We start from the raw sequence: 72,089 nt of genomic DNA on the forward strand, positions 1-72,089 counted from the left end.
AAATCATATCAAGCATCTTTTCTGACCACAACACTATGAGATTAGAAATCAATTACAGGGGAAAAAAAGGAAAAAACACAAACACATGGAGGCTAAACAATACGTTACTAAATAACCAAGAGATTACTAAAGAAAACAAAGAGGAAATCAAAAAATACCTAGAGACAAATGACAATGAAAACACGACGATCCAAAACCTATGGGATGCAGCAAAAGCAGTTCTAAGAGGGAAGCTTATAGCTATACAAGCCTACCTCAAGAAACAAGAAAAATCTCAAGTAAACAATCTAACCTTACACCTAAAGGAACTAGAGAAAGAAGAACAAACAAAACCCAAAGTTAGCAGAAGGTAAGAAATCATAAAGATCAGATCAGAAATACATGAAATAGAAACAAAGAAAACAATAGCAAAGATCAATAAAACTAAAAACTGGTTCTTTGAGAAGATAAACAAAATTGATAAACCATTAGCCAGACTCATCAAGAAAAAGAGGCAGAGGACTCATATCAATAAAATTAGAAATGAAAAAGGAGAAGTTACAACAGGCACTGCAGAAATACAAAGCATCCTAAGAGACTACTACAAGCAACTCTATGCCAATAAAATGGACAACCTGGAAGAAATGGACAAATTCTTAGAAAGGTATAACCTTCCAAGACTGAAACAGGAAGAAACAGAAAATGTGAACAGACCAATCACAAGTAATGAAATTGAAACTGTGATTAAAAATCTTCCAACAAACAAAAGTCCAAGAACAGATGGCTTCACAGGTGAATTCTATCAAACACTTAGAGAAGAACTAACACCCATCCTTCTCAAACTCTTCCAAAATATAGCAGAGGGAGGAATACTCCAAAATTCTATGAGGTCAGCATCACCCTGATAACAAAACCAGACAAAGATACTACAAAAAAAAGAAAATTACAGACCAATATCACTGATGAATACAGATGCAAAAATCCTCAACAAAATACTAGCAAACAGAATCCAACAACACATTAAAAGGATCATACAACATGATCAAGTGGGATTTATCCCAGGGATGCAAGGATTCTTCAATATATGCAAATCAATCAATGTGATACACCATATTAACAAATTGAAGAATAAAAACCATACGATCATCTCAATAGACACAGGAAAAGCTTTTGACAAAATTCAACACCCATTTATGATAAAAACTCTCCAGAAAGTGGGCATAGAGGGAACCTACCTCAACATAACAAAGGCCATATACGACAAACCCACAGCCAACATCATTCTCAATGGTGAAAAACTGAAATCATTTCCTCTAAGATCAGGAACAAGACAAGGATGTCCACTCTCACCGCTATTATTCAACATAGTTTTGGAAGTCCTGGCCACGGCAATCAGAGAAGAAAAAGAAATAAAAGGAATCCAAATCGGAAAAGAAGAAGTAAAACTGTCACTGTTTGCAGATGACATGATACTATACATAGAGAATCCTAAAAATGCCACCAGAAAACTACTAGAGCCCATCAATGTATTTGGTAAAGTAGCAGGATACAAAATTAATGCACAGAAATCTCTTGCATTCCTACCCACTAATGATGAAAAATCTGAAAGAGAAATTAAGTAAACACTCCCATTTACCACTGCAGCAAAAAGAATAAAATACCTAGGAATAAACCTACCTAGGGAGACAAAAGACCTGTATGCAGAAAACTATAAGACACTGATGAAAGAAATTAAAGATGATACAAACAGATGGAGAGATATACCATGTTCTTGGATTGGAAGAATCAATATTGTGAAAATGAGTATACTACCCAAAGCAATCTACAGATTCAATGCAATCCCTATCAAATTACCAATGGCATCTTTAATAGAACTAGAAAAAAAATCTTAAAATTTGTATGGAGACACAAAAGACTCCGAATAGCCAAAGCAGTCTTGAGGGAAAAAAACGGAGCTGGAGGAATCAGACTCCCTGACTTCAGACTATACTACAAAGCTACAGTAATCAAGACAATATGGTACTGGCACAAAAACAGAAACATAGATCAATGGAACAAGATAGAAAGCCCAGAGATAAACCCACACACCTATGGTCAACTAATCTATGAGAAAGGAGTCAATGATATACAACAGAGAAAAGACAGTCTCTTCAATAAGTGGTGCTGGGAAAACTGGACAGCTACATACAAAAGAATGAAATTAGAACACTCCCTAACACCAAACACAAAAATAAACTCAAAATGGATTAGAGACCTAAATGTAAGACTGGACACTATAAAACTCTTAGAGGAAAACATAGGAAGAACACTCTGACATAAATCACAGCAAAATCTTTTTAGATCCACCTCCTAGTGTAATGGAAATAAAAAGAAAAATAAACAAATGGGACCTAATGAAAGCTTTTGCACAGCAAAGGAAACCATAAACAAGACCAAAAGACAACCCTCAGAATGGGAGAAAATATTTGCAAATGAATCAACGGACAAAGGATTAATCTCCAAAATATATAAACAGCTCATGCAGCTCAATATTAAAGAAACAAACAACCCAATCCAAAAATGGGCAGAAGGCCTAAATAGACATTTCTCCAAAGAAGACATACAGATGGCCAAGAAGCACATGAAAAGCTGCTCAACATCACTAATTATTAGAGAAATGCAGATCAAAACTACAATAAGGTATCACCTCACACCAGTTAGAATGGGCATCATCAGAAAATCTACAAACAACAAATGCTGGAGAGGGTGTGGAGAAAAGGGAACCCTCTTGCACTGTTGGTGGGAATTTAAAATGATACAGCCACTATGGAGAACAGTATGGAGGTTCCTTAAAAATCTAAAAATAGAATTATCGTATGACCCAGCAATCTCACTACTGGGCATATACCCAGAGAAAACCATAATTCAAAAAGACACATGCACCCAGTGTTCATTGCAGCACTATGTACAATAGCCAGGTCATGGCAGCAACCTAAATGTCCATTGACAGATGAATGGTAAAGAAGGTGTGGTACATATATACAATGGAATATTACTCAGCCATAAAAAGGAACGAAATTGGGTCATTTTTTGAGACGTGGATGGATCTAGAGACTGTCATACAGAGTGAAGTTAGTCAGAAAGAGAAAAACAAATATTGTATATTAACGCATGTATGTGGAACCTAGAAAAATGGTACAGATGAACTGGTTTTCAGGGCAGAAGTTGAGACACAGATGTAGAGAACAAACGTATGGACACCAAGGGGGGAAAGCCACAGGGGGTGGGGATGGTGGTGTGCTGAATTGGGAGGTTGGGATTGACATGTATACACCGATGTGTATAAAATTGATGACTTATAAGAACCTACTGTATAAAAAAGTAAATAAAATTAAATTAGAAAAAAATTTTATTTCTTAAGCGGATAAATTTAAGGGAATAATTTGCACACTAAACTTCACATTATTCAGATTGATTTGATCTAATTCTAGTTTTCTCTTCCAGACCTATGTCGTAAATATAACCTGAATCTTTTCTTCAAGCAGAGCCCTTTTGTGACATATGCTCTGCTGATGCCTAACCCTGGGGACCTGAGGCTGTATCCAGTCTTAAAACACCTGCTTTCATCTTACAAGAGTGTGGGCATTCATTTTCCTCCTTCATTCTTCAAGGGTTTACCTTCTATCCAGTTTCTCAGGGAATAAATCTCACTTTCTTCCTCACACATTGTTTACCATGGTTTGGTGTTTTATATTCCCAAGTATTCATAAATCCTTTTTCCCTACTTGTAGCAGAAAACAAAAAGAAAAGGTGGGGGGGAAAGGAAGGAAGGAAGGAAAAAAAAGAAAGATTTAAACCTTAAATTTGTACAATGTTATATGTCAGATATATTCAACTAAAAAATAAAAAAATAATAAAGGAATTAAAAGCATCATCAGAAAATTTCTTATATCCACTTCTAACCCTGAGATGGTCTACTTTATACATGTCTTCAAAAAACTCATCCTCCTTCCCAATAACACCATAATTTTCAGAGAATGTTTTATACCCTTGCAGTAGCAGAATTCTAGAAATTTTTATAAGCTGATCCAACTTTCTGGCACAAGACATTTACTTTATTACTTTGTTGAATATTGAAAATGGATATTCAGACAGAATATATATTTTTTCACACAGAGTTATATAATTACAGTAAAAGCCTCTCAAAACAGAGTCCTGAAAGAAAACCTTGTCTATTTGTCCTATAGCATCTTGGTGTCACCAGTAAGTCCTGGGCAGAACATGTAGTCTGCAAGGACAGAGCAGAGGAGTAGCCATTTCACGATCTGGGTCAAGCTGAACACATTACTTCTTACATTATAATCACTGAATCAAGGAGAAAATTTAATAAAAGGATAACTAAGAAATAGAGCCAAATTTGGAAGTCAGGAGAAAACAAATTATGAATCAAACTGGGGGACAAGGTGAAGGCATGCATAGATGAAAGAGAAAAAATCAATAACAAAGGAAACTAAAAGGAAGCAGTGAAATGAGCATACAGGCATGTATTTCCTAGCTCTACCCATCAAGAGGGCCTAGAAGTAATGATACCCAGTATCAATGAGCACAACCAACTCCCAGACCTCGGTTTCTAATACCATTCTCCAGTGAAAGAAAGCAGGGCTCCTTAGAGAAATGGATGATTCTAGGACTGGGACAGAATATACCAAATGAGAATGGAGTATCCTGTAAAGCCAGAAGTAAAGAAGTGCTTAAGAAACAAAAGGACGGGAGCATAGTGAAGGGACAGAGAAGCCAACTGAAAGAGCTCCCAATTGCTAAAGTTGGAACAGTTTAAAGAACAAAATAATGTAGTACTGGCTTATAACCCAAAACATAAAATAAATATCCATGGGTTCATGTTAACATTAAAAAATGATTGAGTAAATAAATAAATGGAGAAGAGACAAATCTTCCACACAGAAGAATTCCAAGTAATTTATGTAGGTACTCCTCCCCTCAAAAAAGTAAAGTTTAACACCCGACTTGTGTGACCTGTGCTTAGTGGCATACTTCCAAATAGCAGAGTAAGAAGGGGGAGAAAAAATAACTTTACTGGCAAACACTACCTCAGCCAGGTGATCAAGTTAATATCCACAGTGATAAATCATGTTGATAGTATTTACCTTTGATATTATGTGACAAGAATGGCACTTTAACTCTGAGGTCTTCCTCCCAAAAATCTATTACCCCAGTCTAACCATGAGAAAAATATCAGAAAACCCCAAATTGAGGCACATTTTACAAAATACCTGACCAACACTCCTCAAAACTGTCAAGTTCATCAAAAATAAGGAAAGCTTGAGAAACTATCAAAGGAGGGGGCCAAAAAGACACGATGACTAAATATAATGTGGTACCTTGAATGGTATTCTGGAACAGAACAAGTATGTTAAGGAAAAATTAGTGGAAGCCAAATAAACTGAACATTAGTTAATACTAACATACCAATCTGGTTCCTTAGTTGTGATAAATGTACCATAGTAACGTAAGATGTTAACAGTAGGGAAAACTGGGTGATAGGGTAGATGAGAACTCCCTATACTATCTGTGCAACTTGTCTGTAAATCAAAAGTTATTCTAAAATAAAAAGGTTTTTTTTTTTTCAAAAGCAATAAATAAAAGGAAGTAGTAAGAAGCAAGGTACAGGCACAGGATTATGCACTTAAGCCCAGCATCTAAGTACTTGAAAACTGAGCATCCTTCAGACATTTCTTTTATGTCAGTCTTGGGGCATCTCAGTGAGTCTAGAAAAGATGCATGAAGTAGTTAAATTAGCCTGGACCCACAGCGACTTTTAAAAATACATATTGGTTGATCATATTGCAAAATCAACCACAGTGCAGAGATACCTGTTATATTTTTGACTTCCCATATCATTTCCTTTGTCAAGGAGTCCTACCTTCCACAGGAACTTGCAGATGACCTAAGCATACGACCAGTCACAATGCCCTATCACCCTGGGCACAGTGGCTGTGTAACAGGGAAGAACAAACCCGGCATACTGGATCTGTTCCTTTAGCTCTATCTAAACTTTGTGTTCTGTTGCCTGTGCTTAGTCATGCTGGCTCTGCACCTTTGTAAAAGAACGTTGCCTATAGCCTGAAATATACATAATAGCCCTTTCTCAAGGCTCTAATTCCCAGACTTGACCTTTAAAAGTATAATACTTTTCATTCAGATAGAGATAAAAAGAATAATATTTGTCTCCTTGGAGGTTTGCAGGAACATTGTGACCAGACCTAGTGGGACAACTACAAGAACAAAGGATGATCACATCCCCTCCAGGGTCTGGCTGGCACCAAGAAGTTTGCAACAACCAGCCACAGTCCCTCTCCTTTTAGTACAAAAGAAGCCTGAATTCTAACTTGGGTAAGATGGTTCTTTGGGACACTAGTCCACGACCTTCTCCGTCTGCTGTCTTTCCTAATAAAGTCGCTATTCCTTGCCCCAGCACCTCATCTCTTGATTTATTAGCCCGTCCTGTGGTGAGCAGTAAGAACTTAGACTCAGTAAAATTCAGTCCAAGGGTGAATGTGGAACCCAAAGAGCCAAGCATCGTCATTTTAGGCGGATTGGTGTAAATACTCAGTATCCTTCTGAAACGGTGAGCTGTATTAAGCTATGTAAACCTAGATCTATGAGGACCATCTTTTCCAATGGAGAGAGCTTGCTAGATAAAACACCCCAGAGGAAAAAAGAAATAGACATGGGAAGAGAGAAATTTCTAATGGCATCATCTGAGACCTGAATCCAATATGCACATCGTTAGCACCACTTTTTAGAATCTCAGTTATTTGAAATGGTAAATTCCTGGTTTTCCTTAAGTGACTTTGAGTTGTGTTTCTGTTACAATAAAAAATCCTGATTAACAAAAGCAGTCCAAGACTGAATATATGAATACTCAACTGATATATCATTTGTTTATTAATTTTAGTTATTTGTATATTGGAATACTCAACTTTAAAGAGTACATACTATTTGCCAAGGCTGTGCTAGGTCCTGGAAATAAGCATCAATCTCTTCCTCAAGAACATACAGTCTACAGGAGAGACAGACAGGCAGTGTGATAGACACTGGTATATGTATTACTGCATGCAATCAACCTTGAAAGATGGGCACTCAATGCAGAGTAGGGTGACATCCTGAGGAAAAGATGTCTGAAATGGGTTTAGAAGGAGTTAAAGGAGTAAACAAGCTGAGCTAAGGGTGGAGGGAAAGTGTCAGGATGGGAAGAGGCAGCTACTGCTTGATAGGGCATTCTATGTGGCACAGAGGTGTCAGAAGCATGACTTCCTTGAGGATCTGCACGTAGTTCAGCATGACTGATTTGTGGGGAGAAGGAAGGAAGTGGCAAGAGGTAAGGCAGCTCCTGGATTTGAACTGTAGCCTAAAGACAATCAAGGGCTACAGATAATTGTTATGTTCTGACAATTATCTCTATCAATGTGGATAAATGATACACATTTTTAATGTTTGACCTCTCTCTGTCTCTCTCTCACACACACACACACACACACACACACACACACACACACACACACACACATCTATATCTGCAGCTCAGTCAGGCATATACTCTTTTCCAAGCCCAGTCACAACTAGCTCTCAGCTCAAAATTCAAGCTGATTGCCCAGGACTCAGCAAAGCATCAAGGCAAACATGGTTCCAGTTTTGGCAGATAAATTATTAATGGGTAACTTGGAGGTGATATTCCTTTTTGCACATTTGATCAGCACAGATCAGTTCTTGGATCAGCACACACTTCAAATTCCCAGTAACAATTTTTATAAAAGTTTTCCTTGGACTGAATAAGATCTGTATCCATCACTGTCTTTTCTCCTTTGGAAAATGTTCACTAGCTTAGCAAAGGCTCACTTACTACATAAGAGCACTAAGAATATGTTACCACTGGTTCATGAAATTCAATGAGAATTTACTAACAAGGATTGTGGTGTCTGAGGATCAATTTAAAAAATATAGATCTGGTTCAATCCAACAAATACCCATTAAGTTCCCACCCTGAGAAAGCCACTATTCTGGAGGCTCTTGGGAGTACAAACTGAATGCCCCACGCAAAAACAAATTTTCTCAATCATGCTATGAAGGGTTCTTTACATATCAAAGTTGGCAGGAAATAGAGAACTAAAATTGTTTCAAACTGTTGTTGGCAGTAAGCTTCTGTCTGTGTTAATTACACTCTATGTTTGATGCTCATCATTCAGTCAACAGTCAACGCATTGTAGACTTTCTGTGATTGACTAAATACCAAATTACTGTGTGAAGCTTTTTGGATTTCTGAGTATATCAAATTTATAGCATTCCCAGACTTGATGATCTAATAGCTGGGGGTGTTTCCAGCCGTAACTCCTTTGAGAAATAACTAATCGTTGAAAATCTTGGGTACAAATACAGACACATTCATTAGGAAGGACTTAAAAGCTTAGAACCATTTAGAAATACAGTTTTTTTTTAAGGAAGCTCTTTTAACTTTAAATTTGAAAGGATAGATGACTTGGGAAGAAAAAAAATTGCACAATATGTTAGTATTGTCTACTTATACATTATTACATAATGCATAGACATCATCAAAAAAATTTAACAGAATTTGGGTGTGTGTGCATATACGTGCTTGTATGTCATGCATTTGGTATGAGCATGAGGGAGAGAGCTATTAAGAATAATTTAAGGTAAAGATCACAATGAACAGAAATCAAAGAAAAAAACACATGCTTTGTATAGGTTAGTTTTAAGTTTAGTATTCAGTTCTCAAAGTATATGTTATAATAGGTAGAGAGCAGTTAGCACCCTACAGACTGCTTACATTCAGAGGAGTGCTGGAGCCAGCTTCTACCAGCCTGCAAGAGCCAATTTTGTGCAGCTTTTCTTACCTCCACATTCAGCAACTTACTATGGATAACTTGAAATTGGCTATCGTGTGAACAGTTACACCACAGAAACTGGTAAATCCTATAAATCAGAGCTTATTTTTTTCCCAGGAGAGCTGATTGATAAACATTTACCAGGACGTAACTCTGTGTGTGTGTATCTGTGTGTGTGTGTATACAAATGTGCACACACACACACAGATACAAAATATATGTTAGGGAATAGAAGACTACACAGAGCTATAATGTAGGGATTGTTTTATTTTTTTTTACCCTCATATTGGACATTGAACAGCTTTTCTCCTTAGTGGTTATAGATATATAGGTAGATGGTAAATAGATGATAGATAATTAGGGGGAAATGACTCAATAATGAAATTATTACTATAACAAAAAATAATAAAATTGGAATAAACATGGTAGCTAATAAATGTAGAAAAATTGTAATGGCTTTACTAAAAAGAAAAATTTCTTAAGCATTTTATAAATTTGTCTGACCTATGAAGATAATATAGTTTACATCTAATCTAACTACCCATTTCACTTATAAGGAGACCGAGGCACAGAACATTTAAGTGACTTAACTATAATTATAAAACTGGGCAAGTGACCGAGCCAGAGCAAGACTCAGATTTTCTCACTCAGGTTTCTAACGGGTCCATTAGACCTATTGGGTTCCTTTTCATGGTATCTTAGGCTGAAATTGCCAAAACAAGCTTCAGTTTTTCCAGCAAATGTTTTTCATTATTAAAACAAAATACGAGTTGCTATCAGCCCTTTTAAGAGAGCAGAAATATATTACAGATGTTTCTTTAAAGCAGACCTCCCACAGATCTTTCCAAGGCTTGACTAAAGTCACCAGTATCTTCCAGATGGAAAGATTACAGCACAAAATTTGAGATGTTAGGATGATCTAAGTATTTTCTTCTATAAAATTTCTCCTGAATTGATCATGTTTGCAGTTTCCCCCCACCATTTAAGTCAAAATTAAACAGACATGGTTTTCCTCTTCTCAGAGTATTAAGCTCATTTTAAACCTTAAGGAGCAAGCTGCCCAGCACTATTGTAAGATATCGAATTGTTAAGCTACTAATGAAAATATCTGCCAGATTTACAACTAATATATGAATTGCTCTTTGTTCTCTAAAATACCCTGTTCAAAGGGAATGCTTACACATGGACAGTTTACATTTCATAAACTATTAGACTGCTAGAAACTTCGTTCCTAGGAACAGAAGGAAGCCAATTCCCATCTCCCTCCCACTTGAAGATTCCTCTTATCAGGCATTGCAAATGGCATTCACGCTATCTTTTCCATTGACAAAAACATCCATTCATCTGCTAAAAATAAATTGAGGCAATAGTGCGAAAAGAATAGGTTTTAGAGCCAGACACTCAGGTTCAAATCCTAATTCAGCTACTTCCTAACTGTGTAACTTTGGAACAGTTACTTAACCTCTCTGAGCCTCAATTTCCTTGTCTGTAAATGCCTAGGATGATAGTGCATAGAATTAATTTCATTTGTTAAGATTAAAGAGAGACCATTTCTAAAGAATTTGATAGAATATCTAGTGCATAGTAGATACTCAACAAAACTTAGTTCCTTCTTCTTGTCCTTCCCACCCTCTCCACTGGCTAGGTGTTGGAGATACAGAAATTAATAAATCATCATGCCTGCACTATAGGTATTTATAATACAGGAGGAGAAAAGATTTCTAAATGACTCATTTCCACACAGTATAACTTGGTGAATCAATTAGGATCTCTTCAGGAAACAGATGGTATCTCAAATTGGATAATTTGAAGAGGGTCTAATAAAGGGACTATTTCCAAAGTATGGGTATAGTGAGGAAAACCACAGGAGATAGTGCAGTGTCCCAGGGCTGAAAACTGGGACACAGCCCCCATCCTGGGCCTGACGGGCTAGAGGAGGAGCAGATACAACTTCCTGCAAGGGAAGAATGCAACAACAGGGTGTGGGTGCAGGCTCAAGCCAGCTCCAGAGAACTGACAGTGTACATTTCTTTCCAGCTCCACATTGTGTAAGGTACATTGTTTGCTTGAAATCGGCCGTTGTGGGACTATTTACACCACAGAAGTGGGCAAACACTACAAATCAGGGCTTCCTCAACCCCCAAGCTGGTTGTTAACCATTTACCAGAATATCAACCTTTGCTGTGGGAAGCAACCAGCCCAGAGTAAATCCACAGAAAGGAAACTAGGGGAATAAAGAGCCCACATTTATTCTCCTTTTTCCCTCTCTTCTCCTGATAATGGCCAAACCCGATCAGAAGCCAGAGATCAAGAAATGGTGTCCATTCAGCCTGACTGCTCAGGCAACTAGCAGGGTGGAGAGGATGGAAAGAGTAGATGTGAAGCTGAAAACAGAAACATACAGGACATATAATGGAAGAGAGGATAAAGATCTATGGAAGTATCAGGGAAGAATATTTCCTGGGGAAATATTCTTATTTATCAAGAATATTTCCTGGGGAAGTCAGGGAAGATGATAGAGAGGAGATGGGTCTTGAAGGATGAGTGCGAGTTTACCTAATGTAGAAGAAGACAAAAGAAGACAAAGGACATTACAGACAGGGAAAACTGTGATGGGAAAAAAATTCTAGATGCCTAACGCTGCTGAAGAGTTGATAAATATTAAAAAAAAAAAACAAAACTCTTTATTATGGTATAATTTTAGATTTACAAAAAAGTTGCAAAGAGAGTACAGAGAATTCCCACGCACCCTTGATCCAGCTTCCCCTGATGTTAACCTCTTACATAACCATTGACCTTCAGTGATGGGTTTGTGTGTACATATGCAGGCAGATAGAGACATGTGCACACATATACACAGAGCATAAGAGAGGCAAGAGTAGATGTATTCAAAGACTAGTAAGATGTAACAGAGTGTTTGGGGTGGAGGCCTGGGAATTATGGAGGATAAGGATGGAAAAATATTCTGAGGTCACATTGAAAAGTTTCCACTTTTTTCCATCTCAGGGCCACTACCCCCATTGAGGCCACCAGCATCTCTCACCTGGATGACCACCACTGTCCCTTCCAATCTACTCTACATTAGAAACAAGCTGATACTCCTAAAGGACAAATCTCATCCTGTCCCTCCTCTACCTAAGAACAATGAGCAGCTCCTTATTGCCCTCAAAATAGAGTCCAACTCCCATGCACAGCTTTAATGCTTTCCTTGTCCTCTCCAACCTCTCCTGTCCCTCCTGCAGCTTTCCTTCCCATTCTTTCGTCCCCTCAATCTCCAGAAGCAGAAAATGGTTTTTCAGTTCCAGTTCAGTTTCTCTCACCTTTCCTCCCCTTCACCTGGCCAACTTCATCTTCATTCTCAGATCTCAGCCCTGACATTACTCCCACCTCAGCCATCCCTGACCTCCCCCCAGATCTGTTTCCTCCCATGATGCTCCAGGCATAGTCTTGCCCTAGTTCTTATCATCCTGAACTGCAGTTGCCAGCCCCCCTTGTCTGTCTCCCTCTCTAAACTCTAGAATCCTTGAAAACTTTATATCTCCAATAACTAGCACAGAGTCCAGCATATAACGGGCACTCAAAAAATCTTGATTGGATAAATCTCTAATGGTGAAATATCAGGCACAGAGACAGGCATCCAGTGAGATGTTTTTGCTGAAATATTCTCATAGCTAACTATGAAGGAGACTTCCTGTTCTGTCTCTATTGATTCAGCTTGGACTGGCTAAATCCATAGAATAGGTTGGCCGTTGACCTTACTTGTTGTATAATGGGCACAAACAGTGTAAGTTACCAGTAGTGACACATAGAATAATGCTAAAATGAGATTTATTGAGAAAAACATACAAGCAGAGCAGCAACAGAGCGCCTATAGTTCCTCGAGCTCCCAGAGAGTGCAGTCAGCCCAATACAGTGGATGCACCATGGAAAATGCTCCAAAAAGGGATCTGCACCCCAGTGCTGCCGGAAAGCAGAAGCCAGAAGCTGGGAGGAGAGCAGAGAACACCCATGGACTACCTAACAAGGGAACTTCTAGGCTAGGGGTCAGGGCAAGTATATCTGGTGACCTTGTCTCATTCTGATGAGTGAGCTCCCTGCCAAGCCACCTAATGGAAGCAGGAGACAGCCACTAGGTAATCAACTGACAAAATGTGTATTTCATCTCCTGTGACACTCCAATATGCTGAAATTTCAGAAAGAAGCATAATTCAAGTGCACAAAATTGTCTCAGCCACTCACATTTTGGAGTTGCTTCAACCCATCCTCAAACATGGAACCCCCTTTCCCAGCACAAACCAGGGATCAAAACACTTAGAGTGTCCTCCTCATGCATATAGCCACACTCTCAAGTGGTGTGAATTGAAGGACACAGTTCCAGTTATATATTGCTGCATGACAAATTGTCCCAAAGCTTAGTGGCTAAAACAGCAATAATCATTTTATTATCTCTGGTCATCATCCGGGAGGGCCTTCGCTGGCTGATTCTGGCTCCAAGTCACTCATGCAGTTACAGTCATACGATGGCTGGTGCTGGAACAGCTGGTGGCTAGCCAGGCACCTCTATCCTCAGTAGTATCCAGGCTTCTCTGTGTGGTCTCTCCCCTTGAGCTACTTTGCACTTCCTCATAGCACAATGGCCTCAAGTCATTTTGATTACTTACACAGAAGCTTAGAGTTCCAAAGCAATTATTCCAGTGATCAATGCAGAAGCTGCATCACCTTTTATGACCTAGCATTGGAAGTCCCATAATGTCATAGTGACCAAAGTCATGAGCCCACCCAGATTCAAGAGAAGAGAACATAGACCCTACCGCTCAGTGTCACATTGTAAGAAGATCATGTGAGGGGAGAGATATTGTTGCAGTCATCTTTGGAACATACAGTCTGCTGAAGGCACCAAGAAGGTGCTGGTCCAAAGATAGCTCTCTCCCAAACCAGCTATGGTACTCAACTTCCACCATTAATTTTCTATCAGTTACTATTCTTACACAGGTAAGGCCCCATGGGAAAGGGGTACAGAATATGAGCTCAAAATGACAGCAAGAGGCCAGAAAGAGAGGAAAAGATTTTGATTCCTTGAGCAACACAGTAAGATTTTTATTTTAGAACTATCTAGTTGTGTTGCGGAAAGTGAATTGGAGAAAACAAAACTAAGGTAGGAAAATCAAGGGGGATGTTGTTTGTCATCTTTGCCTCTAATCTCTGTGTGTGTCTTAGTTCTCTTGTTTTTTTTTTTTTTTTTTTTTTTAGAGATTAGAAGTGGTCTCTGATCAGATTCAGGGCCAGTTGCTTCTCGGAATGTTTGGTGATATCCTTTTTAAAGTTTAATATTTATTTATTTATTTATTTATGGCTGTGTTGGGTCTTCGTTTCTGTGTGAGGGCTTTCTCTAGTTGTGGCAAGTGGGGGCCACTCTTCATCGCGGTGCGCAGGCCTCTCATTATCGCGGCCTCTCTTGTTGCGGAGCACAGGCTCCAGACGCGCAGGCTCAGTAATTGTGGCTCACAGGCCTAGTTGCTCCGTGGCATGTGGGATCTTCCCAGACCAGGGCTCGAACCCGTATCCCCTGCATTGGCAGGCAGATTCTCAACCACTGCGCCACCAGGGAAGCCCCTCTTGTTTTTAAAATGAGAAAAACAGTAGCACTTACTGCAAGGAGAAATTGTGAGATTAAATATAAGTTAATATTATATAAGTAGGGTGCTAGGTATAATGCTTGGTATATAGTAAGTGTTTTACACACACACACACATCTACTTGCTACTATCATAGTCTTACTCTCCATGTGAGAGATGATGGTGGCCTAAATTAAGGAAATGGATACATTTTAAATATTTATTTCTTGGAGGGTAAGAAAGAATGAGGCTGGCTGTGGGGGGATGGAATCAAGAATGACAACTATGTTTTGACTTTGAGCAAACAGTTGGGTGATAATGGATAAGAAACAGGGAGGGAGACAGCTCTCCTATCCCCAGTCGCAGGCCTAAACATTCCTCGGGCTCCTTTCAAAATGCTCTCCTTAGTTGTTAAAGTTTCAAGAAGCCTACAAGTTTCTCAACTGCTCTAAGCTTCATTTCTTCATCTGTGAAAAGGAGATAACAATAAAGTGTAAATGTGCACTTAGTGTGAATTTAACTCTATGATCTCAGCAAAAGAGACAGAATAAGAGTAAGCATGAGCACAAGAGGAAAAATAAATTATGTAACCATAATTTAAACTATTCCACTCAATGAGCATAGCTCTAAAATGAACGTGCTGAGGAAGGGAAGAATCTGCTATTGCCCCAGTCTGTTCGTTCCCACTTCTCTTCTACATTGTTTGATTATAAAAGTTAAATGTACAGTTTCATATGATATGGCCCCAAATAAAATCCAGTACAACCAGGACCCATCTTTAGTTCCTTGATCAAAACTCTTTTAAAGCAAGGAATCATAACAAAGTAAAACATACGTAACTTTAATCATTTATTTTAACTTAAAACAGACAAAGATAAATTTCTCATCCTATCTTTTGATATAGAGCCAAGGTTTAAGAAAAATTTTTAATTTATTTTTTCTTAATATGGGTCCACTGATTGGAGTTCCATACCATATTCCTTGAGTAAAGTTTAACACTTTCCTGTTTACAGTAACAATACAAGTTTAGAGTCAGAAATAACAAGGTCGTGACCTAGGAAATGAATGGGGTGGTATCATAGCTCAGATTTCTGTGAGTTTAAAAAACATTGTCTGATCCAGTTACAGCCTACGATCTGTCTCTCTGGGACGACATTGCACATTTATTAAAGTGTGCTTCATGCCTGCACACCCTTCGCGCTGGTGCCAGTCCTGACGGATCTCTCCCTTGGTTCAAACACTCTGGATTAAATTAATACGGCTCAATACTGTATTGCCATATACTTCTCCACCACTTTCTCCCCTCTGGGTTTTAATCATAATGCAGATATCCAAATAAACAACTAAACCACCTGAAGTGCTTCCCCAAAAAAGTTTCAGAATAATATGATTCCTTTTCAAATTATCAAACTAACAGAAAACTCAGGAAGCATCACTGAGGACACCAAACAGAGTGTCTTCTTGGCCCCAGCAAAGAGTCAGAGGAACTCCCCACACTAACCTTTCCCTTTCCACAAACTTCTCCAGTATGCCCCCTCTCAATCCCTCATCGTGCACCTCTCTTTTTCAGAGCTAACTCTCTGTTTTCCATTCTGGTGCTAAGTACAAGATGGAAGGTTGTAGATTATCCAAAATCTCATGCACAAGTTGTCCTGGGAGTGTTGTTGCTGTCCTGGTTTACTTGCTGCCTGCCTGCCTCTCTTTGTGCGCCCTCACCTTGGTGTCCAGGTCATTGCCAAGCCTGGAGCCTTCCCTAGTTGCCTTCTCTGCATTCCCATGGCCACCTCCTGAGCCCAAGTCCCATCATTTTAAGAAACAGCCCTCCTCAGTGGGCTCCCAGCTGCCCACTCTTTTCCCACACTGTCACACAAGTTGAGTTTCTCTCTCATCTTGTCAGTCCCTTTCTCCAAAATCTTCAGTGATTCTGTGGCTTGGGTTAAAGTCCCAGTTTTCCAACAAGACACACTAAGCCTTTCTCAATCTGCCCAGCCACACCTGCAGCCCCTTCACCTCCCCAGTGCTCTTTATCTGAGCCTAAATGATGCACCAGTTTCTCCTGGTCCTTGTTCCAGATCGTTCTTTCTGGAACACCCTTCTCTCCAATCCCATGATGAAATCCTGCTCATCCATCCAGATCCAGGTTAAATGGCACCTTTTCTGGATTCATTCATTCACTCGTGTACTCATTCACTAAGCCCCAGTCACATTCCAGGCCCTGGTGTTACAGTTGTCAGCGGAACTGGCACTCAGATCTCGCAACGCAGTGAGAGACGCAGACATCAGGCAGTAATCACAAAAACGAGTGTAAGATTGAAACTATGGCAAGTCTGAAAAAAAAAGAAGTGCTTCTGGCAGAGCAAACACAACTTGCTAAGGCCCTCTGGTAGAGGATTGCCCCGCAAATAGGAGAGAGCAAGAAAAAGCCAGGCTGGGAGAAGAGAGCACGACGGTGAGGGGCCATGAGTGAGCTTGTGGAGGCCCGACCACGTGAGGCCTTGAAATCCATAAAAACAAAAAAACTTTTTTTTAAATTTTGAGACCGATGGGAAGACACTGCAGAGTTTTCAGTGGAAGTATGACTGGATCAGTTTTGCTTTCTGAAAAGGTCTTTGTCTGCCATCTGGAGAATGGAGGCAGAGGGGCTGGGTGAAGAGACACTGAAGAGGGAATTAAGTGTAATTCCTTTACCATACACCAGTAAGTGCCTGGACAAGAGGCCCAGTCCTATGCTGTGCAGTATAGAAAACACTCTTGCATTCCTTACTTGTCATGGGTAATCTGCAAGGTGGATAAGCCATATACAGTAAAGGTGAAATCCTCCTTGCTCTCCGTCTGATCCTGAGCACCAGACCTCCACATCAGCATCCCTGTGCACATCCACCCCAGCTCCAGCATCATTTGGTCTAATATTAGAGAAAGATTGTCATCTTGCTCCCAGATACTCTAAAACAAAGAAATATTATCACATATTTCTCTATACTTTATCATTATATTTGTTTTGATATAGCCATGAATATTTTCTTCTAAGAACAAAAATGTTATGTTAATTCCTTCTTATATATGGTTCTTGAGATGACATCATAGTTAATACTCCTAAATATTTGTACTTTTGGCATTTTAATATTATATATATTTTTTTTTACTTGAGAATTAGAAGTAGAACCAACTAACATACTTTGGTTATGTTAGTTGCCAAAATACACACACAAGTATACACACACACACTCACACACATATATAGCAGGAAGAAATGTAAAGTATTTGTGGCACACTAATAATCTGAGGTATCAAGCAGCATGTAGTATTCATACCCCCTGAAACACCCGCATTCAGACCAGGAGACACTGAGTCACCATTTGCCATGGGGAAGTAGTTGTTCCCATCATCAAGCCACATGAACCAAAAGGAAGGAATGAAAAGTTGCTTTTTTATTCTAAATCTGAAAACACATATAGTTGACATATATGGGAAGCAGTAAAAAGAAATGCCCAAGTCTTTTCTTTGAGATAAAAGACCTCAGGTGTAAGAAAGGGGATACTGGTACACATTTGCAAAGCAGGGGAGCTGGTCTTCACCCGACCTCCCCACCCACAACACCAATGCCTACTCCCCTCTGCCATTCCAAAAGGGCTTGAGCCTGTGGCAAGAGGAGAGATGGAGGAGTCCAAATAAGATTAAAAGTGAAAAGAATGAGCAGTGGGGAATTTTTTACTCTTTTCCACCTCTGACCAAACTAGGGGCTTGAGGGGTACCAGGGCATTCTCCTATGATGTTTGGAATGTCTGGAAAAAAAAAAAATAAGACTGTTGATACATTTTCCAGGTACAGTTGGAGAGTACTGTCTTTGCAAACCTATCCAGCCCCATGAGACTTGAAGGAAACCAGAGTGTGTTGGCCTGTGCACAGAGACATGAGAGGGGGCCCCACCAGCCTCAGCAATGAGCAATTCTAGGAGCCCATCTGGGGAGGAACACCCAACAGGAGGGGGAAGAGAATGAAGCTGACTGTGGAGTGGGAAGAAGGACAGTTGCTGCTGTGTGATTCCTCCAGGTGTTGGTCAGAGTAGGAAAATAGACTAAAGGAATATTAGCAGAACAGAAAATGCATGGTGACTTCCCAGTCTTCAACATCACAAGAGTGACTTATCCTTCCCTCAGTGTCATTTAGAAGTTATATCAGGAGAAATGGAGAGGAAGAAATTTTGCACAGAGAAAACAATCTTGATACAGTTGAACACTGGACTAATTAAACCATGAACTGGACTATGTCCATATTGTAGAACTTGACCAAGAAATTCGTGTATTGGAGAGGTTCTATTTGAAAACAAGCTGAAGACTCAGAGGCAGAAATTAAAGTTAGTTTAGAAATAAAGTTACTCTTTGGAACAAAAATATATGACCATAGAGTCAATACCAATTACATATATATATCACACAGCACGGAATAATATAGTAATTTCCTAGACACAAATTTTGGCCTGACTGCTTTGGAAGTGAGTGAATGAGATACGAGCATGATAAAAAGGAATGCTTAAAAGGATTCTTTGATCGAGAATATAAGCACTGTCTAATGGTGGCGTTTGGTTTGCCAAGAAAAGCCAGAAGGCATGAGTCTGAGCCAGGTAATTCAAGAGCTTGAAGTGTCAGCCCGCTAAGGAACAACCCCTCCTATACAACTGCAACTCAAGTCAGGGGAATTAAAAGTGGATTTTCCATTCTAAATCTGAGAACAAATACAGATGATTTATGGGTATAAGACCTCTCCCTCTCAACTGAGTCCTGGCCCCTCCATAAGATCCACTTTACTTGTTGGCAAAAGTGCTACTTGAGAGAATTACAGTAATCTAATCTGGCTGCAGCCAAAGCAGGCAACTTTGCTTCCAAATCCATTGGGGCCAACCAGGATTTCTTTCCTTCTAGATTTTGAAGATGATAATATATATGTTAACTATATTTAAACTATTCTTTTCAAAGTTAACAAAAGAAAGCTGCAAACCTGTGCCCACTCCACCCCCGCATGAGAAAAACAGAGAAAGAAACCAAAATCAAAGACCCTTTTGCTAAAATCTGTGGAAGTCAGGCTTTGGTTAGTTATTTTTCCTGCCAAAAGCAAATAACTGTCCCCTCCCACCTCTTTACCTCCTCCTGTTCTGGCTTCTTTCCCCTGGCAATCATGCGGGATTCACACTTTGGCATAAATGGGGTGGAAAAGGGAGGGTTTTGCAGTGGGGAGGGAAGAGAGGAAGAAGGCTGCCTGGCTGGGGTCAGAATCAAAACATCAATATAGGGAGCGTCATCTGTGAGCCCAAGTGCTACGTCTCAGGAATGGCTCCTAAGGGCAGAGCAGAAACAGCAAACAATAAAGAAGCATATATCAGGCTGGCAGCAGGTGGAACAGGTGCAGAGAGATGGGCACCTCCAATGTCAAGGTGAAATCGGTCACTGGGATATTCTTTAAGAACGCTAACAGGCTGCCTGAAAGGGCCCGTGCAACTCTCAAAGTGAGAAATACTCCAGAATTGTTATTATTTATCTGGAGCCCCAGGTGTGCAATGAGCTCTGTAATAAGTGGCACGTGCCAAAACAAAGAGCACAGCCCTTGCCCCAAAGAGTTTGCCATCTAAAGGCACATTTGGGTACAGTTAAACTCCACGAATCGGCAAAGCGGAAAATAAACACAGCACACTCAGACACCAAGGAATAGATCTTTGCTGAATGTGTCAAAGTTTTTGGAAACAGGAGGGATTTTAGGAGAGTTGTGGCTTTCATTTCAGGTTGCATTGGATTGTAAAAAAGAGAGAAAAAAGAAGAATCTGCTGTTAGAAGGATTTAAAGAGATCTCAACAGGCTAGAACAATGAGATGGCTAAATACAAAGAGATGGCTTTAAATAAGATCTGCAATATAATGATCTCCATTTGGGTACAAAATAAAATGAAGCTTAGGAGCTGACTACACGTTAACACCATCCACACCACGTTGAAGCTGAACTCCCCAAACAAGCTGATCTTAAGAGGAACTGGTAAAGGACTCTCTAGGATGAGCAGGGTGATGGTTTGTCTCAGGGCAGTCTCTGAGCAGGGCTGACTCTTATGTGACACACAGATCAGGTCACTGGGACGTCATGTGGTGCAGTGGTCAAGAGACCAGGTTCTGGATACAAAACAACAGTTATAGGTCAGCTCTCTACCTGCCACTGACTTGGGAAAGTTAGTTTATTTCTCTGTTACAGTTCCCTCATTCGTTAAAAAAAAAGGAACGAAAGAAGGAAGGAAGGAAAGGGAGGTAGAAGGGAGGGAAGAAAGAAACAGAACAGAAAAGCAGATGCTAATAACTCCTAATTTTATGGGAAACTATAGGCTTAGCACAGCATGAGGCATCGAGTGAGCTATTATTACAGCCAAGCCTCCAATACCCTCCCAGCCTCTCCTTCCGCCCTCCACTGAAAGTCTGCTTCTCCCCCAGCCCAGCTCCTGAGCCCCGGTTCTGATAACCTGCCTCCGTGGCCTTCAGGGTGGGAAGCAAGCCTGATGTAGCAGAGGCATACACTCCATGAAAGGCCCCTCCCCAGGTCTTCTTTGTTCTTCATTTTCATCTTGGTGAAAACTCTCCCATATTTACATTTCTGCAGAAAAACAGAACCAGGACTTGTAGTTCACAATTTACATTACTGATTCCACGTGATATCATCGTGATTAATTAGCTTCCGACAGTTTTAAAAATGTTTCTTTCTCTGTGACTTGGAGGCACTGGGAGTGAATACACTGCAGTGTGATGGGAACTTCCTCATGCGGGAGGCCTTGCATCCAGGCCCCTGGCCCTTCCTCGGATGATCTCCTGCCTGGTCCTCGCCAGTCTTCCTTCCAGGGCCTGAGCAACAGACATCTGTTGGCAGCACCTCCCGGGTGTGGCCCCGCCCCGGTGCTCCATCCACCTGTCTGAACACTCCCCCTCTCTTGGGATCCCGCTTGAGAGGGACCTGCACTCTCTGCTCTCCCTTAGGCATGGGGCTTCCCTGCAAACTGAGCCTGCAGGGGGACCCATTCTGCCAGGATTTCGTGCCAGCCCAGACCTGCTGTTGGTCACCTGCTCCACCACTTCCCCAGCTGCCCATCCTCGGCTCGTCAAAGCCGCCCCCCACCCAGCCTCCCTCAGTGGATACTTGTCTGATTGAAGCAGAGAGAGTGCCCCAGCAAGACATCTTATCTCCTCCCAAATCCTGGATCACACACTATTCCAACACAATTTTACTGACGGTTCACTACCACAAGGGGAAGAATACTGTATCAACAGAAGACAAACTTCAACTCCATTTTCTTATGGAATGCCACATGTTGATTCCAATGTTATTAAAGTCACTGGCGTTGACTGGGGAGCATTGTAATAACATTCTCTGATGCTATTTGCTATGTGTCCCCGTGACTGTGCCCTTTCAGCCTGCTTAGCGTCCCAGCAGCACAACCTAGTCCTGCATTCTACATGCCATCTTCTTCCTTGTTATTGGATGACTTTTCACTTGGCCTTTTCCAGAGATCAGCCCCTCAGAATGTCATCTGGAAAAATGGAGGGTGGAAACACTGCTTTAAATTAAAAGTCAAAAAATGTAAAGAGAGAGGAAGAGACTTTTCATCACCCTAAATTAGACCCAATTTCCCCACTCTGTCGCCATCCTCTCAGGGGCTGGCACCTTCTTCAGAAGATGTCCCTATTTCTTCTAACTATGACAGAGGGGGGCAGGGAGAGAGAGAGAGAGAGAGCGCCATCCAATGCATTGGATAGATTTGGCTGGATTGATGTCATTGCTCATTAAGGAAACAGGCAATCTGCTTTTCATTCTCATTGTAGAAAATAAATCTGCACAGAACCCAGCCAAATAATGTGTAGCAAATGATCAATGTTATCTGAGGGAGATGATTGATCCTTTATTTCTTACACCCTCTCATGCATAATGCATCAAATCTACGATGTCCTCAGCTTGCCTCAGGACCTAGCCATGATGTACCGTATTACCATGCACGACACTCACTCTGAATTTCTAGTGACAATCTCCATATCCCTGAGCTAGTGGGAGCCAGGAATGCTTCAGAATTCAAGAGTCCCTGATAGGGGCATGATGGATTTTCAAATCCCTTCCAGGCCTTTTTACAAACACACGCATGACTCATGGAAAGTCTCAGAGACTTCAGGTCTCCATATCCCCTAATGCAAAACAGAACTGGAAATATTGGCTTCTTTCAGAATATCAGATAAAAGATCAGAAAAACAGGAATCTTCTGAAGCACCAAAAATGACAGAGATGGCTAACAAGGAAAATTAACCATGTTTACTTTGCACAATAACGATTCAATTTCAGAGGACCAAGGTATTTGTTTGTGATTTTGAGAAAGCTGGCTCCTTAAATGTTGTATTTTAAGTTGATATTATTTTGTGGTAATTTCTACACACTCAATAAATAATGATAGTGATGATGATGATAACAATAATGGCACTAGAATTTTTAGACACTTATTTGACAGGCTTTGAGTTAAGTTAAGTTAAGTATATGTGTTATCTCATGTAATATAGACTGAGGCTTAGAGAACTTAATTAACTTGCCCATAGTTCATGGCTAAAAACCAATAGATTCCAGAGTCAACACTACTAATCTGTATATATGAATGTTACTAGAGTGGAATTGGGGCCAAAATGTAAAAATCAAAATGGATTATCAAAGTGTAATTGGCAATCTTCAATAACTAGGCTGGTAGAACACTTAGTAAATCCAGCAAAATGAAAAGAGCTGATGAGTTTTAGCTCTTACTATGACCCAGTCATCATACTAGATTCTTTACATAAATTTCAATAATAATAATAATGTTAAAATAATAACCAATCTCTGGGGTATAATATCACCCCTCTACTGGTTATTAAGCGATTGTTTCTCAGTTCCAAACCAATTGTTTCTCTGTTCCACTCTCTGTGCTGGGGCTGAGACTCTGCAGACCTCATTTCTGCTTTGCCAGATGATCCATTAGGCTCTGCCAATAGGGAGCACCAGAGAGAGACTGCAAGGCTTCAGGAGGAAGCAGGGATCTGATGCTTCTGGTTTTATTTCCTGTTCTTGTCAGCATCATCTCAGCAACACTTCTTAGCCCTGGCAGCAGTAGCTCATTCCAGCTTGCAGCAGTAGTTTTCATTCCATTATCAATAGCGATTCAACTGCGTACTTTTTTGTTTTACGATCCAACTGTGTACCACTCATAGAACCAGCCTCATGATGCTGCCCTTCAGTGACCCCAGCCCAGCCAGCCAGCACAGCCTCCTCAGAGATCAGCATACAAGCTCTGCAGGGCCCCTTCTCCAATCCTCTGAGTTGTAAGAAGTCCAACTTATTCCTTTTGTTTCCCCAGCCAAGGGTCTTGGTAGCTGCTTCCTGCATCATCACCTCCATGATACCTAGGTATTCATTTTTAACCTTTTCATTTCTCCAATCTCAGATTAACAATTCTTAATATTAAATTCTCCCTGTTGATATAACTGGTACAGTTGCTGCCTCCTGACCAGAACCCAAGTGATACAACCCTCAATTCAGAGATAAGAATAAGTTGCTCACATTCAGTACTGAGTTGATTAGAGGAGTTGAGGTGAAATCAAACCACAGGTCTATCTGGTTCTCCAATTCCCCATTATGCCTCCCCAAACAAGGCAACGGTATCTATTTTTGCCTGTGTTGAATAAAAGGACACAGATGGAAAACATACAACAGCATGCAAATTAAAGCCAAAAAATATCTGGATGCTGTGTAAAATGATGGTATTGCATGCATTGAAATTTCTTATCAATATTTGTATTAATAATAATAATGACTATCATGTCTGTAAAGTGGATTCCATCACACTGAAATGCCTTGTTCAGTGAGTTAGCCTGCTTCTGTGTTTAATACAATGTAAGTCCCTCTCAGGGTACAAGAAAATGCCATGGAACCCTCTACTGGTATGTCCAGTGATCACAACACCTGCATAGTTCTAGCTCTGCAATGAAATTTTGGGCAGAGAACAAGAAATGAGTTGTAACCCAAGCCATCATCATTCTCAAAATAAAAAAGGCATCCAAAACTTTAAAAAGATCTTGGTAGATTTGTCACTTGTATCTAGCAGGACTCCATGATGTAACGACAGATACCCCAGAGACCAAGAGAGTGTAGGATTAAAGGGCATACTGTGTGTGCCAAAATGGACAGCGACCTCAGACCCACTAGACCAGCAAGGTGATTATTACAGCTATATCTACTCTCTAAGACTTAAGATGGTTGACGAATGCAAAGACTAAGAATACTGGGAGTTCAAAATCTATACTGATCAGAAGCCAAGAAATCAGAAATGATTCCCAGACGAGAACACTAAGGCCTCACCAGGACATGATATAAAATAAGGTAAACTATGCTTATTAAGGTAAATAGGCCTAGAAATATTTACAAGTCTCATATTAACCCAGGTCCATAGCATACATATTAAAATGAAAGTAGAAGTTCTTATGCCACTTGAGATTGAGACACACACACACACACACACACACACGCACAATTTCTCCTTTCTTAGAAAATTTTGCTGTTTTCCAAATCACAGGCGCATGGTACTAGTATTTTTTGCTTTTTACTGTGTGTTAAAAGTGTAAATATAATGGGAGGAACTACCTTTTCTCTTTACATTTTCAAATTCATCCAAAGGCCATATTGCAGGGAGTCCATCTAAGACACACGACAAACACATTCACATTTCTAGGAAATCCTAACAGAGCCCATGGGATATAATGAGTAATTTGACCAACCGGGTGGCCTAAACCACAGTGAAAGGTAAAGTGGTGGCCTGTAGAGAAAAATTGTCACCCTCTTCCAAGGTAATGCTTCATTCTAAATAAGGGCCTTTGGCAGTACCTACCACAATGTAACACATCCAGTGGATACCTAATAAATACTGGTTGCCTCTGATAACACTGACAGAACACAAAGGCATTATAATGAATAGTGGGCGATAAAAATATATATAGGTAATGGCTTAGTAGTGGTTGTCTCTTTCAACAGCAGTTTAGAGCGATGAAGGCTGCTATTATGGTATAAAGAGATAACACTAGATGTGAAAACTGAAACTCCCTCATCTTGTGTCACTCAAGGAAAAAGGAACTAGGATGAGGGCACAAGTTTCCTTTTAGCAGCATAAAAGAAACATGAAAGAAGTCACTGCTCATTTGGAGGCTGTACTCAAGAATCCACACCATCTATAAATTTGGAGACAGTCAGGAAACAACCACGCATTGCAACAGAAGGTGGTAATAGTCAACATATAAGAGATAATTGGTGGTTAACATTATTAGTGGTCTTAAAAGTCAGTGTGCATATGTGCTGCTGCATGGACTTAGGAATTCACCAAGCCCAACAGCTAAGGGCTAGAATGTAGGGAATTAAAGTTATACTGTAACCAAGCTTATTTATCTCATCTATAAAGAAGGGAAGTATCAACAGAAGAAGATGTGTAATCAAGGAAAAGGAAGGCTGGAGAAAACCATAATCTGAAAAGATACATGCACCACAATGTTCTTTGCAGCACTGTTTACAATATCCAGGACATGGAAGCAACCTAAATGTCCATTGATAGAGGAATGGATAAAGAAGATGTGGTATGTATGTATACAATGGAATATTACTCAGCCATAAAAAACAAAATAATGTCATTTGCAGCAACATGGATGGACCTAGAGATTATCATACTGAGTGAAGTAAGTCAGACAGAGAAAGACAAATATCATATGATATCACTCATATGTGGAATCTAAAAAAATGGTACAAATGAATCTATTTACAAAACAGAAATAGAGTCACAGATGTAGAAAACAAACTATGGTTACCAAGGGGGAAAGTGGGGGAGGGATAAATTGGGAGACTGTGATTGACATATACACTACTATATATAAAATAGATAACAAATAAGAACCTACTGTATAGCACAGAGAATCTACTCAATACTCTGTAATGACCAATATGGGAAAAAGATCTAAAAAAGAGTGGATGTATGTATATGTATAACTGATTCACTTTGCTATACACCTGAAACTAACACAACATTGTAAATCAACTATACTGTAATAAAAATTAACATTAAAAAAAGGAAAAGGAAGGCCAAAGAATATGAATTTGTCAGTGTTTATCCAATAGATAAACATTGTATTAAGAAACACCTATTCTTGTTACTGAAACAACTCTATTTTAGGGTGCAGGAATAATTAATCTAGCTATAAGAGGCTGGCATAAGAAATAGGTGGTTAGGAGAACCTTCAAGATGGTGGAGGAGTAAGCTGTGGAGATCACCTTCCTCCCCACAAATACATCAAAAATACATCTACATGTGGAACAACTCCTACAGAACACCTACTGAATGCAGGCAGAAGACCTCAGACTTCCCAAAAGGCAAGAAATTCCCCCATGTACCTGGGTAGGGTAAAAGAAAAAAGAAAAAACAGACACAAAAGAATAGGGATGGGACCTGCACCACTTAGAGGGAGCTGTGAGGGAGGAAAAGTTTCCACACACTAAGAAGCCCCTTCATTGGTGGAGACGGGGGGTGGCGGGGGGAAGCTTCGGAGCCACGGAGAAGAGTGCAGCAACAGGGGTGCAGAGGGCAAAGTGGAGAGATTCCCGCTCAGATGATCGGTGCCAACCAGCACTCACCAGCCAGAGAGGCTTGTCTGCTCACCCGCAGGGGTGGGTGGGGGCTGGGAGCTGAGGCTTGGGCTTCAGAGGTCAGATCCCAGGGAGAGGACTGGGGTTGGCTGTGTGAACACAGCCTGAAGGGGACTAGTGCACCACAGCTAGCCGGGAGGGAGTCTGGGGAAAAGTCTGGAACTGCCTAAGAGGCAAGAAACCATTGTTTCAGGGTGCACAAGGAGAGAGGATTCAGAGCACCGCCTAAATGAGCTCCAGAGATGGGCGCGAGCTGGGGCTATCAGCACAGACACCAGAGACGGGCATGAAATGCTAACACTGTTGCTGCAGCCTCCAAGAATCCTGGATGCAAGCACAGGTCACTATCCACATCTCCCCTCCAGGGAGCATGTGCAGCCCGCCCCTGCCAGGGTTCCGTGATCCAGGGGCAGCATCCCCGGGAGAACACATGGAACGCCCCAGGCAGTTGCAACATCATTACAGCCTTTGCCGCCGCAGATTCGTCCCGCATTCCATACCCCTCCATCCCCCAAGCGTGAGTGAGCCAGAGCCCCCTAATCAGCCACTCCTTTAAACCCCTCCTGTCTGGGTGAAGAACAGATGCCAGAGGGTGACCTACATGCAGAGCCAGGGCCAAAGACAAAGCTGAACCCAAAGAGGTGTCCGAACAAAGAAGAGAAAGGGAAATTTCTCTGTGCAGCCTCAGGAGCAGTGGATTAATCTCCACAATCAACTTGATGTATCCTGCATCTGTGGAATACCTGAATAGACAATGAATAAGCCCAAAACTGAGGCAGTGAATTTTGGGAGCAACTATAGACTTGGGGTTTGCTGTATGTGACTGACTAGTTTCTGATTTTTATGTTTATCTTAGTTTATTTTTTAGCGTTTGTTATCATTGGTGGATTTTTTTATTGGTTTGGTTGCTCTCTTCTCTTTTCTTTTTTTATTACTTTTTTATTTTAATAATATTATTTTAATTTTTTAATTTTAATAACTTTATTTTTTTATATTATTTTATTTTTTCTTTCTTTCTTTTTTTTTTCCCTTTTCTTCTGAGCCATGTGGCTGACAGAGTCGTGGCGCTCCGGCCAGATGTCAGGCCTCAGCCTCTGAGGTGAGAGAGCTGAGTTCAGGACACTGGTCCACAAGAGACCTCCTAGCCACACGTAATATCAGTCGGTGAGAGCTCTCCCAGAGATATCCATCTCAACGCTAAGACCCACCTCCACTCAAAGACCAGCAAGCTCCAGTGCTGGACACCCCATGCCAAAAACTAGCAGGACAGGAACACAACGCCACCCATTAGCAGGGAGGCTGCCTAAAATCATATAGCTTCACAAACATGACAAAACACACCACTGGATGTGGTCCTGCCCACCAGAAAGACAAGATGCAACCTCATCCACCAGAACACAGGCACCAGTTCCCTCCACCAGGAAGCCTACACAACATGCTGAGCGAACCTAACCCACTGGGGGCAGACACCAAAAACAATGGGAACTACAAACCTGCAGCCTGTGAAATGGACACCCCAAACACAGTAAGTTAAGCAAAATGAGAAGACAGAGAAACACACAGCAGATGAAGGAGGAAGGGAAAAGCTCACCAGACCAAACAAATGAAGAGGAAATAGGTAGTTTACCTGAAAAAGAATTCAGAGTAAGGAGAGTAAAGATGATCCAAAATCTTGGAAATAGAAAGGAGAAAATACAAGAAACGTTTAACAAGGACCCAGAAGAACTAAAGAGCAAACTAACAGTGATGAACAACACAGTAAATGAAATTAAATACTCTCTAGAAGGAATCAATAGCAGAATAACTGAGGCAGAAGAACGGATAAGTGACCTGGAAGATAAAATAGTGGAAATAACTACTGCAGAGCAGGATAAAGAAAAAAGAATGAAAAGAATGGAGGACAATCTCAGAGACCTCTGGGACAACAATAAGTGCACCAACATTCTAATTATAGGGGTCCCAGAAGAAGAAGAGAAAAAGAAAGGGACTGAGAAAATATTTGAAGAGATTATAGTTGAAAACTTCCCCAGTATGGGAAAGAAAATAGTCAATCAAGTCCAGGAAGTGCAGAGAGTCCCATACAGGATAAATCCAAGGGGAAACACACTGACACATATTAATCAAACTATCAGAAATTAAATACAAAGAAAAAAATATTAAAAGCAGCAAGGGAAAAGCAGCAAATAACATAAAAGAGAATCCCCATAAGGTTAACAGCTGATCTTTCAGCAGAAACTCTGCAAGCCAGAAGGAAGTGGCAGGACATATGTAAAGTGATGAAAAGGAAAAGCCTACAACAAAGATTACTCTACCCAGCAAAGACCTCATTCAGATTCAACAGAGAAATCAAAACCTTTACAGACAAGCAAAAGCCAAAAGAATTCCACACCACCAAAACAGCTTTACAACAAATGTTAAAGGAACTTCTCTAGGTAGGAAACACAAGAGAAGGAAAAGACCTACAATAAAAACCCAAAACAATTAAGAAAATGGTAATAGGACCATATATATTGATAACTACCTTAAATGTAAATGGATTAAATGCTCTAACCAAAAGACATAGACTGGCTGAATAGATACAAAAACAAGACTGGTAGATATGCTGCCAACAATAGACCCACTTCAGACCTAGGGACACATAAAGAGAGAAAGTGAGGGTATGGAAAAAGTTATTCCATGCAACTGAAAATCAAAAGAAAGCTGGAGTAGCAATTCTCATATCAGACAAAACAGACTTTAAAATAAAAAATATTACAAGAGACAAAGAAGAACACTACATAATGATCAAGGGGTCAATCCAAGAAGAAGATATAACAATTATAAATCTTTATGCACCCAAGATAGGAGCACCTCAATACATAAGGCAAATGCTAACAGCCATAAAATGGGAAACTGACACAATACACACAATAATAGTAAGGGACTTTAACACCCCACTTTCACCAATGGAAAGATCACCAAAATGAAAATAAATAAGGAAACACAGGCTTTAAATGACACATTAAAAAAGATGGATTTAATTGATAAGACAGTCGATCCAAAAACAACAGAATACACTTTCTTCTCAAGTGCTCATGGAACATTGTCCAGGATAGATCATGTCTTGGGTCACAAATCAAGCCTTGGTATATTTAAGAAAATTGAAAACGTGTCAAGTATCTTTTCTGACTATAACGCTATGACACTAGATATCAACTACAAGAAAAAAACTGTAAAAAATACAAACACATGGAGGCTAAACACTATGCTACTAAATAACCAAGAGATCACTGAAGAAATCAAAGAGGAAATCAAAAAATACCTAGAGACACATGACAATGAAAATACATCAACCCAAAACCTATGGGATGCAGCAAAAGCAGTTCTAAGAGGGAAGTTTATAGCAGTACAATCCTACCTCAAGAACCAAAAACATCTCAAATAAACAACCTAACCTTACACCTACAGCAATTAAAGAAAGAAGAACAAAAAACCCAAGTTAGCAGAAGGAAAGAATTCATAAAGATCAGATCAGAAATAAATGAAAAAAAATAAAGAAAACAATAGCAAAGATCAATGAAACTGAAAGCTGGTTCTTTGAGAAGATAAGCAAAATTGATAAACCATTAGCCAGAATCATCAAGAAAAAAAGGGAGAAGACTCAAATCAGCAGAATTACAAATGAAAAAGGAGAAGTAACAAATGATGCTGCAGAAATACAAAGGATCATGAGAGATTACTACAAGGAACTATATGCCAACAACATGGACAAACTGGAGGAAACGGACAAATTCTTAGAAAAGCACAACCTTCTGAGACTGAATCAGAAAGAAATAGAAAATATAAACAGACCAATCACAAGCACTGAAATTGAGACTGTGATTAAAAATCTTCCAACAAACAAAAGCCCACAACCAGATGGATTCACAGGTGACTTCTATCAAACATCTAGACAAGAGCTAACACCACCTTCTCAAACTCTTCCAGAATATAGCAGAGGGAGGAACACTCTCCAAACTCATTCTATGAGGCTACCATCACCCTGATACCAAAACCAGACAAATATGTCACAAAAAAAGAAAACCAATACCAAAGGTAAACATAGATGCAAAAATCCTCAAAAAATTCTAGCAAACAGAATCCAACAGCACATTAAAAGGATCATACACCATGATCAAGTGGGGATTATCCCAGGAATGCAAGGATTCTATAATATACGGAAATCAACCAATGTGATACACCATTTTAACAAAATGAAGGATAAAAACCGTATGATCAGCTCAATACATGCAGAAAAAGCTTTCGACAAAATTCAACACTCATTTATGATAAAAACCCTCCAGAAAGTAGGTATAGAGGGAACATACCTCAACATAATAAAGGCCATATATGACAAACCCACAGACAACATCGTTCTCAATGGTGAAAAACTGAAACCATTTCCACTAAGATCAGGAACAAGACAAGGTTGCCCACTCTCACCACTATTATTTAACATAATTCTGGAAGTTTTAGCCACAGCAATCAGAGAAGACAAAGAAATAAAAGAATCCAAATCAGAAAAGAAGAAGTAAAGCTGTCACTGTTTGCAGATGACATGATACTATACATAGAGAATCCTAAAGATGCTACCAGAAAACTACTAGAGCAAATCAATGAATTTGGTAAAGTAACAGGATACAATATTAATGCACAGAAATCTCTTGCATTCCTATACACTAATGATGAAAAACCTGAAAGAGAAATTAAGGAAACACTCCCATTTACCATTGCAACAAAAAGAATAAAATATCTAGGAATAAACCTACCTAAGGAGACAAAAGACCTGTATGCAGAAAACTATAAGACACTGATGAAAGAAATTAAAGATGATATAAACAGATGGAGAGATATACCATGTTCTTGGATTGGAAGAAACAACATTGTGAAAATGACTATACTACCCAAAACAATCTACAAATTCAATGCAATCCCTATCAAACTACCAATGGCATTTTCCACAGAACTAGAACAAAAAATTTCACAATTTGTATGGAAACAGATAAAACCCCGAATAGGCAAAACAATCTTGAGAAAGAAAAATGGAGCTGGAGGAATCAGGCTCCCTGATTTCAGACTATACTACAAAGCTACAGTAATCAAGACAGTATGGTACTGGCAAAAAAACAGAAATATAGATCAATGGAACAGGATAGAAAGCCCAGAGATAAACCCATGCACCTATGGTCACTTAATCTATGAAAAAGGAGGCAAGGATATAAAATGGAGAAAAGATTGTCTCTTCAATAAGTGGTGCTGGGAAAACTGAACAGCTACATGTAAAAGAATGAAATTAGAACACTCCCTAACACCATACACAAGAATAAACTCAAAATAGATTAAAGACCTAAATGTAAGGCCAGACACTATAAAACTCTTAGATGAAAACATAGGGAGAACACTCTATGATATAAATCACAGCAAGATCCTTTTTGACCCAGCTCCTAGAGTGGAAATAAAAACAAAAATAAACAAATGGGACCTAATGAAACTTAAAAGCTTTTGCACAGAACAGGAAACCATACACAAGATGAAAAGACAACTCTCATTATGGGAGAAAATATTTGCAAATGAAGCAACTGACAAAGGATTAATCTCCAAAATATACAAGCAGCTCATTCAGCTCAGTATCAAAAAAACAAACAACCCAATCCAAAAATGGGCAGAAGACCTAAACAGACATTTCTCCAAAGAAGATATTTAGATTGCCAACAAACACATGAAAGGATGCTCAACATCACTAATCATTAGAGAAATGCAAATCAAAACTATAATGAGGTATCACCTCACACTGGTCAGAATGGCCATCATCAAAAAATCTACAAACAATTAATGCTGGAGTGGGTGTAGAGAAAAGGGAACCCTCTTGCACTGTTGGTGGGAATGTAAATTGATACAGCCACTATGGAGAACAGTATGGAGGTTCCTTAAAAAACTAAAAATAAAACTACCATATGACCCAGCAATCCCATTTCTGGGCATATACCCTGAGAAAACCATAATTCATAAAGGGACATGTACCACAATGTCCATTGCAGCACTATTTACAATAGCCAGGACATGGAAGCAACCTAAGTGTCCATCAACAGATGAATGGATAAAGAAGATGTGGCACGTATATACAATGGAATATTACTCAGCCATAAAAAGAAACGAAATTGAGTTATTTATAGTGAAGTGGATGGACCTAGGGTCTGTCATACAGAGTGACGTAAGTCAGAAAGAGAAAAACAAATAACGTATGCTAACACATATATATGGAATCTAAAAAAAAGAAACAATAGTTCTGAAGAACCTAGGGGCAGGACAGGAATAAAGACGCAGACCTAGAGAATGGACTTGAGGATACGGGGAGGGGGAACTGTAAGCTGTGACGAAGTGAGAGAGCAGCATAGACATATATACACTACCAAATGTAAAATAGATAGCTAGTGGGAAGCAGCTGCATAGCACAGGGAAATCAGCTCAGTGCTTTGTGACCACCTAGAGGGATGGGATAGGGAGGGTGGGAGGGAGACGCAAGAGGTAGGGGATATGAGGATATATATATATATATATATATATATATATATATACATATAGCTGATTCACTTTGTTATACAGCAGAAACTAGCACAACAATGTAAAGCAATTATACTCCAAAAAAGATGTTAAAATAAATAAATAAATAGAGAAATAAAAATTCCAAAAAAAAAGGAAATAGGTGGTTAAGTGATAGAAAAGGAAATTAACATAAGTCACATCAAGCTGTTTTAGTGTCACATAGGGTAGTAAAGGCAGGCCTTACAGTCCGGAAATCCATATTCATAAACAATTTAGGGGACTCATACTCCATGAGGGAGAGGGCACTCAATAAGTTACAACTGCATCTGGGTACTTGCAGTACACACCACCCATCTGATTTGGGAAACCTGGGCATAATAGTGATTGGTAGACATAAAAAATGAGGGAAGAGATTGTGCTGTGCTTATAAAAATGGCCAGCAGAAGACAGATGTCCATACTTTCTGGACCAGTCTGTTTCATTAAGGTAGTGCATCTTCTCAGGTCAGGTAACATTCAAAACATATATCTAGCGGGTGTTACTTGGTACTCCAGATCCGAACTGACTCCACCCTGAGAATGAATTCCTGGAAATTAATGTTCAAACCAACCCACTCCCACCTTGAAATGTCTGACTTGAGCAGCCAGCTGCCTTATTCACACCTCTGTATCTGCCACGGTGGTCCAGAGTCTGCCTCCCAGTAGAAGGAAGGGGTGGAATGTACACATTTACTTTGTGGTGTGTCATGAAGTCATCTCCCTTCTCATGTCTATAGTTAATCTCTCCAATTAAGTCATAAGCAAAATCATGAGCAGGACCATTTCCTAAATGACTTTCTATTATAAACTAACATTCATCATTGAGCATACTATATTCCAGGCCCTGCAAGAAGAACTTTAAACAACAACACTGTGATGTAAGTTTCATTTTTTTTTCATTTTACACAGGAAGAAATCAATGCATGAGCTATTTAAGAAAGAGTTGGATAATTTGCCTGTGATTACATACTTCGTAAGTGACAGGATTGGATTCAAGTACAGGCACATGTTCATAACTGCTGTGAAAAGGTGGTGTAGTGTAATGGCTGAATAGATAAAAGGATATGTCCTTCAGTTATTCACTGTATTCTGTTTCAGTTTTTGAAAGGGTATGGTGCTGGTATAAGAATAGATGGATTGTTGCACAACTATGTGAATGTACTTAATGCCATAGAACTGTACATTTAAACATGGTTAACATGGTGAATTTTACATATATTGAATCACAATTTTAAAAGTAAAAAATAAATTTCAACCTAAAAAAGAAGAATAGATGAGTTAACAGAAGAGTAAATTCAGAAACAGACCCAGTATGTATCAGAATTTATAATCTGATAAAGCACCTCAAAACAATAATGAAATAATGGAAACTTTAGTAATGATGGAGACCCTGGCTAACCGTTTAAGGAGAAAAAGTTGTTAAGTTTCTAACCCATCCTGTATACTGGAATGTATGAAACATTCTAGTTAAAGATTCAAATAGGAACAAATAAGTAATAAAAGTACTAGAAGAAAATATAAATGAAATTGATAAAATCTTGGGTTAGAAATTATACCAAAGATAGAATTCATGAAGGAAAGAGATGGATAGATTTGATAATAATCATTTTTAAAGTTTCTGTTTGACACAAAACACCATTAACAAAGTTCTTAAAAAGTCAGTTGAGGAACTTCCCTGGTGGTGCAGTGGTTAAGAATCCACCTGCCAATCAGGGGACATGGGTTCGAGCCCTGGTCCTGGAAGATCCCACATGCCGCAGAGCAACTAAGCCCATGTGCCACAACTAATGAGCCTGCACTCTAGAGCCTGCAAGCCACAACTACTGAAGCCCATGCACCTAGAGCCCAGGCTCCGCAACAAGAGAAGCCACCACAATGAGAAGCCTATGCACCACAACGAAGAGTAGCCCCTGCTCGCCGCAACTAGAGAAAACCCCGCAAGCAGCAAAAAAGACTCAACACAGCCAAAAATAAATAAATAAATTTATTTAATTAAAAAAAACACCAAATTGTACACTTGAAAATGGTGGATTTTATGTGAATTATATCTCGATTGAAAAAGTATTGGGGAAATTGATTATACAGATAATATCAAGTTAAATCCATACATCAAAATAAATCCTAGATGAACTAAATCATTACATTAAATATACATGAATACTGAACTGCTCTAAGAATTATAAAATTTCCACACATAAAAATAAAAGGTGAAACCTCAAAGGAAAATATCACTAGATTTTACCAAATAAAAATGAAGGAAAAAAAAAGTCAGTTGACAAATTCGAGGTTAGGGGAGAGAATTTATGACAAAATAATTAGTATGCTTATAATATAAAGAACTTTAAAAATCAATAAGGAAAATATAAACAGTTCAATAAGAAAATGAACAAAAGTATGAAGAGGCAGACTGTAAAAGAAAGAATACAAATGGCATTCAAGTGTATAAAAGATGATCTATCTTATTAGTAATAAAATAAATGCAAATTAGGACAATGAACTGATAATATGTTTAATTTAACAGATTAATATAGATTTTTAAAAAACACAAAATGTAATGTTGGCAAGGGTTTGAGGGCACACAGTCATTCTCATACACTATTGGCAGGAACAAAAATTGGTTTAACATCTTTAGATGAGAGTTTGGCTATAGCTATCAATTTTTTTTCCCAGAAATTCTATATCCTAATGTAATTTGTCAAATGTGTGGGGGGAAAAAAGGATTGCAAAGGTATTCAGCACAGAGTGTGTAGCAGAATAGTGGAAACAAACTAAATGTCCATCTGTAGGGAATCAGCTTAATAACTAATGATAAATCCATACAATTGATTACTATGTGGTTATTTAAAACTATGTCATAGGCTTAATGTATGGACATGAAATAATGACCATGGTATTATCAAGTGACAGTAGCAGATTATTAAATGATGTGAATGTAATTGTTCCATTATTATGTAAAAAAAACTAAAGTGTATGTGTGTTGGGGGAGTTATACATGTGTAAGAAACAGTATGGAAAAAGGACACCAAGACAATAATTACCTTTGGATGATGGGATTTCAATTCAAAGATACGTCATTTCTCTTATTTTTTTCAATTTTTTCTTTTTATTAATGAGCATATTTTAGTTTTACATTTAAAAGATAGACAAAATTGATAGTACTTCACAAAAATGAAACTTTCTCATCCTCTGAGATTCTTTTCATGAGAGCTCTTATTACACTAATTTGTGATTTGTTTGCTCACCAAAGTGAACAAGTGCCTAATCCTTGGAAAGGATAAATCCTTGTGCCTCCATGGCCAGGGGAGCCTTCATGACCTGCTAGACCAAGAGTAGAATCAGGCCTCTGTGGATCCGTTTATTGTTAGCAGAAATTTTCGGATGCTGTCCCAAGAGATCATTCGTGTGAACTCTCCCTTGTTCTTTACTCATGAAACCTCCATAACGAGTAAGGTATTTGGTTCATCCTCACGTATTTTCCGTTTGCCTCCGAGTTGTTGATTGGTGCGTGGATTAGCAATGAGTATTGAATTGTTCAAGAAAAGTCAAAGACTGAACTCTCAGTGCTACTCTTATGCCATAAGTGTCTTAAATTTAGAAAACAAAGGAAAAGTTCATAAAACATTCTGTGACTCTCAAATCTGCCACCTGCCGCCATCCCTGTTTACCCATACACACATAAATATATATCCACGGACATCATTATGCCCACCTCTTGAAGGGCTCAGGCAGAAAAGCCAGAGAAGTCAAGGAGAATCCTCTCTGGGGACAACATGTGTCCCTTACTTGAGCAATTACAGCCTTGGGTTTGTCCAGACTGGACAGGCTGACCTTGTCTCTTAAGTTCTTTATTAAACAACATCTATACCTCGCTCTCCTATTGTGAGGGAAGAGATGAATTCTCAAGCAGCCTGACAACAGCTGTTTTATCATTCCTCCTACAGTCTCTGAGAACACCGAGGAAAAACTCCCAACTGTGAAGCCAGGATGATTGGAAACACCCTGAGTGCCAGATTAAAAAGCAAGAAAATTGCACCAAACCTCAGAGAGATTTTTTTCTATGCTTCACACAGAGGCCCCCCACCATCACGGACTCCTGGATTAAATTGTTAGAGCTTAATGAATTATTATCATGTTCCTGTGGAAAACTATAACTTCAGACTTTTTTGTTTGTTTTTAACTAAAAGCTCTGTGTACTGGCTGGCAATTTTTCTATCAATGCTGATAAAAAAAAAGTACATGTTTTTCACATAGAAACATCCCCCTTGCCCTGATCACTGCATTCTTCAGGCATACTTCACTCAGTTAGATTCCAGACAAGTAATGTTACATTTCACCCTCAAATCAGCAATTGTTACATCAAAAAGAAAAGACAGAGACATAACTAAATGAATTGCACAGAGAAAACGAGGTGGACAGGATGAGACAGCTTTCATTTGCACATTTATATAACTCAAGAATCTACTAAAGTACATAAGAAATAAAATCTGAAAACTTGTTTACCCATTTTTTTTCATTTGTTAGAAAACCTCCATTTTAAAAAGGGTAAAGCATAAATAGTTGAGTAGAGAAGACTATATGGTGAATTATTCATTCTAGCTAGGCCATTCCAGGTCACAAGACAGCAGACTTCTTATAATCTTACATATAATAGAGATCTAGGATGACAGAAGCTCTGTTAAATCAACCCATACTGCATTCAATTCTTCTGAATGCAGTACTGATAAGGCATTGGTAGACCCAGGAGAGAAACATCTGAGATGAATTGTCAGGTATCAGAGAAAAGCAGGTCAGAATGGAAGCCTATTTTTTTAAAGCAATTTGTCCAGAAAGCCAGACAAAGGGAAAATATTGTAGAAGATTCGTGACTCCATGCCTCCATTTTTAAGATGACGGTAATAATAGGCCAAACAGCAGATTTTTAGGGTAGAGGGAGAAGGAACAAATCAAGCCCATGATTCATTTTTTAGAACATTTTAAATAATCATAAAAATATGTGTGTATAGAGGCAAGTTTGAAAAATATTGAAAAGCAAAATTAAGAATCTCTCCTCTCACCATTCAGAAATAAAAACGATCATCAACACCTGGCATAAATTCTTTCAGTCTACTTTTTGTGGAGTTATATGTATTTGATGGTGATGATAATCTAAAACATACAAATTTATATATATATATATAAAATTCTCCCTGAAATAGGATTTGTATTACATTAAATATTTATAACCTGCTTTTTTTCACTAAACATTCTTGAATATTTTAATTGTAATGTTACAATATTTTAGATTTGGCTACACTCATCATCAGAAATGGTTTTTGGCACCAATATAAAGTTTTAAAAAATCTTGGGGGCTTCCTTGGTGGTGCAGTGGTTAAGAATCTGCCTGCCAATGCAGGGGACACGGGTTCGAGCCCTGGTCTGGGAAGATCCCACATGCTGCGGAGCAACTAAGCCCGTGAGCCACAACTACTGAGCCTGCGCATCTGGAGCCTGTGCTCCGCAACGGGAGAGGCCACGACAGTGAGAGGCCTACGCACCACGATGAAGAGTGGCCCCCGCTCGCCGCAACTAGAGAAAGCCCTCACACAGAAACGAAGACCCAATACAGCCAAAAATAAATAAATAAATTTATATTAAAAAAAAAATCTTGACACAGGATTTTGACACAAGCAATTTCCTGACATATAAGACATGTATACCTGATCCTAGCTTTGCACTATCCCATAGGATATCATGAATTGTCTGGGAAAAGAAAACAAGTAAAACAACTTCTCTAAGCTTCAGTTTCTACATCTGTAAAATGCCATATTGTTGTTGCGGGCTCCTTATCCTGCATCATTCAGGCCTGGAATTAGTTACACAATCAAACTGTCAGTTAAAAGGGGAGTCCTAAATGATACAAACACACCTAAATTATTTTACAGTAACTTAAAACATAAAGAAATATTCATCAAGCTTATGAAATAGTACTAAGGCCCTTTTTTTCCTTCCTTGCGTAAACCACACCCATAATGTTTCTATAATTTCCAGTTTTACTTTTTTTTTGAATTTTATTTTATTTTTTTTATACAGCAGGTTCTTATTAGTTATCTATTGTATACATATTAGTGTATATATGTCAATCCCAATCTCCCAATTCATCCCACCACCATCCCATTTTACTTTCTTTAAAGAGAAACAGAACAGATTGTTTTACACTTGTAAAACAATCTAAATGAAAAATCCTTCTGCATTCCCCTCTGCCCCCCCCCACACACTAAATTTAACAGCAACTTGGTAGTGACTTCTCTTATTAAGACTTTCTAAACATTCAACTTCGTTTTCATAAAAGAAGAAAAAAACCTCTTTCTTTCCCATCTATATATCCTCATTTTCCATAATATTTAATCAATTATTATAATTCCAACAAGAATAACATCTGAAAAACAGGTTTGGGAACAAGCTCAACTGACCCACAAGAGCCCATCCCTCTGCTGAGGGCAGCTGAAGGACTCAGCCCTCCAGAGAATAATGCAGTGGCCTTGAGCACCCTGTGTACTATTAGACCAGTCAGCATGTGTTAGAGAGAAGGAAAATGTCAGATACAATAGCCATGGGCTAAGTGCCCAAGGTTGCTGTAAACATTAAATGAGGCAATGCATGCAAAATACTTAGCACAATGCTTGGCAGTAAATTAGCTCTTGATAAACATCAGCTAAAAAAAGAGAGAGAATAAAAAAATAACAAAACCCATTCTGGTGTTTGCTCACAACCATTGAAATCTAGTCAAGCTTCACCAAGATCAAGCAAAGAGAGCCTAGATGTTGAGAACTTGATGTCATGTCATGTCATCAGATCTTGAAGAGGATCTGGTATGAATCAGATGCAGCAAAGTGAAAGTACCTTTTAAAATACAAGTTTTCTGGCTCTGATGACAGGTTATCATTGTATACTTGGATCCCAGAGTCAGCTGAAGCAGTATAGACTTAGAAGCTGAAAAAAATGTTGGATCAAACAGGCTAATAATCAGGAAAAAAGGAAAGTAACTGGGAACATTAAATATTGGCTGTCCTTTTAGGCCCACACTATCTGCTTCATTATCTCTGGAATTTTTTTTATGTTTATATTTGTAAATGGCTGTTGAGTGTGCTTATTTTTCACTTCAAGCCAAGTGCCAGTAAATAAAGTGCCAGTGAAGATTTAACTTAAAAGAAATTATAAACCTGCATCACCCTGGCTTTAATCAATGTGTGTCATCATCCTTCTCTATCCTAGAAAATTCATCTCTCACCACCAGCCTAAGCTGAACTGTTTTCTTTCAAGTTTTCCCTGCAGCAAAAAGGATGACAGCTAACATAGGGTTTCAGTGAGTTGCACTTTGAGGACCTATGGAATGCAGTGCAAGAGTAAGTAGAAGGACCTTAACTTTCTATAAAACAGAGAACTAACAGAGCAGACACTCACAATCAGTAGACGGAGTGTCAACAATGTAAATAAATAAGAACAGTGTGAGGAACACAATCAAAATCCTTGAGAACAAGTTATTGATGATTTCTCTTGCAGATAATGGATGTTTAAAAGACTAGATGAATAGGAGTTAGGGGAGTCCTAGGACCAGGGTTGTGAATGATGAGGAAATGTCATCAAAGAACTATTGCTGAAGTTTTAGTGTGAAATGCCCATTAGTAGTAAAAGAAAGAATAAGAAAAGAGAAGTTTCCTTACATGACAACTTGGAGCAAATAATTGGGTTACAGGCCAAATCGGAGTCATGTCAATTTGGTTCAACCTTCTTAGAGTCATAGCTCTCAGAAAATCTGTGGGAAAGCTATGGACCTCAAAAGAGTTTTGCAGCATCTTATAAAACTGCATGCACTTACCATATAAGCCAGCAATTGTACTGTTGGGCACTTGTCCCAAAGAAATGAAAAGTTTTGTCCACACTAAATCCTGTACACTAATGTTCGTAGCAGCTGTATTCATAATAGCCAAAAACTGGAAACAACTTAGATGTTCTTCAATGGGCAAATGACTAAAAAAAAATTGTGGTACAACCCTACAGTATCACTTACTGCTCAGCAATAAAAAGGAGTGAACAATTGATATGCTCAACCACTTGAATGAATCTCCAGGGACTTGCACTGAGTGGAAAAAAAAAAAAGAGAATCTCAAAAGACTACAAGTCATATGATTCCGTTTACATAACATTCTTGAAATAGCAAATATACAAGATTGAGGAACAGATTAGTGTCTGCCAGGGATTAGGGATAGCCAGGAGAGAGGTGAACGTGGCTGCAAAAGGGGTGGCAGGAGGGATTATGGACAGTGCTGTACCTTGATTATGGTAGTGGTTAAGTGAATCTGCACATGATACAATGGCACAGAACTACACACACACACACGGGTACATGTAAAACTGGTAAGATCGCACGAAGCTCTGCAGTCAGTTACCAATGTCAGTTTCCTGGGTTTGATATTTTACTACAGTTATGAAATATGTTACCAATGGTCCTGAAACACAGGACCCTTCTATACATTTTATTAACATGCTATGAAGCTATAATTATTTCAAAATAAATATTTTTAAAAGGTAGGTCTTTATATACTGATATGGTAATATGACTATGTTACTAAAGTCAGTATCAAATAGAATTATGGTATGAACCTCTTAAGAGATTGAGAATGTAAAGAGTGAAAAGTGGAGAAAAATGAATTCTAACTTTTTACTTGATATGCTTCTGTGATGGTTGATTTTTTTACTTGATATTCTTCTGTACAATTTGAAGTTTTTACAGTGAAAACATATTATTCATCATTTATTTTTTTAACATCTTTATTGGACTATAATTGCTTTACAATGGTGTGTTAGTTTCTGCTCTATAACAAAGTGAATCAGCTATACATATACATATATCCCCATATCTCCTCCCTCTTGTGTCTCCCTCCCACCCTCCCTATCCCACCCCTCTAGGTGGACACAAAGCACCGAGCTGATCTCGCTGTGCCATGTGGCTGCTTCCCACTAGCTATCTATTTTACATCTGGTTGGGTATATATGTCCATGACACTCTCTCACTTCGTCCCAGCTTACCTTTCCCGCTCCCTGTGTCCTCAAGTCCATTCTCTATGTCTGGGTCTTTGCTCCTGTCCTGCCCCTAGGTTCTTCAGAACCATTTTTTTTTTTAGATTCCATATATATGTGTTGCCACACAGTATTTGTTTTTCTCTTTCTGACTTACTTCACTCTGTATGACAGACTCTAGGTCCATCCACCTCACTACAAATAACTCAATTTCGTTTCTTTTTATGGCTGAGTAATATTCCACTGTATATATGTGCCACATCTTCTTTATCCATTTATCAGTTGATGGACAATTTGGTTGCTTCCATGTCCTGGCTATTGTAAGTAGAGCTGCAAAGAACATTGTGGTACATGACTCTTTTTGATTTATGGTTTTCTTAGGGCATATGCCTAGTAGTGGGATTGCTTGGTCATATGGTAGTTTTATTTTTAGTTTTTTAAGGAACCTCCATACTGTTCTCCATAGTGGCTGTATCAGTTTCATTCCCACCAACAGTGCAAGAGGGTTCCCTTTTCTCCACACCCTCTCCAGCATTTATTGTTTGTAGATTTTTTGATGATGGCCATTCTGACTGGTGTGAGATGATATCTCACTGTAGTTTTGATTTGCACTTCTCTAATGATTAGTGATGTTCAGCATCCTTTCATGTGTTTGTTGGCAATCTGTATTTCTTCTTTGGAGAAATGTCTGTCTATTTAGGTTTTCTTCCTATTTTCGGATTGGGTTGTTTGTTTTTTGATATTGAGTTGCATGAGCTGCTTGTATATTTGGAGATTAATCCTTTGTCAGTTGCTCCATTTGCAAATATTTCCTCCCATTCTGAGGGTTGTCTTTTCATCTTGTGTATGGTTTCCTTTGCTATGCAAAAGCTTTTATGTTCCATTAGGTCCCATTTGTTTATTTTTGCTTTTATTTCCATTTCTCTAGAAGGTGGGTCAAAAAGGATCTTGCTGTGATTATGTCATAGAGTGTCCTGCCTATGTTTTCCTATAAGAGTTTTATAGTGTCTGGCCTTACATTTAAGTCTTTAACCCGTTTTGAGTTTATTTTTGTGTATGGTGTTACTGAGTGTTCTAATTTCATTCTTTTACATGTACCTGTCCAGTTTTCCCAGCAACACTTATTGAAGAGGCTGTCTTTTCTCCACTGTATATTCTTGCCTCCTTTGTCAAAGATAAGGTGACCATATGTGTGTGGGTTTATCTCTGGGCTTTCTATCCTGTTCCATTGATCTATATTTCTGTTTTTGTGCCAGTACCATACTGTCTTGAGTACTGTAGCTTTGTAGTATAGTCTGAAATCAGGGAGCCTGATTGCTCAAGCTCCATTTTCTTTCTTAAGATTGTTTTGGCTATTCAGAGGTTTTTGTGTTTCTATACAAACTGTGAAAATTTTTGTTCTAGTTCTGTGAAAAATGCCATTGGTTGTTTGATAGGGATTGCACTGAATTTGTAGATTGTTTTGGGAAGTATAGTCATTTTCACAATGTTGATTCTTCCAATCCAAGAACATGGTATATCTCTCCATCTGTTTGTATCATCTTTAATTTCTTTCATCAGTGTCTCATAGTTTTCTGCCTACAGGTCTTTTGTCTCCTTAGATAGGTTTATTCCTAGGTATTTTATTGTTTTTGTTGCAATGATAAATGGGAGTGTTTCCTTAATTTCTCTTTCAGATTTTTCATCATTAGTGTTTAGAAATGTAAGAGATTTCTGTGCATTATTTTTGTATTCTGCTACTTTACCAAATTCATTGATTAGCTCTAGTAGTTTTCTGGTAGCATCTTTAGGATTCTCTATGTACAGTATCATGTCATCTGCACACAGTGACAGTTTTACTTCTTCTTTTCCAATTTGGAATCCTTTTATTTCCTTTTCTTCTCTGATTGCTGTGGCTAAAATTCCAAAATTATGTTGAATAATAGTGGTGAGAGTGGGCAGCCTTGTCTTGTTCCTGATCTTGGTGGAAATGGTTTCAGTTTTTCACCATTGAGAACGATGTTGGCTGTGGGTTTGTCATATATAGCCTTTATTATGTTGAGGTAAATTCCCTCTATATCTACTTTCTGGAGGGTTTTTATCATAAATGGGTGTTGAATTTTGTTGAAAGCTTTTCTACATGTGTTGAGATGATCGTATGGTTTTTATCCTTCAATTTGTTAATATGGTGCATCACGTTGATTGATTTGCATATATTGAAGAATCCTTGCATTCCTGGGATAAACCCCACTTGATCTTGGTGTATGATCTTTTTAATGTGTTGTTGGATTCTGTTTGGTAGAATTTTGTTGAAGATTTTTGCATCGATGTTCATCAGTGATATTGGCCTTCAGTTTTCTTTCTTTGTGACATCTTTGTCTGGCTTTGGTATCAGGATGATGGTGGCCTCGTAGAATGAGTTTGGAGAGTGTTCCTCCCTCTGCTATATTTTGGAAGAGGTTGAGAAGGATAGGTGTTATCTTTTCTCTAGATGTTTGATAGAATTCACTTGTGAATCCATGGGGTCCTGGGCTTTTGCTTGATAGAAGATTTTTAATCACAATTTCATTTCAGTGCTTGTGATTGGTCTGTTTCTATTTTCTATTTCTTCCTGATTCAGTCTCAGAAGGTTGTGCTTTTCTAAGAATTTTTCCATTTCTTCCAGGTTGTCCATTTTATTGGTATATAGTTCCTTGGGTAATCTCTCATGATCCTATGTATTTCTGCAGTGTCAGTTGTTAGTTCTCTGTTTTCATTTCTAATTCTATTGATCTGAGTCATCTCCCTTTTTTTCTTCATGAATCTGACTAATGGTTTATCAATTTTGCTTACCATCTCAAAGAAGCAGCTTTTAGTTTTATTGATCTTTGCTATCGTTTTCTTCATTTTTTTTTCGTTTATTTCTGATCTGATTTTTATGATTTCTTTCCTTCTGCTAAGTTTGGTGTTTTTTGTTCTTCTTTCTCTGATTACCTTAGGTGTAAGGTTAGGTTGTTTATTTCAGATGTTTGTTGTTTCTTGAGGTAGGATTGTATTGCTGTAAACTTCCCTCTTAAAACTGCTTTTGCTGCATCCCATAGGCTTTAGGTCATCATGTTTTCATTCTCATTTGTCTCTAGGTATTTTTTGATTTCTTCTTTGATTTCTTCAGTGTTCTCTTGGTTAATTAGTAGTGTATTGTTTAGCCTCCATGTATTTGTTTTTTTTTACAGTTTTTTCCCTGTAATTGATATCTAGTCTCATAGCATTGTGGTTGGAAAAGATACTTGATACGATTTCAATTTTCTTAAATTTACCAAGGCTTGATTTCTGACCCAAAATATGATCTATCCTGGAGAATGTTCCATGAGCACTTGAGAAGAAAGTGTATTCTGTTGTTGTTGGATAGAATGTCCTATAAATATCAATTAAGTCCATCTTGTTTAATGTGCCATTTAAAGCTTGTGTTTCCTTATTTATTTTCATTTTGGATGATCTGTCCATTGGTGAAAGTGGGGTATTAAATTCCCCTAGTATGTTTGTGTTACTGTTGCTTTCCCCTTTTATGGCTGTTAGCATTAGCCTTATGTATTGAGGTGCTCCTATGTTGGGTGCATAAAGATTTACAATTGTTATATCTTCTTCTTGGATTGATACCTTGATCATTATGTAGTGTCCTTCTTTGTCTCTTGTAATAGTCTTTATTTTAAAATCTATTTTTTTCTGATATGAGAATTGCTACTCCAGCTTTCTTTTGATTTCCTTTTGCATGGAATGTCTTTTTCCATCCCCTCAATCTGTATGTGTCCCTAGGACTGAAGTGGGTCTCTTGTAGACAGCATATCTACCAGTCTTGTTTTTGATTCATTCAGCCAGTCTATGTCTTTTGGTTAGAGCATATAATCCATTTACATTTAAGGTAGTTATCAATATATATGTTCCTATTACCATTTTCTTAATTGCTTTGGGTTTGTTATTGTAGGTCTTTTCCTTCTCTTGTGTTTCCTTCCTAGAGAAGTTCCTTTAGCATTTGTTGTAAAGCTGGTTTGGTGATGTGGAATTCTCTTAGCTTTTTCTTGGCTGTAAAGGTTTTGATTTCTCCATCAAATCTGAATGAGATCCTTGGTGGGTAAAGTAATCTTGGTTGTAGGTTTTTCCCTTTCATCACTTTAAATATGTCCTGCCACTCCCTCTGGCTTGCAGAGTTTCTGCTGAAAGATCAGCTGTTAACCTTATGGGGATTCCCTTGTATATTATTTGCTGTTTTTCCCTTTCTGCTTTTAATATTTTTTCTTTGTATTTAATTTTTGATATTTTGATTAATATGTGTCTTGGCATGTTTCTCCTTTGATTTATCATGTATGGGATGCTCTGCACTTCCTGGGCTTGATTGACTATTTCCTTTCCCATACTGGGGAAGTTTTCAACTATAATATCTTGAAATATTTTCTCAGTCCCTTTCTTTTTCTCTTTTTCTTCTGGGACCCCTATAATTAGAATGTTGGTGCATTTAATGTTGTCCCAGCGGTCTCTGAGACTGTTCTCAATTCTTTTCATTCTTTTTTCTTTATTCTGCTCTGCAGTAGTTATTTCCACTATTTTATCTTCCAGGTCACTTATCCGTTTTTCTGCCTCAGTTATTCTGCTATTGATTCCTTCTATAGAATTTTCAATTTCATTTATTGTGTTGTTCATCATTGTTTGTTTGCTCTTTAGTTCTTCTACGTCCTTGTTAAATGTTTCTTGTATTTTCTCCATTCTATTTCCAAGATTTTGGATAATGTTTACTATAATTACTCTGAATTCTTTTTCAGGAGACTGCCTATTTCCTCTTCATTTGTTTGGTCTGGTGGGTTTTTCCCTTCCTCCTTCATCTGCTGTGTGTTTCTCTGTCTTCTCATTTTGCTTAACTTACTGTGTTTGGGGTCTCCTTTTCGCAGGCTGCAGGTTCGTAATTCCCATTGTTTTTGCTGTCTACCCCCAGTGTCTAAGGTTGGTTCAGTGGGTTGTGTAGGCTTTCTGGTGGAGGGGACTGGTGCCTGTATTCTGGTGGATGAGGTTGGATCTTGTGTTTCTGGTTGGAAGGAATGTGTCCAGTGGTTTGTTTTGGGGTGTCTGTGACCTAATTATGACTTTAGGCAGCCTCTCTGCTAATGGGTGGTGTTGTGTTCCTGTTTTTCTAGTTGTTTGGCATAGGGTGTCCAGCACTGTAGCTTGCTGGTGGTTCAGTGGAGCGGGTTCTATCGTTGAGATGGAGATCTCTGGGAGAACTTATGCCGTTTGATATTACTTGGGGCTGGGAGGTCTCTGGTGGACCAGTGTCCTGAACTCAGCTCTCCCACCTCAGAGGCTTAGGCCTGATATCTGGCAGGAGCACCAAGACCCTGTCAGCCACACAGCTCAGAAGAAAAGGGAGAAAAAAAAAGAAAGAGAATAAATAAATAAAATAAAATAAATAATTAAAATTAAAAATAAAAAAGTAATTAAAAAAAAGAAAGAAAGAGAGATGAGAGCAACCAAACCAATAAACAAATCCACCAATGATAACAAGCACTAAAATCTATACTAAAAAAAAAAAAAAAGGACAGACAGAACCATAGGACAAATGGTAAAAGCAAAGCTATACAGACAAAATCACACAAAGAAGCATACATATACACACTCACAAAAAGAGAAAAATGGGGAAGAAAATATATATATATTTAAAAAAAGGAAGAGAGCAACCAAATCAATAAACAAATCTACTAAAGGAAATAAGCTCTAAATACTAAGATAAACATAAAACCAGAAACAAATTAGATGCAGAAGGAGAACCCCAAGTCTACAGTTGCTCCCAAAGTCCACCGTCGCAATTTTGGCATGATTGTTGTCTATTCAGGTATTCCACAGATGCAGGGTACATCAAGTTGATTGTGGAGATTTAATCCTCTGCTCCTGAGGCTGCTCGGAGATATTTCCCTTTCTCTTCTTTGTTTGCACAGCTCCTGGGGTTCCGCTTAGGAATTGTCCCTGCCTCTGCATGTAGGTCACCTGAGGGCATCTGTTCCCCACCCAAACAGGACAGGGTTAAAGTAGCAGCTGCTTAGGGGGCTCTGGCTCACTCAGGCCAGGGGGAGGGAGGGGAACGGAATGCGGGGTGAGCCTGTGGGGGCAGAGGCCAGCATGATGTTGCAACAGTCTGAGGCACACCATGCGTTCTCCCGGGGAAGTTGTCCCTGGATCACAGGACCCTGGCAGTGGTGGGCTGCACAGGCTCCCGGGAGGGGAGGTGTGGATAGTGACCTGTGTTTGCACACAGGCTTCTTGTTGGCTGCAGAAGCAGCCTCAGTGTTTCATGCCCGTCTCTGGTGTCTGCGCTGATAGCCACGGCTTGCGCCCATCTCTGGAGCTCATTTAGCCGGTGCTCTGAATCCTCGCACACCCCAAAACAATGGTCTCTTGCCTCTTAGGCCATGCCAGACTTTTTCCCGGACTCCCTCCTGACTAGCTGTGGCATACTAGCTCCCTTCAGGCTGTGTTCACGCAGCCAACTCCAGTCCTCTCCCTGGGATCTGACCTCTGAAGCTGGAGTATCAGCTCCCAGCCCCCATACACCCTGGTGGGTGAGCAGACAAGCCTCTCAGGCTGGTGAGTGATGGTCAGCAACAACCCTCTGTGCAGGAATCTCTCTGTTTTGCCCTCTGCACCCCTGTTTCTTTGCTCTCCTCTGTGGCTCCAAAGCTTCCCCCGTGCCCAGCCCCGTCTCCACCAGTGAAGGGGCTTCCTAGTGTATGGAAACTTTTCCTCCTTCACAGCTCCCTCCCAGAGATGCAGGTCCCGTCCCTATGCTTTTGTCTCTGTTTTTCCTTTTCTCTTTTGCCCTACCCAGGTACATGGGGAGTTTCTTGCCTTTTGGGAAGTCTGAGGTCTTCTGCCACTGTTCAGTAAGTGTTCTGTAGAAGTTATTCCACATGTAGATGTATTTTTGATGTATTTGTGGGGAGGAAGGTGATCTCCACATCTTATTCCTCTGCCATCTTGAAGGTCCCTCTATACATCATTTAAAAAGCAAATAAGACAGCCTTAGGTTTTCTTTTGGGAAACTGGAAGCCTATTGGCCTCTAAGCCTTTGTGGCTCCAGCACTGAAGGCAGACAATTAAACAGGCAATTCAGATGCACTTTGATAAATGCTATGATTTAGAGGAAGTGGAGGGGACCATTGAAACTCAGAGCAGAAACACCTAATCCAGATTTAGGAGTGGAGAAAAGATTTCCAACCTGGGAGGTCTGGGCAAGATAGTGGAAGAGTAAGACGCGGAGATCACCTTCCTTCCCACAGATACATTAGAAATACATCTACACATGGAACTGCTCCTACAGAACACCCACTGAACGCTGGCAGAAGACGTCAGAACTCCAAAAAAGGCAAGAAACTCCCCACGTACTTGGGTAGGGCAAAAGAAAAAAGAAATAACAGAGACAAAAGTATAGGGACGGGACCTGCACCAGTGGGAGGGAGCTGTGAAGGAGAAAAGGTTTCCACACACTAGGAAACCCCTTTGTGGGCGGGGACTGCAGGTGGCAGAGGGGGGAAGCTTCGGAGCCACAGAGGAGAGCGCAGCCACAGGGGTGCAGAGGGCAAAGCGGAGAGATTCCCGCACGGAGGATCGGTGCCAAGCAGCACTCACCAGCTGGAGAAGCTTGTCTGCTCACCCGCTGGGGCAGGCGGGGACTGAGAGTTGAGGCTTGGGCTTCAGTCGAATCGCAGGGATAGGACAGGGGTTGGCGGCGTGAACACAGCCTGAAGGGGTTAGCGCACCACAGCTAGCCGGGAGGGAGTCCAGGAAAAAGTCTGCAGCGGGCGAAGAGGCAAGAGACTTTTTCTTGCCTCTTTATTTCGCAGCGCGCAAGGAGAGGGGATTCAGAGCGCCACCTAAATGAACTCCAGAGATGGGTGTGAGCCGCGGCTATCAGCACGGACCCCAGAGACGGGCATGAGATGCTAAGGCTGCTGCTGCCGCCACCAAGAAGCCTGTGTGCGAGCACAGGTCACTCCCCACACGGCCCCTCCCAGGAGCCAGTGCAGCCTGCCACAGCCAGGCTCCTGTGATCCGGGGACAACTTCCCCCGGAGAACGCATGGCACGCCTCAGGCTGCTGCAACGTCACGCTGGCCTCTGCCACCACAGGCTCGCCCCGCATCCTCCGTACCCCTCCCTCACCACCACCCCCCCGCCTGAGTGAGCCAGAGCCCCCAAAGCAGCTGCTCCTTTAACCCCGGTCTGTCTGGGCGGGGAACAGACGCCCTCAGGGGACCTACACGCAGAGGCGGGTCCAAATCCAAAGCTGAACCCTGGGAGCTGTACGAACAAAGAAGACAAAGGGAAATCTCTCGCAGCAGCCTCAGAAGCAGCGGATTAAAGCTCCACAAACAACTTGATGTACCTGCATCTGTTGAATACCTGAATAGACAACGAATCATCCCAAATTCAGGAGGTGGACTTTGGGAGCAGGATATATTAATTTTTCCCCTTTTCCTTTTTTTGTGACTGTATATGTGTATGTTTCTGGGTGAGATTTTGTCTGTATAGCTTTGCTTTCACCATTTGTCATAGTGTTCAGTCCGTCCTTTTTTTTTTTTTTTTTAACTTAAAAAAATTCTTTTTCTTAATAAATGTTTTCTTAATAATTTTTTCCTTATTTTCTATTTTTAAAATTAAAAAAATATTTTTTCTTAATAAGTTTTTTCATATTTTTTATTTTAAAAAATTAAAAATTGTTTTCTTAATAAACTTTTTAAAATAATTTTCTTTCTTATTTTTATTATAAAAAATTAATGAATTTATTTTTTAAAATTAAAAAAAAATTTTTTCGTAATAAATTTTTTCTTAATAATTTTTTTTCGTATTTTTTATTATAATAGTTTTATTTTATTTCATTTTATTTTATTTTATCCTCTTTCTTTCTTTCTATTTTTTCTCCCTTTTATTCTGAGCTGTGTGGATGAAACGCTCTTCGTGCTCCAGCCAGGCATTAGGGCTGTGCCTCTGAGGTGAGAAAGCCAACATCAGGACACTGGTCCACAAGAGACCTCCCAGCTCCACGTAATGCCAAATGACGAAAATCTCCCAGAGATCTCCATCTCAACACCAAGACCCAGCTTCACCCAATGACCAGTAAGCTACAGTGCTGGATACCCTATGTCAAACAACTAGCAAAACAGGAAAACAGCCCCATCCATTAGCAGAGAGGCTGCCTAAAATCATAATAAGGCCACAGACACCCCAAAACACACCACCAGGCGTGGACGTGCCCATCAGAAAGACAAGATACAGCCTCATCCACCAGAACACAGGCACTAGTCCCCTACACCAGGAAGCCTACACAACCCACTGAACCAACCTTAGCAACGGGGGACAGACACGAAAAGCAACGGGAACTATGAGCCTGCAGCCTGTGAAAAGGAGACCCCAAACACAGTAAGATAAGCAAAATGAGAAGACAGAAAAACACACAGCAGATGAAGGAGCAGGGTCAAAACACACCAGACCTAACAAATGAAGAGGTAATAGGCAGTCTACCTGAAAAAGAATTCAGAATAATGATAGTAAGGATGATCCAAAATCTTGGAAATAGAATAGACAAAATGCAAGGAACATTTAACAAGGACGTACAAGAACTAAAGAGGAACCAAACAACGATGAAAAACACAATAAATGAAATTAAAAATACTCTAGATGGGATCAATAGCAGAATAACTGAGGGAGAAGAACGGATAAGTGACCTGGAAGATAAAATAATGGAAATAACTACTGCAGAGCAGAATAAAGAAAAAAGAATGAAAAGAACTGAGGACAGTCTCAGAGACATCTGGAACAACATTAAATGCACCAACATTCGAATTATAGGGGTCCCAGAAGAAGAAGAGAAAAAGAAAGGGACTGAGAAAATATTTGAAGAGATTATAGTTGAAAACTTCCCTAATATGGGAAAGGAAATAGTTAATCAAGTCCTGGAGGCACAGAGAGTCCCATACAGGATAAATCCAAGGAGAAACACGCCAAGACACATATTAATCAAACTATTAAAAATTAAATATAAAGAAAACATATTAAAAGCAGCAAGGGAAAAACAACAAATAACACACAAGGGAATCCCCATAAGGTTAACAGCTGATCCTTCAGCAGAAACTCTGCAAGCCAGAAGGGAGTGGCAGGATATACTTAAAGTGATGAAGGAGAAAAACCTACAACCAAGATTACTCTACCCACCAAGGATCTCATTCAGATTTGATGGAGAAATTAAAACCTTTACAGACAAGCAAAAGCTGAGAGAGTTCAGCACCACCAAACCAGCTTTACAACAAATGCTAAAGGAACTTCTCTAGGCAAGAAACACAAGAGAAGGAAAACACCTACAATAACAAACCCAAAACATTTAAGAAAATGGGAATAGGAACATACATATCGATAATTACCCTAAATGTAAATGGATTAAATGCTCCCACCAAAAGACACAGACTGGCTGAATGGATACAAAAACAAGACCCATATATATGCTGTCTACAAGAGACCCACTTCAGACCTAGAGACACATACAGACTGAAAGTGAGGGGATGGAAAAATATATTCCACGCAACTGGAAATCAAAAGAAAGCTGGAGTAGCAATTCTCATATCAGACAAAATACACTTTAAAATAAAGACTATTACAAGAGACAAAGGAGGACACTACATAATGATCAAGGAATCAATACAAGAGGAAGGTATCACAATTGTAAATATTTATGCACCCAACATAGGAGCACCTCAGTACATAAGGCAAATACTAACAGCCATAAAAGAGGAAATCGACAGTAACACAATCATAGTAGGGGACTTTAACACCCCACTTTCACCAATGGACAGATCATCCAAAATCAAAATAAATAAGGAAACACAAGCTTTAAATGATACATTAAACAAGATGGACTTAATAGATATTTATAGGTCACTCCACCCAAAAACAAAAGAATACACATTTTTCTCAAGTGCTCATGGAACATTCTCCAGGATAGATCATATCTTGGGTCACAAGTGAAGCCTTGGTAAATTTAAGAAAATTGAAACCATATCAAGTATCTTTTCCGACCACAACGCTATGAGACTAGATATCAATTACAGGAAAAGATCTGTAAAAAATACAAACACATGGAGGCTACACAATACACTACTTAATAACGAAGTGATCACTGAAGAAATCAATGGGGAAATCAAAAACTACTTAGAAACAAATGACAATGGAGACACGACAACCCAAAACCTATGGGATGCAGCAAAAGCAGTTCTAAGAGGGAAGTTTATAGCAATACAAGCCTACATCAAGAAACAGGAAACATCTGGAATAAACAACCTAACCTTGCACCTAAAGCAATTAGAGAAAGAAGAACAAAAAAACCCCAAAGCTGGCAGAAGGAAAGAAATCATAAAGATCAGATCAGAAATAAATGAAAAAGAAATGAAGGAGACAATAGCAAAGATCAATAAAACTAAAAGCTGGTTCTTTGAGAAGATAAACAAAATTGATAAACCATTAGCCAGATTCATCAAGAGAAAAAGGGAGAAGACTCAAATCAATAGAATTAGAAATGAAAAAGGGGAAGTAACCACTGACACTGCAGAAATACAAACGATCATGAGAGATTACTACAAGCAAATTTATGCCAACAAAATGGACAACCTGGAAGAAATGGACAGATTCTTAGAAATGCACAAGCTGCCAAGACTGAACCAGGAAGAAATAGAAAATATGAACAGACCAATCACAAGCACTGAAATTGAAACTGTGATTAAAAATCTTCCAACAAACAAAAGCCCAGGACCAGATGGCTTCACAGGCGAATTCTATCAAACATTTAGAGAAGAGCTAACACCTATCCTTCTCAAACTCTTCCAAAATGTAGCAGAGAGAGGAACACTCCCAAACTCATTCTATGAGGCCACCACCACCCTGATACCAAAACCAGACAAAGATGTCACAAAGAAAGAAAACTACAGGACAATATCACTGATGAACGGAGATGCAAAACTCCTCAACAAAATACTAGCCAACAGAATCCAACAGCACATTAAAAGGATCATACACCATGATCAAGTGGGGTTTATTCCAGGAATGCAAGGATTCTTCAATATACTCAAATCAATCAACGTGATACACCATATTAACAAATTGAAGGAGAAAAACCATATGATCATCTCAATAGATGCAGAGAAAGCTTTCAACAAAATTCAACACCCATTTATGATAAAAGCTCTACAGAAAGTACGCATAGAGGGAACTTTCCTCAACATAATAAAGGCCATATATGACAAACCCACAGCCAACATTGTCCTCAATGGTGAAAAACTGAAACCATTTCCACTAAGATCAGGAACAAGACAAGGTTGCCCACTCTCACCACTATTATTCAACATAGTTTTGGAAGTGTTAGCCACAGCAGTCAGAGAAGAAAAAGACATAAAAGGAATCCAAATCAGAAAAGAAGAAGTAAAGCTGTCACTGTTTGCAGATGACATGATACTATACATAGAGAATCCTAAAGATGCTACCAGAAAACTCCTAGAACTAATCAATGAATTTGGTAAAGTAGCAGGATACAAAATTAATGCACAGAAATCTCTTGCATTCCTATACACTAATGATGAAAATCTGAAAGTGAAATTAAGAAAACACTCCCGTTTACCATTGCAACAAAAAGAACAAAATATCTAGGAATAAACCTACCTAAGGAGACAAAAACCTGTATGCAGAAAATTATAAGACACTGATGAAGGCAATTAAAGATGATACAAATAGATGGAGAGATATACCATGTTCTTGGATTGGAAGAATCAACATTGTGAAAATGACTCTACTACCCAAAGCAATCTTCAGATTCAATGCAATCCCTAGCAAACTACCACTGGCATTTTTCACAGAACTAGAACAAAAAGTTTCACAATTTGTATGGAAACACAAAAGACCCCGAATAGCCAAAGCAATCTTGAGAACGAAAAATGGAGCTGGAGGAATCAGGCTCCCTGACTTCAGACTATATTACAAAGCTACAGTAATCAAGACAGTTTGGTACTGGCACAAAAACAGAAACATAGATCAATAGAACAGGATAGAAAGCCCAGAGATAAACCCACACACATATGGTCACCTTATTTCTGATATAGGGGGCAAGCATATACAGTGGAGAAAAGACAGCCTCTTCAATAAGTGGTGCTGGGAAAATTGGACAGGTACATGTAAAAGTATGAAATTAGAACACTCCCTGACACCATACACAAAAATAAACTCAAAATGGATTAAAGACCTAAGTGTAAGGCCAGACACTATCAGACTCTTAGAGGAAACATAGGCAGAACACTCTATGACATAAATCACAGCAAGATCCTTTTTGACCCAGCTCCTAGAGAAATGGAAATAAAAACACAAATAAACAAATGGGACCTAATGAAACTTAAAAGCTTTTGCACATCAAAGGAAACCATAAACAAGACCAAAAGACAACCATCAGAATGGGAGAAAATATTTGCAAATGAAGCAAGTGACAAAGGATTAATCTCCAAGATTTACAAGCAGCTCATGCAGCTCAATAACAAAAAAACAAACAACCCAATCCAAAAATGGGCAGAAGACCTAAATAGACATTTCTCCAAAGAAGATATACAGATTGCCAACAGACACATGAAAGAATGCTCAACATCATTAATCATTAGAGAAATACAAATCAAAACTACAATGAGATATCATCTCACACCGGTCAGAATGGCCATCATCAAAAAATCTACAAACAATAAATGCTGGAGAGGGTGTGGAGAAAAGGGAACACTCTTGCACTGTTGGTGGGAATGTAAATTGATACAGCCACTATGGAGAACAGTATGGAGGTTCCTTAAAAAACTACAAATAGAACTACCATACGACCCAGCAATCCCAATACTGGGCATATACCCTGAGAAAACCATAATTCAAAAAGAGTCATGTACCAAAATGTCCATGGCAGCTCTATTTACAATAGCCAGGACATGGAAGCAACCTAAGTGTCCATCATCGGATGAATGGATAAAGAAGATGTGGCACATATATACAATGGAATATTACTCAGCCATAAAAAGAAATGAAATGGAGGTATTTGTAGTGAGTTGGATGGAGTTAGAGTCTGTCATACAGAGTGAAGTAAGTCAGAAAGAGAAAAACAAATACAGTATGCTAACACATATGTATGGAATCTACGGGGGAAAAAAAGGTCATGAAGAACCTAGTGGCAAGACGGGAATAAAGACACAGACCTACTAGAGTATGGACTGGAGGATATGGGGAGGGGGAGGGGTAAGATGTGACAGGGTGAGAGAGTGGCATGGACATATATACACTACCAAATGTAAAATAGATAACTAGTGGGAAGCAGCCGCATAGCACAGGGAGATCAGCTCGGTGCTTTGTGAACACCTAGGGGAGGGGATAGGGAGGGTGGGAGGGAGATGCAAGAGGGAGGAGATACGTGGATATATGTATATGTATAGCTGATTCACTTTGTTAAAAAGCAGAAACTAACACACCATTGTAAAGCAATTATACTACAATAAAGATGTTTTTAAAAAAAAGCAAATAAGAATAATATAATAAGAATTTTTAAAAAAAATCTGTAGATCCTCTCCCTGAAAAAAATCATATGCAATTATGTGCACAATTTTAGCAACCTCATGGACCCCAAAATCCATCCACAGATTTCCTAAAGAGAGATATGTCCCTCTGACTAGGTATCGCTGCTTTAAAACATGGACGTCTGCATGAGTGAAGAGAAGTAGGGTCAGGGGACCTATTACATATATTCTGTAATCACCCTGTGTTCTATTTGCTATGACACCCAGCCACTCTCAAGTGGGAAATAAAGATTTTTTGTTTGTTTGTTTCTTTGGAAGTGACTAGATGTGGAACTCTGAATTGCAACCTTAGGAACCACACCAACGGTGTTCATAACCTGCTGTTTGCCTGGGTCATATGGCCAGTGAAAGGCAGACCCAGGATTCGAACCCAAAGCTTCCTGACCCTAAACCAGGTTCCACGCCTACTCCACTATTCCATATATTGTGGGGGAAGATGTCAGCTCCATTTGTGGACACATGGCTAGACCTCCAGATGAATTTTTTGAACGGACAGTGGAAAGGCATAAAGTCAGGGGGAAATCGGAGCTGGTAAATGGAATTCAGAAGCTTCATGGAGGTTCTGTAAGGATTAGTGAGGTCACTGAACTGAATAATCAATAACAGATCATTTATAATTATTAACTTGCACATTCATGGGCTGGGAGGTAATCATGTTTGCCTGAAGAGCCAACACAGCAGTTTTAAAGGGATTCGCAAACACAAGAAAGCTGCTGTTCTCTCCAGTAAGCAATATTTTAGTGGCAAAACACCCTGTGAATGGTTTGTGAGTACAAAGCAGCAAGCATGTGAATAGCTTTTTACAATGTCACGTTCTCTCCTTCCACTTGGGAAGGAAGCACAATGCTACCATAAGCAGATACTAACAGCACAGATGCTGGCGCTGATGTGAGCATAAATGCTGTCCTGCACCAAAAAAAAAATATTCCCAAAGTACGATGCCTGCATAAATCTTATATTTTTATGAATCACTGCCATTACGGCAACCACACACTGAAAATTTGTCTTAGGATGTGAATGATCTTTCTAGATAGTTTAGCTTATCTTAGACTCCTCATAATTTATACTTGTCCATGTATCATATCCAAGCAGGGCTTTGCTTCCTAGATTGCTCAAGTGGCAGCCTGTACTTTGTATGGCTAAAATTCAAAAATATAGTTTAATTGTAATCAGAGGAGCAAAATCTTTCTGATGCTTCTGCTGCCATGTTATAAACATCCAACCACAGATTCAACATTAATTCTTCTATTTCTTATCAACAGCAGTTTTCCAGAGCCCACAAATATATCTACCATACAATTTTATGCTTTGTAAAAGGTGACCTATACTTTCTTTTCAAATGCAGTTTCTTTAATGAAAATAGTGTAATGTCAGTCCATGCAAAGCAAATGCATATTAATATGCGTTTACATCTGTCTCATATTAATATTCATGCCTGAATCCACATCCCTACACAAAGCCAATTTTCTGACCATCTGTGTGATGGCTGGTGGATGCAATGAATAAATTTTATTTGTGAGGGGAGTGATAAATCATGTATCTTCAGTTTTTCACCCACAATCTTTCCTCTTAGGTGCAAAAATGTTTTCATCATAGTTTGGAATATTTAAGTAAATGAAACAGATTAACCCTTTAATATTCCTACAGATACAGGCAATTTTATGCAATCTCAACACCTCTAACCAAACATAAGAAGGAACTATGGATTTGCTTGGTTGAATTTGACATCTCTGATTCCTATGTAAATTCCAGTCTTTTATAATAATTTTCTATATTGTTTAAAATGTACTCTAGCTGTTTTTGAAAAGAAATTTTGAAAAGCTTCTAGATGTAAACAAGGTCTCTGCAAAAAGAGTATATTCCTGAAGAAAGTCCTTACAGCCATCAAATAACTTAAAAGTTATATCAAGTATAACCTTACACAAGGAAAGATTTCAAAAAGGGAAAGTTTATCAGTATTTAGATAATGATCTCGGTACTTACAATTTTACCCAAGTGAAATGTCAAGATTTCAGCAGTAATAATGTTTTTGTAAATTTGGTGATCTTTTGGGGAATACTGCATCCAAATCTTAAAAACAATTACCTTTCAGGATATGAGACAAATGCAGTTAATCAACCTGGCAAGCAGAGCCCAAAAGGAAGGATTAAATTAAAAATCATATCATGGTAGGCAGAGTCCGAAAAGTATTGCATGCTGAAGAAAGAAGTTAAGATCTGATGGCTTGAGTAATGAAAACTGTATCGGGTGGTCTAAGATGCTTTCTTTGCCTCTTCCAGGGATGCTTTCTATGAATTCTAAATGGTTGGGCTACTAGATTGAATCCAAACCCAAAGTTTACATTTGATTTAATTTACCTTCTCTGAGTTAACAGGGCTATCCTAAGGTCCCTAAAAATGTCACAAATAGCACAAACCACAACTTCGAGGTCAAAGCAGAAATCAAGCTGCCGAAAATTTCTACTTCTGCTGTAATGGCACCAAACAGAGTGACAAGGTAAATCGGGAACCCTCAGAGTTATCAATCTCCTGTAGATACAGCCCCACTTAGCACATGAATTTTCAAAACATAAATAGAGCAGAGTCAGAGAAATTTTGTCTCAAATAAGCAACAGTTACTGACTGAGCACCTGTTCCTTGCAAGGCACCATGCTGAGAAGGAGCTTCTGGTGCCATGCTGCCCTCAGAAAGCTTAGCACCTAGTTGGTAATGAAGGCAGGTTCTCCCACAAGAAGATTCTCAATCAACCATTAAGTTGGTGTATGATAAATATGAAGTGAGTGCTGTAAAAGGAATTTAAAAGAGGCTGACATTTCCACAAGCCCAGGAAATCAAGGAATCTCATCCAGAGGAATTTAGAGTCAGTCTTAAAGGCTGAAAAGATTCAGATGGTCAGAAAAAAGGAGAAGTCATATCAGATGGGATAAGCTTTACAAAGGCTCAGAGCAGGAAGTATTTAGCAGGAGGATGTAGAAGTAATAGGGGAAATTGTGGGTAGGCCACTCTGGTTACTTCTGAGAATTAATGTTCAAAACTAGGGGAGTTAAGGGAAATGATTTTAAGTAGTACACATGTGGGCATTAAATAACATTGAATTATAAAGTCAGAAAAATAATCTCTTAGTAACTCTGTTAATTCTCCTAATTGCCTCAAGAAGAGAATCTCGCTTTGGTGCCAATATATCTTTCACACCACTCCAGTACTTGCTAAATCTCTCTTTTTAACAGAGAGAGAGAGCCAGCCTCAGGCTCAGAGGATAAAGACTAGAATTAATAACATAGTTTGGTTTCATGGTGTTTGTTTTTACTATTACTTTATTTTATACCAAGTAGAACTTACTGGTCTTCCATTTGTGGTGGTAATATAAAATTTCTTTTTAAGGAAAATGTATTTAGGATTTTTTTAATTAGTTTTTAAAGATAAATAATAAATTAATGAATGTGATGAAAAAAGTGACTAAAGTTTGGAAAGAACTAGTCTGACATAGTAACTGGCAAGATGGAAAGAAGGGTTGGATTCAGTCCAGTAATGCCTCAATATAGAAGCTGACCAGATTGAATTACAGCCTTTTATTTCAATTCCATTTGTAATTCTAAGTATGTCTGTTTCCCTCATATATGGTCATTGCTGAGGTCACGTTTGTAAAATCTCCTTAAGGCCTAGAATTTTTTCAAAATATATCTAACTTTTTTTTCATATAAATGCAAAATGAACATTATTTAAATGAGAGGTAGAGAAAAATAGAATAGGTCACCAAGCCCTATCCATTGGAGATTTAACATAAGAGATATAAACATAAAATACTTCATCTGCAACAAAAGGATTTTGCTTTCATTAGATTGCTCACGATTTCACACCATATACTTAAGTATGATTTAGCATAATATTGATACTTGTTTATATTTGCCACCTACCTATTTCACAGTGATATTGTAAGGATTAGTGATATAATATTTCTTAAGCCTTTTCTGCTCTTAAAAGAAACTATACACCATAAAATCAAGGTAATAGTAATAATAGTCATCATCATAATAGCAATAACTGCTCATGCATTTTCAAACATGGGCTCTGTGTTGATGGAAAGGGAAATCAGGCTGTAAGCTAAAAATGCAGGCTTATCAGCTGGTTAGAACACAAAGACGTAGGATGGGATAACAGTGATGCTATCTACAGTTTTTCAAGGTCTGGAGTAGGGTCTGAGGTTCTGCATTTGTAGCAACTCCCAAGTAGTTGATGCTGCTGGTCTGAGGCCACACTTGGGGAGTAAGGCCTTAGACTACACCACTCTTTCAGGGACACATCTGAAATATGTGCCATTAACTGTCAGAGGACTTAAGGAAGCATGTCTAAACACATCTTGACAAATCTGTCACCGTTGCTGATGTCTTCCCTGTTTTTCTCACCTTTGCGCCCAGTATTCTGTTTCCATTGTCCAATCCACCACGTGCATGAAAATTATTTCTCTCATTATCTCCCTGCCCTCTCATTCCCAAGCCAGAAGTGAACTCTTTGAGAGCAGAAACCCATCATTTATTCTAAAAATTGGTCATAGGTTTGAACAAAGATTTGTGCTCAAAAATGTTGATTTCAGAACTCTTTGTAACATCAAGAAGTAGGAAAATTGTTTCTTTTAAAATATTTTAAAATGTGAGTTTTGTTCATGATATGGCATCAGGTTAAAAAGCAGGATCAAAAACTACGGATGTATCATCTAAATTTAAATATAGCGAGATTTCCTCATGCAACTCAGACCAGCATGAAATTTAAAATTTCTGAATTGTTTACTTCTGGAATTTTTCTGTTTAGTATTTTTGGACTGAGGTTGACCTCAGGTTACTCTGCCAGTAGCTCCCTTGTAGGCTTAGCCTTACTCAATAATTCCTACATTTTTCATGAGATTATGGGATGTCCTGGAACATGGGTCCTTGAGAAAACCTAAAAACCAAGTTTTAACATTGGCACACCTGGTTCTTGCACCTCTGGACACCCTGATTTCCCTGGTTCTCCGATGTGAAAATGGCATATCTAGGGACTTCTGGAGCGCCAAAATCATCTGTGTGGCTGACAGGGTCTTGGTGCTATGGCCAGGTTTCAAGCCAGTGCCTCTGAGGTGGGAGAGCTGAGTTCAGGACACTGGTCCACCAGAGAAATCCCGGCTCCACATAATATCAAACAGCAAAAACTCTCCCAGAGATATTCATCTCAAAGTTAAGACCCAGCTCCACTCAACGACCAGAAAGCTACAGTGCTGGACACCCTATGCCAAACAACTAGAAAAACAGGAACACAACACCACCCATTAGCAGAGAGGCTGCCTAAAGTCATAACAAGGTCACAGACACCCCAAAACAAACCACCAGACACATTCGTTCCCACCAGAAAACAAGATCCAGCCTCATCCACCAGAATACAAGCACCAGTCCCCTCCACCAGGAAGCCAACACAACCCACTGAACCAACCTTAGACACTGGGGGCAGACACCAAAAACAACCAGAATTACAAAACTGCAGCCTGTGAAAAGGAGACCCCAAACACAGTAAGTTAAGCAAAATGAGAAGAAAGAGAAACACACAGCAGATGAAGGTGGAAGGGAAAAACCCACCAGATCAAACAAATGAAGAGGAAATAGGCAGTCTCCTGAAAAAGAATTCAGAGTAATGATAGTAAACATGATCCAAAATCTTGGAAATAGAATGGAGAAAATACAAGAAACGTTTAACAAGGACCTAGAGGATCTAAAGAGCAAACAAACAATGATGAACAACACAATAAATGAAATTAAAAATTCTATAGAAAGAATCAATAGCAGAATAACTGAGGCAGAAGAACGGATAAATGACCGGGAAGCTAAAATAGTGGAAATAACTACCACAGAGGAGAATAAAGAAAAAAGAATGAAAAGAATGAAGGACAGTCTCAGAGACCACTGGGACAACATTAAATGCACCAATATTATAATTATAGGTGTCCCAGAAGAAGAAGAGAAAAAGAAACGGATCTGAGAGAATATTTGAAGACATTATAGTTGAAAACTTCCCCAATATGGGACAGGAAATAGTCAATCAAGTGCAGGAAGTGCAGAGTCCATACAGGATAAATCCAAGCAGAAACATGTGCCAAGACACTTATTAATCAAACTATCAAAAACTAAATACAAAGAAAAAATATTAACAGCAGCAAGGGATAAACAACAAATAACATACAAGGGAATCCCCATAAGATTAACAGCTGATCTTTCAGCAGAAACTCTGCAAGCCAGAAGTGAGTGGCAGGACATATTTAAAGTGATGAAAGAGAAAAACCTACAACCAAGATTACTCTACCAGGCAAGAATCTCATTCATATTCAACGGAGGAATTAAAACCTTTACAGACAAGTAAAAGCTAAGAGAAGAGCTTCCCTGGTGGTGCAGTGGTTGAGAATCTGCCTGCCAATGCAGGGGACACGGGTTCGAGCCCTGGTCTGGGAAGATCCCACATGCCGCGGAGCAACTAGGCCCATGAGCCACAACTACTGAGCCTGCGTGACTGGAGCCTGTGCTCTGCAACAAGAGAGGCCGCAATAGTGAGAGGGCCGCACGCTGTGATGAAGAGTGGCCCCCTCTTGCCAAAACTAGAGAAAGCCCTCACACAGAAACGAAGACCCAACACAGCCATAAATAAATAAATAAATAAATAAATAAATAAATAAATAAGAAAAGTCCCTGGGCTCTAGAATCAAACATTTCTCTGTAAATTACATCAAATAAGGAAAACAATTTCACTTCATTAAAAAAAAAGAAAGAAAGAAAAAAGCTAAGAGAATTCCACATCATCAAACCAGCTTTACAACAAATGCTAAAGGAACTTCTCTAGGCAGGAAACACAAGAGAAGGAAAAGACCTACAATAGCAAACCCAAAACAGTTAAGAAAATGGTAATAGGAACATATATATTGATAACTACCTTAAATGTAAATGGATTAAATGCTCTAACCAAAAGAAACAGACTGGCTGAATGGATACAAAAACAAGTCTGGTAGATATGCTGTCTACAAGAGACCCACTTCAGGCCTAGGGACACATATAGATTGCAAGTGAGCAGATGGAAAAAGATATTCCATGCAAATGGAAATCAAAAGAAAGCTGGAGTAGCAAGTCTCATGTCAGAAAAAATAGACTTTTAAATAAAGACTCTTACAAGACACAAAGAAGAACACTACATAATGATCAAGGGAAAAATCCAAGAAGAAGATATAAAAATTGTAAATCTTTATGCACCCAACATAGGAGCACCTCAATACATAAGGCAAATGCTAACAGCCATAAAAGGGGAAATAGACAGTCACACAGGCATAGTAGGGGACTTTAACACCCCACTTTCACCAATGGACAGATCATACAAAATGAACATAAATAAGGAAAACCAACTTTAAATGACGCATTAAACAAGGTGGACTTAATTGATATTTATAGGACATTCCATCCAAAAACAACAGAATACACTTTCTTCCCAATTGCTCATGGAAATCTCTCCAGGATAGATCATATCTTGGGTTACAAATCAAGCCTTGGTAAATTTAAGAAAATTGAAATCATATCAAGTATCTTTTCCGCCACAACGCTATGAGACTAGATATCAATTACAGGAAAAAATCTGTAAAAAATACAAACACATGGAGGTTAAACAATACACTACTAAGTAATCAAAAGATCACTGAAGAAATCAAAAAGGAAATCAAAAAAAACCTAGAAACAAATGACAATGAAAACACGATGACCCAAAACCTTTGGGATCAGCAAAAGCAGTTCTAAGAGGGAAGTTTATAGCAATCCAATCCTACCTCAAGAAACAACAAACATCTCAAATAAACAACCTAACCTTACACTTAAAGCAATTAGAGAAAGAATAACAAAAAAAAAACCAAAGTTATCAGAAGGAAAGAAACCATAAAGATCAGGTCAGAAATAAATGAAAAAGAAATGAAGAAAACAATAGAAAAGATCAATAAAACTAAAAGTTGGTTCTTTAAGAATATAAACAAAATTGACAAACCATTAGCCAGACTCATCAAGAAAAAAAGGAAGACTCAAATCAGTAGAATTAGAAATGAAAAAGGAGAAGTAACACCTGACACTGCAGAAATACAAAGGATCATGAGAGATTACTACAAGCAACTATATGTCAATAAAAAGGACAACCTGAAGAAATGGACACATTCTTAGAAAAGCAAAACCTTCCAAGACTGAATGAGGAAGAAATAGAAATTATAAACAGACCAATCACAAGCACTGAAATTGAGACTGTGATTAAAAATCTTCCAACAAACAAAAGCCCAGGACCAGATGGCTTCACAGATGAATTCTATCAAACATTTAGAAAAGAGCTAACACCTATCTTTCTCAAACTCTTCCACAATATAGCAGAGGGAGGAGCACTCCCAATCTCATTCTACGAGGCCACCATCACCCTGACACCAAAATCAGACAAAGATGCCACAAAGAAAGAAAACTACAGGACAATATCACTGATGAACACCGATGCAAAAATCCTCAACAAAATACTAGCAAACAGAATCCAACAGCACATTAAAAGGATCATACACCAGGATCAAGTGGGATTTATCCCAGGAATGCAAGGATTCTTCAATATACGCAAATCAATCAATGTGATACACCATATTAACAAATTGAAGGAGAAAAACCATATGATCATCTCAATACATGCAGAAAAAGCTTTTGACAAAATTCAACCCCCATTTATGATAAAAACCCTCCAGAAAGTATGCATAGAGGGAACTTACCTCAACATAATAAAGGCCATATATGAAAAACCCACATCCAATATCGTTCTCAATGGTGAAAAACTGAAACCATTTCCTATAAGATCAGGAAGAAGACAAGGATGTCCGCTCTCACCACTATTATTCAACATAGTTTTGGAAGTTTTAGCCACAGCAATCAGAGAATAAAAAGAAATAAGAGGAATCCAAATTGGAAAAGAAGGACTAAAGCTGTCACTGTTCGCAAATGACATGATACTGTACATAGAGAATCCTAAAGATGCTACCAGAAAACTACTAGAGCTAATCAATGAATTTGGTAAAGTAGCAGGATACAAAATTAATGCACAGACATCTCTTGCATTCCTATACACTAATGATGAAAAGTCTGAAAGAGAAATTAAAGAAACACTCCCATTTACTATTGCAACAAAAAGAATAAAATATCTAGGATTAAACCTACTGAAGGAGACAAAAGACTTGCATGCAGAAAACTATAAGACACTGATGAAAGAAATTAAAGATGATACCAACAGATGGAGAGTTATACCATGTTCTTGCACTGGAAGAATCAACATTATGAAAATGACTATACTACCCAAAGCAATCTACCGATTCAATGCAATCCCTATCAAACGATGACTGGCATTTTTCACAGAACTAGAACAAAAAATTTCACAATTTGTGTGGAAACACAAATGACCCCGAATAGCCAAAGTAATCTCGAGAAAGAAAAATGGAGCTGGAGGATCAGGCTCCCAGACTTCAAACTATATGACAAAGGTACAGTCATCAAGACAGTATGGTACTGGCACAAACGAAATATAGATTGATGGAACAGGATAGAAAGCCCAGAGATCAACCCACATACTTATGGTCACCTTATTTTTGATAAAGGAGGCAAGAATATACAATGGAGAAAAGACAGCCTCTTCAATACGTGGTTCTGGGAAAACTGGACAGCTACACGTAAAAGAATGAAATTAGAACACTCCCTAACACCATACACAAAAATAAACTCAAAATGGATTAAAGACCTAAATGTAAGGCCAGACACTATCAAACTCTTAGAGGAAAATATAGGCAGAACACTCTATGACCTAAATCACAGTAAGATCCTTTTTGACCCACCTCCTAGAGAAATGGAAATAAAAACAAAAATAAACAAATGGGACTCGATGAAACTTAAAAGCTTTTGCACAGCAAAGGAAAACATAAACAAGATGAAAAGACAACCCTCAGAATGGGAGAAAATATTTGCAAATGAAGCAACTGACAAAGGATTAATCTCCAAATATACAAGCAGCTCATGCAGCTCAATATCAAAAAAACAAACAACCCAATCCAAAAAATGGCAGTAGACCTAAATAGACATTTCTCCAAAGAAGATATACAGATTGCCAACAAACACATGAAAGGATGCTCAACATTACTAATCATTAGAGAAATGCAAATCAAAATTACAATGGGTATGAGCTCACACCAGTCAGAATGACCATCATCAAAAATTCTACAAACAATAAATGCTGGAGAGGGTGTGGAGAAAAGAGAACCCTCTTGCACTGTTGGTGGGAATGTAAATTGATACAGCCACCACGGAGAACAGTATGGAGGTTCCTTAAAAAACCAGAAATAGAAGTACCATACAACCCAGCAATCCCACTACTGGGCATATACCCAGAGAAAACCATAATTCAAAAAGAGGCATGTACCACAATGTTCATTGCATCTCTATTTATAATAGGCAGGTCATGGAAGCAACCTAAGTGTTCAACAACAGATGAATGGAAAAGAAGATGTGGCACATATATACAATGGAATATTACTTAGCCATAAAAAGTAATGAAATTGAGTTATTTGTAGTGAGGTGGATGGACCTGTCATACAGAGTGAAGTAAGTCAGAAAGAGAAAAACAAATACCATATGCTAACACATATATATGGAATCTAAAAAAAAAAAGTTTATGAAGAAGCTAGGGGAAGGACAGGAATAAAGACACAGACGTAGAGAATGGACTTGAGGACACGGGGAGGGGGAACTGTAAGCTGGGACGAAGTGAGAGACTGGCATGGACATATATACACTACCAAATGTAAAATAGATAGCTAGTGGGAAGCAGCCACATAGCACAGGGAGATCAGCTCAGTGCTTTGTCACCACCTAGAATGGTGGGATAGGGAGAGTGGGAGGAAGATGCAAGAGGGAGGAGATATGGGGATATATGTATATGTATAGCTGATTCACTTTGTTATAAAGCAGAAACTAACACACCATTGTAAAGCAATTATACTCCAATAAAGATGTTAAAAACAAAAACGAAATTTAAATATAGGTAGAGAGAAATATTGATAGCATGTGTAATTATTAAATTCATTAGCATCTTGTCTTTTTTTTCTGCTGAGTAATCATTAGCAAGCAGATGGAAATGTAATTTTCCCCTTCCCTCTTGCTGAAGAACAGTAAGGCCTGTGAGATTGGAGACTCTTGCTCCAAAATGGGTTGAACATCTTTGGTATTTCAGTCATAGCAAGAGTGACCAAGTTGGACATTTTTCTTGGTGGGGGGGGATGATTTAAGGGTAACAGAGAACATGGCCCAGACGTAGAGAGAGAGTTGGATTTCTTTAAACTAGGAGAAGGAAGAATCAAGTGATGGGTTTCTGTTCCCGGGCTGTAATGTATGTGCCCCACAGGTGTGCATGGCTCTTGGAGATCTGGGGCCTGAACATCAGCCCCTTTTGAGCCCTGACACCAGGGAGCTCCACCACTGAATGGTCTGTGAGGGCTGGGACCACAGCTTAAGCTCAGAAGCTTTTCCAATTTTCCCAGGTTGTTAAGACTTTGGGGTCTTTAACTATCTCAAGGGAGTCACTGGCCAACCCCAATATCAGGTAGGTGAGGGGCTAAGTCATATTTAATGGGATGTGGGGGAAATTTTTTTAATGTGTTTTTTTCTTGCATTAAAATATTATAGGAAAAAACATATACATTTAGATAGATAGATAGATAGATAGATAGATAGATAGATAGATAGATAGATAGATAGATATACATGAAACACTAGAAGGAAATACTCCAAAATGTTAATGGTAATTAACATTTAGAAGTTGGTTTGTAGGCAATTTTTTTCTTCTTTATATATTTTATATTTTTCAAAAATTCTGAAAAACACCTAAGTTGCTTTTAGAATTAGGAAAAAACAGAAGAAATGTCATTCCTTAAAATCAAAGCACATAGCTTATTCACCTTTTTTATATGCAGCATCTAGCCCACTTCTGGTACACACAGCAGGCAGTCAAAAAATGATAACTAAATTAAATTAAATAAACAATTCAAAGCCCAGGCTATCATGGTAAGTTAATATAATCACCCTGCTGTGCAAGAAACAGTCCATGCGCATATGAAAGAGAGTTATTCTGAGAATAGCTATTCTGAAAATATCATTCTATATAAGACTATTAAAATTATCATGAGAGGAGTATTATGTAAGCATTAAACAAAGGCAATCTGGGCTCACGGACAGTGTCCTTAATTTGGAGATAGACTTCGTTTTGGTCCCCATGTTATCACTAAGTTTACCCCTTTGGTTAGTCATTGACCTCTCCAAACCTACAATACCTCATCTATAAATGTAAGTTCTATCAATTGAAACATGGCATTGTTAAGGTCAAATGGAGCATAGAATGTCAAAGCAATTTTGAAACTATGATATTCTATACCAGACTATTTTGATTATTAGAGAATGTATTTGGTAGAATGTAAAAGAAAGACTAAGAACATATTGGTTAATTATTCTAAATCATTTATCAAGTGAAAAAAAAATTAAACTAGACATCCATATCATGCTCCTACCTCTTTGTCCAGTCAGTGATCTTATATCAGCTGTTAACATAATGACAAACTAATGTGATAAAAAAATAAACTTAGAAGAAATGGAGGCAGGTTAGTAACTTCCTGTACTTTGCCACGTGGTTCAATCACATTTTCATTCATTCAACAATATTGATTGTGTCAGACACTTCTAGGGGCTGGAGATTCAGGAGTGAGCCAGATAAGTGTCTCTGCCCTTGTATAGCTTTCATTTTAGTGGGGAAGAGATCAACAATCAACAAGTAAACAAATAAACAAGAAAATCGATGATTGAGATACATGCTATGAAGAAAATAAGCAGGACTACGGTCACCACCTCCAAGATGGTCTGCAATGATCCTGCCTCCTGATATTCACACCCTTGTGTAGTCCTCTCCCCCTTATATAAAGTTGGTCTGACTGACCGGTACAATGTGGAAGAAGTGATGGTTTGTCACTTTCAAGATTAAGTTGGAGAAGACACTATGTCTTCTATTCCCGTCACCCTCTCATGTTCTGGCTCACTATGGGGGAGAAGCCAACTGCCATGTATTGAGGACACCCAGACAGCCTATGGGGAGTCCCATGTGGCAACTGAGTGTCCTCAATAAGACACTGAGGTCCCCCTGGCAATGGGTGAACAGTCTTAGGAGCAGATCCACCAGCCCTTCAGGGGACTGTACCCAGCCGACAGCTTGACTGCAACCTCATGAGAGACCCTGAGCCAGACCACTAGCTCCCAGATTCCTGACACACAGAAAATGTGAGGCGAACAATAAGTCTTGTTTTAAGCTGCTGAGTTTGGGGCAAGTTGTTAGACATTTGTTAGATAACTAGTTACAGGTACGATGAAATAAATTGGGCCATGGTTTGAGAAGAACTACTTGAGGAGATTATATTTGTTCCAAGACCTGAAGGACAAGAACGACTATGCAAAGAAAAGCTAGATTAAGGGGAGAACCAGCAGAAGTGGGAAGGACTTGGAATGTTTGAGAAGCAAACAACCTTTTCTCCCCAGTCTGAGTCTGTGCACTGATTAGACAAATCTCCATTCTGACCCTCACAGGTACCCTAATGCTGGCAATGCCCATTTCCCATGGCCTCATCTCCCACATTTTTGCTCTTTCCTCCAGGCTTTCTCAATAGAAGAACTAATGGGTTTAAAACCCCACAGTCTGGTCTATTGAGACCCCAGAGTATAGTGACCAAAAACACTCAGTGGCACCAGAGGTTCTTAGATACGAAACTCAGCTCCACTGTCTTCATCTCTCTAAATCTCATTTTGGTCATTTATTAAATAAGCCTTTCAAAGATTAAATGAAATAACATATGTAAAATAGCACAGGCCTGGCCATGGAAAATACATAGAGATGGGAGCTATCATTCAATTATTTCTCTTCCTTGCCTGGCCAAATCCTTCTCACTCTTTAGAATCAAACTGAAGGCGGATCTCATCCAAGAAGTTTCTGCCACTACACTTACCCCCTCTTTTGAATTTGTAATGCATGCATTGCCAATTGACACCCTCCCTGGGGGTAGATGGCGCATGAGGGCTATTGCTCTCTGCGGAAACTACAAGGGTGTTCAGGACAATTTTTTAAGCCATGGACAGGCTTCCTTTTCTTATCTGCTGCAGGCCCCAGTAACGGAAAGTCTGCTCCCTCCCCTCTCTTCTGTACCACCTTCTTGAGGTTGATTGTGGAGTTGGACACAACCTCTAAAATACCCACGCCTTCCTTGTTGCCACAAAGGAAAATATGGGGGCCTTTATAACCCAAAGTCAGCTGCCTGATGTCCTCTTAAAACTTTCTGGAACTGAGGGGCAAAGATGGGGGACAGTCTCGGCATCAATTTAAGAAATGCTCAAGCATGAATTAACATCACCCCAGTATCTCAGGACTCTCAAAAAATGCTGTTTCCCTAGTCTCCCCTTGTTTTGATTGCTTGTTTCCAGTGAGTTCTTTCCACTGCTGGTTTGTGTCTTCCCTCTT

General features: G+C 39.0%; 1 long non-coding RNA gene across 1 annotated transcript; it reads left to right on the forward strand.

The window, feature by feature from the left end:
• Positions 1–2,179: 2,179 nt before the first annotated feature.
• On the forward strand, positions 2,180–18,574 carry LOC309647171. Its single transcript, XR_014255851.1, has 2 exons — positions 2,180–14,095; positions 14,490–18,574. It is a non-coding gene; the product is annotated as an uncharacterized lncRNA (long non-coding RNA).
• Positions 18,575–72,089: the final 53,515 nt, after the last annotated feature.

Source organism: Balaenoptera physalus (genome assembly GCF_965194825.1).
Source record: "Balaenoptera physalus genome assembly, chromosome: 17".
Taxonomy (NCBI): Eukaryota; Metazoa; Chordata; class Mammalia; order Artiodactyla; family Balaenopteridae; genus Balaenoptera; species Balaenoptera physalus.